We start from the raw sequence: 59,840 nt of genomic DNA, 5'->3' as shown, positions 1-59,840 counted from the left end.
TTGCAGATAATTCTCTTTCAAGATATTGTGGCCTACCTCCAAAACTAATACTGGCTAATTTCCATGGATTTCTGCTCCAGGTAGCCCAAGGGAAGAGTTAGAGGGAGAAAGAGAGAACGGGAGCAAGCAATTACAATAGTATTTGTATCAGAAGATGAATGTGTTTGAAGAGTTTTCTCTGTATTTTTCTCCACACAGTGCAAATACTGCATTTCTGTGCTTACATGTAAACTGGAGGGGGGGTTGCTGTTCAACAGGAAACACTTTCCAAATAAAGATTTTGCATGGATATGCTCTTCTCTGATGCTGATATTGTTATCATGGGGCCAAGATGGAGCATGTGCTCTGATGTTTGCACTGTCTTGATAAAGGTAAGAGTATTGGTGAAGTGTTAAAAGGCTGCAATATTCTCTAGGGGACTGCTTCTTCACTGTAAGTGAAACCCGACCTTGTGGCTGGTTTGTTACACCACAGAGCACAGACATTGGCTTTCTCTCTCATATGTTTACTTGCAAAAAAATTACCTTCCACATCCACACTTTCCGAGATCTTCTTAGTCACCAGGTCACATGTTTCCAAGCTGAGTTGTTTGCTACCTTTAAGGTATGTTCTACTTCCATGCATGAGCAGGATCCTCCTTTACAGCCTGGCAAACAGCCATTTGCTCTGTGTAAGCCCACCATGTCAGAACATTTTCCACTCCCTTTGCACAACTTGATATGAAACTGGGATAGTTTACTTTGGCTGTGTTGCAGTAAAGAATGGCATGCTCTGTGCTGATAAGACTTCAAGAGAGCAAAGCTATTATTTTAATATTAAAAAAAACACCAACAACTCACTGACAATAGTGTAAGCTACTCATGGTTAAAATGTGCAAGTCTGTTTTTTGTCACTGGCTCACAAACAGGTTAGACTTCACTGCTGGGCCCACACATGCTGTGAAGAAACAATGAATTCATCTTCGTACTCCTCTCCTGTCCCAGATCTACCTGCAGAACACGAGACAGCCAGATCCAGGGAGGCTGCATGTGGAAACTATTGTTGAAGTTTTGCTCTTTTCCATCAACTAATCGCTCTGATCTCACCCCATCTTCTCTTTTTCCCCAGCTTCTTTAAGTATTAAGACCTCTGGTCTGGCATAATCCCAACAACCATCCAATCTGAATCTACAGACGTTCTTGTTTTTTTTCTTCTGGAGGTAGGCAGACGTTCAGTTCTACCCAGTAGAAATTATTTCTTTGTTCTGGTACCCTGAGATCTTATGCACAAAGCATGGGGCTGGACGTGTCATACGGGCAAGCACATAGAGCCCAGTACTCCTTCCAAGCAAATCTGTAGGCATTCATGACAACCCCACATAACAAGTGAACAGGAAAGGCAGAGGTGGCTGAGTGGATGCTGCTCAGCCCTCATTCAGGTTTCTGCTAGGGCAACCAGAAACAAGCTGTAATGCTCTGCACCCCTTCCAGCACCAGCTTTGAAGCCAGCAGGTCACTAACCCCTGGTCACATCATCCCACACTGCCCTGACTCTTTGCTAATCATGTAAGTCCCCTTGCTCTTATCTTATTCAACACACATCTCATCTTCTTTATCTCTCTCACTGGCCTCTTACAGCTCCAGAGCATGTTTGACCTTTGCTGGACAGTGGCAGTATGCATGCCCAAATTCAGTTTAAACTGAGTTACCTCTCTCTCTTTTCTGCTCTCAATCAGGGGGAAGACAAACAGCTGCTGGGAATCCCCTTGTGTGATTCATGCAGAGGTACTAACACCAGCCCCGAAGCAGCATCACACCTCAGGGGTGATACAGAAAGGAAGAAGGCTGATCAGAAAGCCAACTCATTTGTTTTAACCTCTGAAGTAAAAACATTTATTGTACAGGTAATCAAGAACAAGGCAAATGTTTGCCCCAAAACAATAGGAATTAAAACATTAGATCCCTGTGAAGGGCTTTATTTCACCTGAGCCCTCCAGCACTGAACTTAAAGAGCTGTCTGCATCTTGCTTTGCCATTGATTTAACAGCCAGATCTTGGGACAGACCAACTGGTCACACGTTGCCCTAACTGAGCAGCTTTAGCTTCTCCTCTTACCCCTTTGCTTCTCCATTCAAACTACAGAGCATTTACACTCTGTACCACCCCAGGTACAGCCCTTCAGCTCAGTTTCACTGCAGCTGCAAGACCAGTCATGTGAAACACACTGAACAAACAGCGCAGTGACCTAGCCAGCTGGTGTCATATGAAGTGGAGGGGTTATGACAACTTGTGGGCAGGAAGGCCTGTCATTTGTCCCACTTTCTCATTATTATCGTAGCACTGTGTTTAGAGTATAAAGGAAGTCCTCTGCTCTCCCAGTGGTGGGTCACACTATAAATATCCAGATGGCACAGGACAACAAGGGCTGTAAAACTCAGGATGTGGGTCACAGGACTGTGTCTGCTTTCTGTCTGGGAGAACACTGTAACAAACCCTTGCAAAGAACTCCGATAACACCACATGAAAGGACTGCAAACACTGTGAAAGAGATCTTCGGCTGCTGTAAAATGTTACTGCTCTCTTCACTTTGTGATACGCTGCTTTTCTTATTTCCTTCCCTTCCCAGCCCCTTCTTGAGTGCCCAAGGCTGAAAAGTATCCACAACACTTTCTTCTTTTCATTTTACCTTTCAGGTCCTTTTCCTTCTCAGTGCAGATGCACATCTATGTTCCAGCAGCACCCTCCATACCCTAAGCAGCTCTCATACAAATCAGTTACTCCGGTCATAGGCATCCTGAGGGATATTGGTATCACACCAAAAAACAGGGAGGGTCCTTTCCCAAAGAAGCACAGTGACTTCAGGGAGGTGAGTCAGGACAGAGACCAACTAAGGCATGCATCATATTCATATTTTTAACATAAAGATCCCTCATGTAAAAATCATCATTTGTTCCCCCGAAGAAGTGTAAAAATTCATGAGTGTTGTCAGCTCTTGTAAGAAGAGGATGTTCATGGTGAATACGTGCCTTTTATTCCTGTGTACTTTGCATTTTTCTTACCAAATTCTTATTGGCTATGGTTCTGGTGTTTTAATAACCTCTGGACAATGTTCACTGCAAAAGATTTAAAAAGAAAATTCAGGGGAAGAGGGGATAATGACACAGTTACAGGTATATTTCAAATTCTCACAAATGCCCTTTGACTTCTTCTTTTCCTTTCCACAGAAATCGTATTTCATTTTTTGATCAGTTTACATCCCTAGGTTCCACCCACCCCATCCTTCACACCACAGGCCACCCGAACTGTATACAAACAGCTCTGCAGAGCAATGGATCTCTTCAAATCAAAGTTACAAGTCAGTGTTTGGTGACTGCATTTATATCCACACAATTTTGTTGACTGCTGAAAAAAATCGTATTACTTTAACTGCATCAGCGAGGCCACAGAATTTCATACTATAGGTTCACATTTCACACAGGCAGCAGTGCAAGGTGTTACTCACATCTCCTGAGGGAAGGAAGATTGATTTCCCTTTTTTATTCTCCTTCTTGAGACAGGAACTGCTCTCTCACGCTGAATCAGCAGGAAATGCCCTGTGACACAGCCTTTAGCTGGCTGAAGAGCTGTTAATGAGTCTAAAAATCGCATCCCACCCGAACCCCTCCTGCATTAGCGAGCACAGGGCAGGGAGGGAGCAGAGCCCCTGCTGCACACAGCTGTGATCTAAGATAAGTGCCCCGGGCCCACCTCCACCTCCCTGCAGCAGGGAAGACATTTGAACTCTTGGACTCTTCCTCAATTCAATGTCTAGCTGACAAACACGCAGCAGGCAACTGGAAGAAAAAAAGAAACAACAAAAAAAAAACAAAGTTCAACCCATCCCAATTACTCAGTTTCTAGGACTTCTGACCAATTTCCTAAACTTTGCCTTAGGAATTTTTTTAGGCACTGTCTGCACTTTTCAACCATATAAACAGTTGAAAGAGTTCAACATAGCAGTGGAGCAGCAAAGCAAAGAGATTGAGCTGAGAAGGGCAAGAAAAAACTCAATCACATGCAGACAGTGCAGCAAAAAAAACCACAAGTCCTATTCAGAGAAGTCGCTCGTTCAAAGGGCTGCAGCTGACCTCTGTCAGCCCACAAACCGACCTGGAGCAGCGCTTTGCCTGCCTGTCCTTTTGCAGGTGGGCAGCGATAACCCCTCTCTGACAGGTCTGGCCACGCTGTGCAGCGCAAACCCTCTCGGTGTCCTACTGGAAGACTCCTCCTTGCTGCCTGAGGGTGAAGACAACAGGAGAGAGCAAATCACAGCTGATTTCACAAAGCTGTGAATTCAGCTTAATTTCTGACTTCTGAGCACCTGTTCCCCCTTTCTGTTGTTACACACCACACCATGACCTCTTCAGTGGCCCAGTGCCCTGTTAGGGGGCTGGCTCTTCTCTCCCTAGTCAAGCCAGAGCACCTCATCAGCAGTACTTGGATCTTATTTCTCCATTTCTTCTCCATTTTCTGCCACAGAGCATGAGGAGCTGCTCCTTCCTTACACAGAGGCCATGTCCCCACACCACTGCATAGCCCAAGGGCCGTCTGTGTGAGGAGATGGGCCGTTTTGTGCCGCAGAGCCCTGACCATGGACTGCAGGTCTCCCTGCTGGGGAAAGGCTGGCAGTGGATTTGCCACCACGGTGGCTTGTTTGTTTTCTGCAGAATAAGGACCCCCTGTGAAAAAAACGGTCTTGTGTTATTGTCCTTTTTTTTTCTTTGTGTTCTTTACATGTGGGAAAACTTGAGAATAAAGAGGCTGCCCCACTCCTCGCGGCTTCTCCAGGGGTACGCAATCTCCCTTTTCCTTCCAGATAAAGGAGCTCTGGAGAGAGGGCAATATCATGGCAGATCCGTGCCTTCCTCGCAGCGTTGCAAAGATCTGCCCGCTCCCCCCCTGAGAGCCCACGCTCCGGCGGAGCCTTCGAAACAGCGCCACCTGCTGGCGGGAGCGGGCGTTGCGCGGGTCTTGGCGGCGGGAACAGCGTGGGGCTGTGAGGGAGCCGCGGGATGCGGCAGGAGCGTTGTGCGCCGAGTTGGGGTTGGGTGGGAGCTGGTGGGCTGCGAGTCCTCATAAACTGGAGCCTGGATAGGAGACAGAGTCAGATCAGGGGAGGAGGGGGAAAATGCTTCGGGGGCAGGCAGTTGGTGCTGTGGCACGCTGTTAGAAGCGCTGTTTGGCAGAACCACAGAGAGACGACAATTTCAGGAACTCTTCTCCTGACTGGATTATTTTAGCCATCTCTTCCAACCCTAAAGATTCTATGATTCCAGTTTCACTTTTGGGACTAGAGAGACTCTTGGGCAAGAGAGAATCTCTAACTCTTAACACCTGTTTCAGAATGCCGGAGTTTTATTCCAGCGATGGTTCTCATGGAGGAACAGCAGTAGGAGGCTGTTTCCAAAATCAGATAACCACATCTTCTTGCCACCTTCCAAATCCCAGCAGCCAGAGCTCCATGTCGCTTTTCATATCAGGTGTCCTACACCCCACGCCCAAATATGTGACCCATGATCCCATTTGCCTTTGGGCCAATTCACAACTGAACTGTCTGATTTCTATCCTGGGGCTTTAGACCCAGCGCAGGCAAATTTGACATTTCACACCTGTGTGGAAAATTGCTTTGGGGCAGTGAGTAAAAGGAGAGTCTGTGAAGGATGGCTTTATTTTTCATTACTGATTGTGTTGAGATGGCTGAAGAATAGCTGGAAAGGGATTAGGGAAGGTATCTCGATGCTGGAGGAGGAAAGCTACGTTTTGGCATTTCTGTCCTGGGGAGCTGTGTCCTAAGATAGCTGGGAACACCCACTGAACAGAACCATCAGTCATCCAGCTGCTCTGTAACCTCACCCATCACTTACACATTTTTTCTCAAATTTTGAAAGAGTTGTTGCTGAAATAACCCAGTTTTGCCTTGAAATTCATCTAAATCCCAGTCTTAATAAAGATTTTCTCCAGTCTTTGATCTGAGCAAACCCTCTGCTGAGTGGAGATGGACATCTGTACTTGAACATATCAGTAGGCGAGCCGGGAAGAGGAACTAAGAATATTTCAGGAGTGCATGAAGATAATTCTCATGGAAAAAAAAATGTGGTGAACTCAGCAATAGGTTCTGTGTCTTTTCATGTTATAAAATGGATGTTTTATAACATGAAATGTTATGAAATGGAAAGTTTACCCACTTTCTTTTGAGAAGCATTTTGAGGTCTGAGAGTAAGGAAAGAATGCACTAGTACTGTATTTCTGTAAGGGTTTTCTATTTTTTCTCATGTGTATTTCTTAAAAAATAGTATATTTCCAGCTCTTCTCTTTCCTGTCCTCACAGGGAGATGTTTTGGTTCCTTTTCCAGTGTCACAAAAGCCAAGCAGGGCCTTCTCATTACTTGTGCTGTGCCCACCATGGCTCCTTAGACCATCCTTGGAATTGCTGGCCTCTTTCAAGTCTCACAACAAATTCTTTTTTAATCTATATGAATCCCTTTGGCATCACAGGCTATAGGAGGCTATAGAAGCCAAATAGCTATTGTGCTCCTTTTGTGTCTCCTTCTCCCCTCACCTTCTAATCCTGCCTATGAGAAAGCAGAGTATTCTCTTAAAGGACTCTGAAGATGGTGAAAATACAGTTGTAACTGCAGAACCAAAACTGGACAAATAAATAAAGACTTCAAGTCCCATAAATAGAAACTTCTCTTGTTTCAAATGAGTGTTGGAACAGACTCTCCTCTACAGTGCTCCAAAAGCATTTATCTGATTTTCTTCTGAGCTGACCAGAGCAAGAGCACAGGCTGCCCTCCCGGGAAATGCCTGCCAGCCACCTCTTTTGAACAAGCATTTCTCAAATTGAGTCTCATTTGACAAGAAAAAGAACAAAAGAAACAGAACACCCAGGTTATTTGCTAGATGCAAACAAATCTGCTGCACCCTTCAAACACTTGGAGGCAGGAGGGAGTGAACATCTCTCCTAAAGAAGTTGCCACAGGAGTTCCCCTTCTTCAGACACATCTTCTTGCTGCCCCATGGCAAAGGCCAGGTTTAAGCACAACAGCTGTGAATCTCACCCTTTGGCAAACTCCCAGCACCTGCAGGCTGATTCTTATACAATCCAAGCCAGCTGCTTTCCCTCTTTTCTAAAGGGCACAGATTGGTCTTACAAAGGTTTTTTGGGTGGCTGATTTATTTTCATGACACTAATGTTCTTTAAGCCCAGTTTTGCTTTTTGTTTGTTTGTTTGTTTGTTTTTAAGGTCAAAAGCCTAATGCCTTTCACTCCAGCAGCGTCTGCCTTTAATGTGTAATTCGGTATTATTTTAAAGATCTGCACAAACATCTTCAGTGAGCTCATCTCTCCTGCAATGCAAGAGACTATAGAGAAAATCTGCATCAGTGAAAAGCAAATTCAAAAGAACTAACAGCATTTAGGTTGATAAATATGAAAGTATATCTATGCACATTTAGGTATCTGAATCAGAAACCTTATCCGAGTTACTTTTAGAGTTCCACATTTTAAGCCTTAGAAAGGGAAAAGCAGGCAAAGAGAGGCAAGGCAATACTCGGACAGAAGGAGTTAGTGTCAAGATAATGCTTTTCCTTTCTCTTTCGATCAGGGCTTCCTGCGAGAACATACCAACATTTTTGAAGTGACCATCCACAGGAAGAACGAAGCTGATTTTTGGGAATATTTGTTATCACTTTGGTTTAATCTGTCAACAACTGTAGTCCATGAATTAACTCTACACATTTTTAGAGCAGAACAGAATTTTAGTGACTCAATCTGAGCATACTGGATATTCACATTAAGCAAGAGATGCTATCACTTTCTGGTTGTGGATTTAGTTCAGTGCAACTCTTGGTGTCAGTCTAATCTCAGTGAATGTCTGCAGGAAAATGTAGATCTTCATAAAACGTCAATCCTAGACTTAATAGCTTTGAACGCTGCATAGAGAAACTTTTGTATAGGTTGTATATCATGCTTTGAAGAGGTCTAGCAGTGCTTAGCTGCTTGCTATAAAGCCTAGTCTTCTTTGCTTACAATTTCACTAAACTTTTAAATATGTTTGGGTGGTAGATTTTCCATGTCAGGCATCTGTTTTGGGCTTTGATTTCAACAAATTGAGCTACCTCCAAGATTCAAGTTCAGGATGAAAAAGGCTTTTTTTTTTCCTTCCCGTGTCCTGAAATATTTGAGAGCCCCTTGGTGGGTCGTGGCAGCTGGGGAAAGTTCTTTCACACTTGGGAAAAGGCTCACAGTGTGGCAGAAGAAGTGGCAGAGTATGGGCCAGAAGAACAGCCTTTGAAACACCAAAGCAGCCATAAAGACACATTTACAGACTGTGATTTTAGCAACTCCCAGAGCACATCCTCTCAGAGCACGTGCAGAAGGGGTGTGCACACTGCTGCAAGGAAGCACGTGGATAGGAAACAGTACCATCCCCAAAAAAATGAATTATCCTCATCCCTCTGCCCCCACGGCTTGCAGGAAACATCGTTCAAATAGTGTTTGGAGACTATGGTAGGCACTACTAACAGCCAGCAGGAGCTGTGCTTTGGGCAAATGAAGTGCCATGCTTGAAAATCCTGAAAAATCAAGTGTGACGCACTTCAAACTAAACACTCAATTTCCTAGCAGGCTTTAACTGTCATGATTGATATGGGTGAGTGTAGAACGGGGTGTTCACTCACAGATATGCTAATCTCGCAGACTGCCTTGAAAATAATAATTGTTTTCTGTGGAGCGCAGAGACTACAGTGGTGAATACAACAGAAGGATAACATGACTCTGTCATTCAAAAAGCTAAAACAGTATAATGACCTTATTTCTGGTATTGCCTAACTTTTGAATACTTGACTTGGCACCCTTTGTATTGTTCTTTAAATAGGGCTTTTATGTGAGATAATATGACTCTGACAGGCTGAAAAGCCAATTATTAGGCAAGCTTCTTAATCTCTTTCTAACTTTACAGTTCCAGCACCCATCCCTGAAATTGAGTTGTCAAATATGACTGATCTAAAACTATGGTTCTCAGCCATCATCTGTGGATCCCTAGAACAGCTCCTGAGGGAACTGTCCGAGTTAACTAACTGCTTGTTGTCAGCCAGCTTACATTTGAGAAGCAAGGCCTTCCACAACACTGTATGCTCTTTAGAGGTTTGCAGATAAAAATCTTGGATTTTATTATAGAATCATAGAGGAACAGAATATCCCCAATTGGAAGGGCATCAGAAGGTTCACCAAGTCCAAGCCCTGGCTCCACACGACCACCCAAATCTCGTGCTTGAGAGCAGTGTCCAGATGCTCCTTGAACTCCAGCACTCGGGGCCGTGCCCACAGCCCTGTGCAGCCCGTTCCGTGCCCACCGCCCTCTGGTGCAGAACCATTCCCTGAGCCCAGCTGCCCTCCCCTCACACAGCTCCACGCCGTTCCCTCAGCCCTGTCGCTGTCACTCAGTGCTGCCCCTCCTTTCCCAGAGATGAAGGCCGCTGTGAGGCCTCCTCTCACCATTAACCTTTTTTTGTGAATAGGCCACAGACAAGTTATGATCATTTAAAACATTTTGCTTATTCAGAATTACTCAGTGGATAACTTCCATAACTTCTTGATCAAAAGAATACTGAATACTATCACTAGCAGTCAGTATTTGGACACTGACTGAATTCGTGAATCACAAGGAAGTCGTCGCTCTGTGTTTTCCCATTGGGCAAGTGAAACTTAGCTGCAAGTTTTTTGCCTGATCACTCCCACTTGTACAAGTCTACAATTGCCTTTTCTGTGAACATTTCCTATTGTTTCTTAAAAATGTACTGCTTGGCTCAAACAATAGATCCTGTCAAATACAATGTGCATTTGAACACCTGCATGGCCTCTGGAAACTGATTGCTGGGGACACGTGAGCAGCTTAAATTAAAGGCAGTGAATGCTTCACTTCATACTTTCTTTTTATTAAAGTATCTACAAACTCTTTGGCTTTTATGACATTCTTGTAGTAAGTGAATCAGTTGTAAAGATGTGAATTAATATTTTCAGAAAACATTTTTTATATTCAAGATCTGGAGAGGGAAATCACTTTGGTTGTGTATAGGGCAACTCCGGAAGAGATGTATGTCACTTGTAGGTCACTTCAGCATATCAAATATTGCAAGAGCAAAATAGCTACAATAAAGTATTGTAAATCAAAGCACACAGCAACTTCTCTTCTTGACTGCTCTAAGTCAGTTAACTCCTGAGTATAGTGGATTTTGAGCAGCTCCGAAGAGATAGATACTAAGCTGTGCATTGCTCACTAGGCTTGTCAGGTACAATTGCCTTTTGTAGATTTTGAGTGACAAAACTCATACAAATTAGAAACCTCCATAGTTGTTGTTGTTGCTTTTTAAATGAAATAATTACTAAAAATAATATTTTAAATAAATAAATATTTATATTTATAAATATAAATAAATATTTTAAATAAAATAATTAATAAAATTAAAAAAACATAACTGAAATGTAAAAGGTTTAATAAAGAAACTGGAGTTTTTGCTCATTTTTTGTCATCCTGTAAACTTACAGGCTAGTAGTAATAAATTGCTTTAAATACAGGAAAGGGATCTGGAAGGGTTTTGGTCGGTATTCCGGATTTCCCTGTCTAGATCTAGCCATTGTGTTGCTTCTGCCTGACAGATAGCACTCTAGGTATCAACACTGTTCCCTTTCTTTCACGTGAGCAAAAGGGATTAGAACACTGCAATTAGACTGAAAGCAGAAGGATTTAATCTCTATCAGGGCTAGCTGCCCTGACTTCCTTTGTAGTCAATGAAAAGAAGCAGGGAACACATTGAGGTCATGCTTTTTTAGGCATCTGTTTTGGGATGAGATATGACATAGTCAAGATTCAACGATATCAGCCAAATATTATTTATTATTCCATACTCACGTCTGCCATGTCTCTCCGTGGTCACTGTAGCTTTTACTGTACTTTTCAAGTGTAAATGGGGAGTCACTCTAAGTATAGAAAGGCACTGGGGTTTCAGCACTTAGCTTAACTGTTCTCCCACACAGAAGAGGTTCCATTCAGGAAGCAGTGAGCTGTGGAAGCCAGGGCCCTTCTGCTCTCTGCCACCTTCCCTTGAAGATGCTGAAGGACATAGGATGGTAGCAGGAGCAGAGTGGTGGACAGAGCATCTCAACAGCCCGAGCATGGTCACAGCTTGCTGTCACACCTCCTGGGACACCAGCATATGGAGGAACATGGCTTTTTTTTCTCCCCAAATCTGTATCTTGTTTCCATGCTAAACTAATCACACACCATGAACCTTGCTTGTATGTGCTTCCCATAACTGTTTTCTTTTTCTGTTGTAAATCACATGCACAGTGCACTGTAGAGCCCCATTTATGAAAACAAGATCTGTAACAAAACCCTTTTAACACCAGTAAATCTTCTTTTAATGAATTGGACCTGTAGCTTCAATTACGAAGCTGGGCTATGACGGCTGCAGAATGAGCCATGCCAACAACAACAGTGAGGTAGATCACTGTCGTGAGGGTGCTAGGAGAGTTTCTGGAAAGGCTTGGATGCTCCTTCCCTTCAAGCACTTTCACATCTGCAGTGCATTACATCCCCATCCAGATGACTTCACTGGGATCTCCAGTGTTCTCAGGAGTATTTACATTATCAGAAAGAAACCACTAATTTATTTGTTCAGTCTTCCGCATAAATATACGCATAGCCCAGTGTGAAACAGCTCACATTTATTTGTTTTTCTTTGTTTTCACATGGACCTACCCCGGATTTTCAGTTTTACAGTGTGTATAAAGAATTAAACTCTTTAATTAGGTTGTAAATCTTCTGAATAATATCTTTACCCTGTTTTTGTGCACTGCATGCCATCGGAGACTGCTCTCCTTCAGCATTATGAGAAATAGATAGAGCACCTTAAGAAGCTGGGCAGGCCACTTGTGGACAGATCTAGCTAGTGACTCTCAAATGGCCAACTAGCGGGGGAAGGCTGCAAATGCTATTTCTATCCTCTACTACGGGTCTTGGGCATAGAGAGAGGGGCAGAGCACAAAGCAATTACTTCTCCTCGTGCCTTCCTACTGTTCTCTGTGCTGGGCTGGAAGGACCCAGTGGGTGGTTCTGAGTCAAGCAACCAAGATGGTCTTCAAACATCCTGTCATATTGACACAAATTGCAAGATTTTCCTGCTACCTGTTTCATTTGTTGGCATCTTAGAGTAGCTGTCTCGAGTCATCTTGATGCCATCAAACTCAGAATAGCAGAGGACGTCTTTGGCTTCATTCAGTTTTTTGTCTGCTACTTCTGCAGGCTGAGTCATGTTGATTCAGTAAGGGAAGATCCCTTTAGTGATGGAGAAATGGAGGAAAGCAACATTAAAAGAATGCATTTCTCTTGCTGGAGCATTTGGCCTGGAGACACATGGTCCGGTGGACTTCCTCACTGAGCTGCTGGTGTATGTAGAGATGGTGACAAAAACAGAGACCTTAGCTTGCTAAAAAGAGATCAGTGAGGAAAAGTGCTGAGGTTTTTGTGCGTCACTGCATCTCCTTCCTCTAATTCTGTGACCTATTAGAGATGGTAAAAAAGATATTGAAAGGATCAGAAGTTCCACCACATTCAGCTGAAACTGGACTTCTACATAGAGTTCTAGCCTTGTTACTGCTTTTGTTTCTGTGGAAGTGCCTGGATTTAACTTTGGGGAAATTTTCAAGAAATTTGGGCATATTTTATTTAAGGATAACATTAAAAAATTGAAGATTTCAAATTGATTCCTGCAGAGATCCATTTCTAAGCAGTCCCTTAGTTTAATTCCTCTCCTGTAGAAAATGTCCATTCTGATTAACCTTGCCTCCAGTTCAAAATCAGAGCACGGTCCTGGAGCAAGTTGCTCAGCTGTATACGTGTCCCAAATGGGGAGATGTGGCTGGTGGATGCCAGCACACCGTGTCCTTGCTGCCTTCCCAGGTGCTCACACTGCTGGGCAGGGTTGGCTGGAGCAAAGCCCCAGCCATCCTCTACATAAATACCCAGGAGCAGTAGAAAGGCTGCAGATGTTCGAGCTCCTGAATGGCTGCAGTGCTCTGCAGTAAGGCAAAGGAGAGGTGTGTGGGTGTGCATGCTACATGGCCTTCTGGTGCTTGGGAATTTGAGGATGAATATTTCTCTCAATTGCTTAGTTTCTAAAAACCAGCTGGGAGCATATCAATAATGTTTGGCATTGCTCATGAGTCCAAAATGTGACAGTACGTATGCTCACTGACAATATATTCAACCCTAAATGATCTGGGCTCAAAAATGATTTTGCTGGTTTGGACTAGGAGTCAACTGCGAGCCCCAGGAGAAGGTTTAAGGGTAGGGTGTGGCTGAGAAAGCAAGAGAAAAGCCCCTAGGACTGCAGCCAGCTTTAGTCAGAAGAACCACATTGTTATTGTATTACAGCTGCACGGTGCTTTCAGCTATAAACCACACTTCAGACTCAGGCTAAAGTGGATTTGAGATTCACAGCAGAGATTCACAGAGCAAAACAATTGACAAAGCCCACATGAGGCAGTGTTTGGAAGTCCTTTGAAAGCATTGTTTGGCCAGCAGCAGGGGTCTTTTCAAGCTCTGCTCTGGTTGCTACTCTTATTTCTGATGGTACAGCTATACAAACAAGTGACTGGGGATGTGCATTTACATCACATTGTGTTTTCCACAGCAAGGTGCCACACACAGCCTGTGAAGGGTGAAAAGTTGCCTAACCCTAAAGGCAAGTTTGCTCTGAGAGGCTGCCCCTGAGAATCTGCTATTACCAGCTAAACCTGCACTGTAAATCCACACCTGCTCTCCATTCAGAGTAATGTCTTCATAGCCATATACCATGTTACTAATGCACTTGCTAGAGGTATGGTTTCATGGATGGAAGAAGCAGTCATTCAGGAGGTGCAGTCCAAGCATGCAGCACGAACTGGGTGTTAGAGATGAGGCAGAATATGAGCATCCAGATGGGGGGGGAAGGGAGGGGAGAAGAGAGGAGAGGAGTCCAGGGTCAGTACCACTTCACAAGGTCATAGATTATCTTTCTCCTCTGTCCATTACTTGGATAATTCTGGCCAGCAAGATGCTTTCCAAATGATTCATCATCTGATAATCCATTAATCAAAAGGAGATAGACCAAAGTTTCTGTCTACATCATCATGCACTGTGCAGTTACTCACATGTTGGTCATTTCATCGGCATGTGGAAAGAACACCTGCTGGAGAAACTTGCAGCCTGGCAGGGGAATGGCTCCTGCACATCTGCTGAGCTCCTAGGGACACTGCTCAGCCTTCTTGTGTGGAGAGGCCACAGGTTCCGTGTGGGCTGTTTTATAGACTTGAGTCACAGGCTTTATCTATTACCCTCTTTTACAGGAAGAAAGGAGAAAAAGTGCATTAATGGGACAAGGATAACACTATCAATATATCCATATTCCCCCACAACTAGATTTCTAGTGCCTATAATTCCCTAAGTTAGTAACGAGGTAAAACAGTGCCAAAGAAATATGGACTAACGCAGGAACTCCAGCCAGCCAATATCTGGGTAATAATTTAAAGTGTATTATTCATGAACACTATAATAGTACTCGTGTTAAGTCATTATAATTCTTTCAGTACCAACGTCTCTGCCTCAAATGAGAGGTGTTTAATATTAGCTGCTGTTCATCCCTTTCCAGTCAAATAAACTCAGTCTTAGTTCATTCTGTCTTGCTTAGATCAACAAATATGGAACATAATGAACTCGCCATGCTCTCTGACTTATGTTTCCAGGATGGGAAAGGCAACACATGGCAGCAAAGCATTCCCCAGCATTTCCTTTTGACAGCACACCCTCCTACTGGGGTGAGGACTGTCACAGCGCTGCGGGATGCTGCATCCTCCAGACTCCTCCACCCACTGTGCCTTCTCTTTCTGCCGCCAGCTGCTTTGGAAACACAATGTGATGCTGCTGTGGATAGACAGCTTTCCAGAATGGTTCCAGGACAGCAGCAGCTGCCTCTTTCCTGCCCTTTTGTCCCATTGCAAGGGTGTCCACTGGCTTTGAGACCGGGATGCTGCTGGGCTTCATCTGTGCAAGCAACCCTCCCTGGTCCTGGTCCTACACCCAGACATGGGAAACTCACTGATAATGATGGAAACAGAAAATTTGTGTATGCCCTCCCCCCTCTCTATTAAGAGGTTTAAAACAGAGCTCTGGGAATATTTTTGAATCACAGAGGCAATACTAAGAGCAAAGCCATACAATAATGTCAAGTTCTACTGATTAAATCTATTTTTTTCCCACTATTACTAGGAAATTAGAAGCAGGCAAAATTATCCATCATGTTATAGATAACTTGGCTGCAGAAATATGGCATCAGCATATGCTGAAAACTAAAAGCTAACGTGATTAGTAGAGTAGTAATTCTAGCAACAAGCTTGCCTGTATAGAATCCATCTGTTTAGAAAGCAATGTCTTTGCAGCAAAGACCAGCGTTACTGTGAATCTGTAAAGCAGGTGGCATAGATCTGAGCATTAGACTCAAAATCTGGTATTGCAAAACCAGCAGTGATCTCTGAAAATGTTGGCCTCTCTGAAGAGTGGCCAGGAACTGACGTTTCTATTGATACATAAGGTGATGATATCTGTGTTTCATTGCACTGAACTGGATAGGCTGATTTGGATCCAGCATCCAGATATGCCCATCCAAAAAAAATACATGTTCGAAGTATATCACAGCTCCTGGAGTTGATAAAAGCTTTGATTATAGAACTGGTAGTCAGTGCTGTGTGTATTGTAATTTGAATAATGCACTGGGCACTGGCTTCCTGTCTGTTGAGAGACTGGGGCTGTTTTTTGCCTTTGGTTCTGCCCAACTTTAGCCTGGTAGCACTGTGGAAGAAGAAAAAAGGACATGACTTTGACAAGTTACAATGCAGCTTCTTTGGCTGGGCAAAAGAATTGATTAAAGACTGTTAAATACTTGATACCTATGGTATGATTATCCCTACTACATTACAGTGCCTTCTTTTTTTTCTTTTTCTTTTTTTTTCTCCCAGGGAAAATAGAGAAGAAATTGCATCCCACTGAGTTTGGGTGGTTGTTTGGCAGAGGAAGGTCCATAAAGAAGACATTGTCAGCAAAGGTCCTGTGAAAAACAAACCTCAACATTACTTTATCCAAATTGGCTCATTTAATCATGTTAAATGTTTTCGATGCATCCATAAGGGTATGACAGCTGGTGTCCCCATGTCACAGCAGCCTGGGTTAGGTTACAAGTTATATACATGCTGTCCCCCACTAACCTCCTTCCCATGAATCCAGCTCAGCCCTTCCAAATCAATTTGGCTACAGCATTTCCCAGCCCAATCTTAGTATTTCAACATAAATAACATTCGCTGCAGCTCATCTGTCACAACATTCTCCTTTCCTGGTAGAATCCATTCCGTCTCCTGGGAAAGGCAGTGGTTTCCTGGTGGCTGCTGGCTGGAGCAACGTCCCATGCCCAGGGCCGTGTGTGTGCGCCCTGGCCTGACCTCCTGCAGTCACCCAAATGCAGCTCTGCTGTGTAATGGTGACAGCCCCCAGCGAACCGCAGGAGGCCACTAGTCCTTCCCATCCGAGGCCTCTCTGTCATTTTAATGTCAACACATTTCATTAGTGCTGGCTTTCTTTCTTTTTTTTTTTTTTCTTTTTTCTCAAGTCCTCCTTTGGGATGAATGTGATGTTCATGTTGGTCATTTCTCTAGAAGTCATAAATATCTCTCTCTGCACAGAATAACTGCTTGTTTCTGCTATCTATATAAAGCTAAGGTTGTACAGTGCAAAGATCATGAAAGTAAAACAAAAGAGCTTTGTGAAAGTGGTCATTTTGAGAAAATGCTGCCACAGCTAAATGAAGCAAAACAAAGTGAAACAAAGCTCCAGGCAGGTCAACGAAAGTTCATGGTGAGCACTCTGAGAACCTCAGCCATGAGTCCTTGCAAATTCAGTGCACAGCTTCTGTGTCTCTGGGAAGGACCATGTGGCGTGGCAAAGCTGCACCCGGTGCTCAGCCCTCTTCAGCTGGATGTGCTCCAGCTTTCCAGAGTCTCATCCAAAAATCAGGCTGCTGGGTGGGGTTGGAGCAGGTGAGGATGGGTGACAGTGACACACAGAGGCACCAGCACTTTCCAGCTTTGTACAAGTCCGTACTTGCTTTGTGATCAGCTTCTTCAAAGCTGATAGTGTAGCATACTGCTGTGAGTGATGGAACATGTATCTCCTGCTTTTCACCTGTTGAGCTTTGAAGGAGCTCCAGGCCAGTTTTAACAGGGACACAGGCTTGCTTTGGTGCTTTAGCTGCATCCCTGTAGGCTCGGAAAGCCACATCTGCTCAGGCCTATTGCTGCAGCTCAGAGGAGAGCAGAGCACCTCACATTTGACATGGCAGCGGGTCAAGATTCTTTTCTTTTCCCTTTCAGACACATCCCTTCCCCAGTAAATAACATTAGAGGACTTCTGGCACCCCTGCGTCAGGTCAGACTTCACTGGGTTGGGTTCAGGGTATGGAGCACGTCTAAGCCAAGCTGTCAGTATGCCTCTTGCCCTAGTCATCCTGAGCAAGAGAGGAAAATGCCACATCTGTTTGCAAAATGAACTCATTTCAACGGGCAATAAATGAAGCAAGCCACACTCTATAGAAGCTGGAAGTTATCTTCTGCTCCTCCTTGATTTTCTGCATCCACAAGCAGCTTGACACATGGATATTATGAACTACATACCAAATGGATACAACTTTCAAGCTGAGGTTTCATCTCTCTTCTGTTCAAACCACAGCATGCGGCTGACAAGGTGGCGTGTGCTGTATCCCTGTGTGCAAAGTCACAGTCATAGAAGTCCACACAGAGCTTTTTCTTTTCTCTCTCTGTCAACAGTTTAATTTTACTTCCAAGACTGCTTGTGTCTTTAAGATCAGTTTTATACCATTTGCTGGGTGAATGGAAGCTTCTTAAAATCCTGCCTGGTTTGCTTCCTTGCTAGATCTGTTTTTTCCTATGGCCTGCATAGCCTGTGTACTACTGTGTCTCTTAGAAGCATCAGGGCCAGGCAGAGTTTTGCCAACGAAGAGGCCCTTTAGAATGGAAAATGATATTGTATGTGTCCCACATGGTTAGCTCTAAATAATGTGAAAAATGCTCAGCCTCAACACTGAAGATATCAGATACATCTCTCAGATGGTGTCTTGGGAGCCATGGCAAGCCACAGCAGAGGGAGCTTATTTTGGTAATGCTCCTCTGACAATTAGATCCATGTGTGCATACATGACACACCATGAGCTGTCTTGTTTTCAGCTTCAGGCTTGTGACAGCGGTTTGTTCTAAAAGTCAGGATGTGTTTCAAAATATAAACACATCTTATTAAAATTATTATAAATCTTATTATTATACAAAAATAAATCTTATTAAAGATTTACACTGCCAAATGAAGGTGCTGAGCTGGGAAAAGTCAGTGTCCGTGATTGTGCTACTCTCTTGTGTCTCCTTGTACATCCTGTACAGTGACAGAGCCGCTGGTTTCACAGACACTACACTTCCTGTAGGATCTCCATCTCACCCAGGGGACATCAGACTATCATTAATTAACCAACAGCTAATCAGGGATGAGTTTCATTCTGTTCCTTGGAGGTGGCCCAGCAGTCTGTGCTGTGGCAAGGTCTGAGCACAGCCCTGCAGCCGGAGCTCAGAGCCAGCTTCCATCACCTCAGGGAGCTGGAGAGGATGGCCCTTCCTCCCGCCTCCTGCAGGCCTCGTGCCCCAACAAACACAGGTCTTCCTCCATGTCTTCCTACCATCCTTCCTCCCCCTTTCTTCTCTGTATCACCTTTGGTTGCAGGCAGGATGCTGCTTTCCAGCCTTTGCCTCTCTGCTGGCACAGGTGAATCTGCAGTAGCAGAGCCAAATGGCAGCTGTAGCACGTGGTAGCTGGAGGAAACTTCCCAGAAAGGCTACAAGAGAGGTTGCTAAAGTTCACAGGGAGCTGAGCTGTGTATGTTTTATTTTAGCCTTTGTCTTGGAAATGGATGAAATATTTCATACTGCGGTCTCTGGATGACAAAGCCCATTGCAGTGCCAGTGCTCAACTACAGCATGTTTCTGAATGGTGATGGAGGTGAGGCCCGCATCGCTGCCCCTTCCTCCTCCTACCTGCTGCCCTGTTCCCCTGAGGCCACGTCCCCCCCTGCCCGTGGCTCTGGTGTGGGACTGGCAGTGATGGGGCACATGGGATGTTTCCGTTGCAGGGATAGTTTCCATCACAGACATACCAGAGTTCACCTTCCTTTCCTTAGGCTCCTTGGGCTGCCAGGGAGGCGCAGAACTTATGCCTTAGTGCAAGAGGAGGGGATTCCAGCCTAAAAAACTGCATAAAATGAGAATGATGTTAAGAAAACACACCCAAAGATTTAACCACTAAAGTGGAAAAAAAACATTTCAGCATCACAGTCTTCCTAATACCCTATAACACAGTTCTTCATGTCACAGAGCAAAATAATTTCCTGTTCGGCTTCACTTTGTGAGCACACCCAGGGACAGGAAAGCTGCAGCAGGAGGTCTGGGCTCTCCCCTCACCCCAGCCCCCAGTGCAGCTCCGGTGTCTGCTCTGCTCCCAGCAGCAGCACACTCAGCCACCGGGTGATCTCTTGAATCACTTTTTAACCAGCTCAAGACGACTCCTATGGCAACAGCCTTGTTTGTGTTTGAGTAATGCAGGGGATTTCTACAAAGCAGTGAAGGGAGAGGGAGTAGAAGACATTTGGCTAAGGCTGCTTGCACAAGTAAAAACCAGATTTCCTCCACATCTTGCTTCAGAGTGAATTTTTTTTCTCTATAAACATGTAATTACCATTTGCTTTCTGTGCAGATAACTCTTTTTTGCCACTGGGGTATTCTGTTTTACTCTGATGGAAGCCAGTCTGCCCTGCAGTCCGTACATGCTGCAATGCCTGCAGTCCCCTTTCTGCCTCAGCATCCTGCTGCCTGTCCCACCCCATGCCTTGGCACCTGATGTGTGAAGAGCTCTGCTTGTAGTACACAGCAAAATCCACATCACTGCTCTGCTGTGATAGAGCTATCTTTAGGCTCTCCAGGAACTGCAACTGGGTTTACTGAATTAAATCATCTGCAGACCTGGTGTGCCCCAGGCTGCAGGGCTGAGTATGGCACATCCCTTCCCCTGCCCTTCTCTGTCCTCTCCACTCGCTGCTGACCCATGCTAAGGTTCTCAGTGCTGAGATGAGTTTGGCTGAAGCAGAGATTTGCACCTATGTAGAAGGAATGCAGCTCCTGTGGTGCTCTACTATTTTAACCATCACTTGATACCCATTTGGATTTGTGAAAAAATAACTGCCCTTCATTGACCTCTGTAGGAAACTTATCAAAGAAAACAATCTCTTCTACTACAAGAAGCAGAGCTTGGTCTTAAATCCATATTTTTATCCCAGAGATTCAGTTGTAAGCTGAGCCCAGGGAAATGACTGTAATTTTCATAAGCTGTTGTGAAAAAATTGTTGTGAATCTGGCCACATGGAATGTTCTCTATGCTCTCAGGAAACTCCTCTCTTGTTGTTGTGGACTGGACACTGTGGAGCTCCTTAGAAATTTTGGTCTGCAGGACTTAGGCCTGAAGGATTCTATATGATTTCCCCATATTTCAGAATTATAAAGATCTGGTTTTAGCCTGTGCTTTTATCTACTGATAGCTGTGGGTTTTGCCATGCAGTACTGATCCCATAGAGATTTCATAGTCAGCAGCTTGTTTCAGATCTCTTTTCTCTGAGCCTTTTCTGCCTTCTCTGTAAGGCCCACTAACATTCATTTTATGGAGCAGTGAGGGATGCTGTTGGCTTTCAGATGCCAGCCCTGGGCTGGTGCTCAACATCATCCAGGGCTGTTCAGAACTGGGTTCCCACAGGTTGGCAGCATATTCAGAGAGCTCATTGCCAGACAGTGTGAAGGGCCTCCAGCACGAGACCACATTTCATAGCTGAAGTGTCAGCCCTGAAGATAGCTGCATAGTCCTTTATTTTCAAGTCACTGGCGTCAGTGCTAATAATTAATTAGCTGCTCTGATGTTGTGGTTCAGATAGGATTTTTCAGTCTTGAAACTGAAAAATGCAAAACATCCTCATCCCCCTCGGTTAGTTCATCTCTGTGTCTCTTATGCTAGAGTATAATTGCATTCTCCATCTACCAGACCTTGTACAGCTAGACTACGTGTGGGTGACATTCATAAGCCACAGGTATTATTGTTGTGGTTGTGTGAATTTTGAGCAGCACACTTCTATTCAAACTCACCAAAAACAGCAATAGTCTCACCAGAGTTCAAAGTTCAAAGGAATTGTCAAGCTCTACAATCTGCAACATTTCCCATAAATAAAAATGCTGCAGTGCATCAGCTGGCAGGAACCCAGTGCCTAATCTGTCCCATCACTGGCTGGAGTGATAGGGACACTGCAGCTGGAGAGATGCCTTTCTGGGAAACAATCATATGTGGTCTGTACATTAATTCTTGAAGATTTTCTTTGGAGTTTTGTCTAATCAGTTTTTTTTTTATTGTTGTTTTTAAAAAATCTTGTGACTCCTGCTCCAGTGATCTGGCCAACACCAAGGGTGAGGGGCTGAGAGACTCCAAATAAATCAGACATGAGAGCCAATTGAAAGGGGGTGTTCTTGGCAGGGCTCCTCCAAAACACAGAAACAGATGTAAAGAGGCACAGAGGAGCAGCAATGCCTCACTGCTGCTTACAGAGCCCAGCAGGGAGCTGGTTAATCCCGCACTGGGGCTTCCAGGCTCCAGCCTGGCTGGACTGGAACCCCGAAAGGCAACATCCGCATATGCGGGAGTTAACTGGGCCTGTTCTGAGCACATGGCTATCACTGTCACATATGACATGAAATTCAGGGTATATCAAGGATTCAGTAACAGCCATTTTCCAGTAACACTGAATCTGGGGTCTCTCTTGACAGCAAACTCTGTCCTAGGAAGAAATAAATAGGAAACATGTCACAAGACCCTCTGCAGCAGAAAGGTTGCTGCTGCCCTCTGACTACTGCCTGGAAGAATTCCCATGCACTCGAAGAGCCTGTGGTTATGTTAGTCATGTGGCAATGAGAAAAGAGCCTGCCGGGGGGGCAGCTCTGTGTGACTGTGCCCCCTTTTCCTTCCACCAACGTGGAATGGGGCAGAAACCACCTGCACAAAGGCATGGCAGTGCGAGGCCAGAGGGGCACGCAGATGTTGGCACCCTGCAGCAGTGGGCACAGGAGCAGCTTGGGCACCGCACACTTTGGAGCAGAGAAGTGGCATTTTAGCTGCTGTATGAGAATGCAAACAAAGGGAGATTTGCTGTGCAATGTTTCCTGCTTTAGAGGCAATCCAAGTTAGAAGGATTGCTAGAACAAGTTGTCGCCTGTAGGTTTTGCTTCACTGCTGTTTCACCAAACTGCAGATCCTGCATGTCTGAAATACTCCAGTTTTGTGAATTTGTCGTTATCAGAAAAATAAAAACTCTTGACTGACATAAAAGATGTGTTCTTGCCTGTTTGGGAAGAGCATCCTGCTGCAGTAATTCTGCCCAGAGAAAAACAAAGAGCACTTTCTAATTGCTTAAGCAGGAAAGCAGAACAAAAAAGCATAAAATATTCAGTGGGGTAAGCCATGCATTAAGGATAGCATTTCTGAGCACAGTGTCATGTTCTTGTACTAATGCTCTGCAGCCGCTGTAGTGTGCATTTTGAAATGCTGATATCCACTTAGAAAACTGAATTAGAATTCAAAATATATTTTACAAATGGGAAAAAAAAAAAAAAAAGACTGACCAAAGTTTATCCCTATTTTTGCGTTTGGGTAAGGATTCCCCACTCCAGTGAGTTACAAGACTGTGGCTTGCCTATGCCATGTACCTGTGGCCCTGAAGCATTGAGCCCCAGGCTGGGAGCCATGGGAACAGCAGCACCAAGCTCCATCCAAGAGGGACAAAATCTGAAAGATTTTGGTTCCCCGTAGTTCCTGGGAGGCCATCATTCCATATTGACTCAACACTTGAAAACTGGCCTTGAAATTCCATTATTCCCTGGATGAATCAGAATACTTGGGAAAGTGCAGGCTACCTGTAACCAAAGCAGCATGATGCTGTTCTCCTCGTGGGGAAGAGTCTATGCATCCAGGCAAGAGAACATCCCTGCCACTGCATTCCTGAGAAGAAGGAAGGGCTGAGCATGGATGCGACGGACATGGCAGAGTGCAAGGCAAGGCATGGGCTGCAGCACCGAGCAGCACTGGTTAGAGGTAGGTGTTTGGCATTTCTGTCTCGTGGTCATACAGAGCGAGTTTAAAGTAGCTATATAAGGAGCAGCTGGCGTGCTTAGAATCCATTAAGTCTGACAGGGAACATTAGTGGAAATAATGCTCTCTCATAGTGGTCTTCCCAAGGTTAGAACCAGTGCTGGAAATGTCTAAATGGAATAAATGGAATAACAGTTACCCCTCCATCTCTTGGTACACTTGCTGATCTCACTGCTTCCCTCGCCCTGTACCTCCTCTAACCAGTAACTGCAGATTCCCGTGGTACTGAGGAAATCTGGACATGAAGTTTTGCAGAAAAGACAGGTCACTGTGGCAGCGAAAAGTGGCAAGAAAGGACACACAACACACAGCTTATGTCTTTCTGCCTGGCTGCACTGGTGCCAATGGTCTCTCATGCTGGGTGACAAAAGCCAGAGGGAAGCATGCTGGATACCAATGGATTTAGCTAATAGGAATCAAAGTATGTTTGTATTAATTGCTCAGTGCTCAAATGTGTTAAAATTATCCACATAACAATAACAATCTATTTCATAGCTTATGTATGACTTGATATTTCCAAAGATGCTGTGAAACAGCAGTTGTTGCTGGAGTCCATGACAACAGAGGAGAGCTTGTACATGCATAAAACAGATAGCTTGAATGCAAAAAGACATTAGATTTTCTGGCAGAAGTCTCAAATTTAAGTATAGATGAAGAAAAGATGTTCTTCAAGAAAAGCTATGTTTGCTTAGATGTGATAATATAACATACGGTACTGCAGCCAGGGGGAGCATTTACAAGTACAAAGAGAAAAACAGCAGCACAAAAAATTTGCAGGATATATGCAGATCTTTCATTATCAGCATGAGTGTCATGAGCATGTTTCATGAGTGTCTAGAATTGCTCCAGATCTTCTCTTTTCAACATGTCCTCAGTCCTGCTGAAAACATTTCCTGTTGAAAAGTACTGGTCAACCAGTTTGGCCTTAAAAGTAAGAATCAGAGGGAAGTATGACAGTCCATTAACATTCCCAGGCTTCTCAGCATAGACATCAGTCCAGCTGAGCCTAAATCCAAATCAAACCAGTGTTCTAAGTAGTGAAACACAGCACAGGGCTACTGACTCTCAAGCTCATGCTGCAGAGCAACCAACTCAAGCTAAGTCAAAGCCTTTCACAGCCTGTTTAATGACACAGCACTCATTAGTTCTGCTGTTTAACTAAAGCAAAATCTCCTGCCATAAAAGAGTTGCTCATCTGGGGCCATCAGTAGGGTGGGAAAGATTACCGCTCTCAACAGCTTTTCACCTTCCTGTGCTGCACATTACCTATTTAGCAGCCGATGTATCTGAGCGCTCCCTGACTGACCCACAAGCACCAGGTGACTTGTTCAAGCCATCCCCACCTGATGGTGCTCCTGCCTCTCCCAGGCTGTCCCAGGCCCAGAAAACTCTGAGGATTTAAGCAACTGACAAGAGGAACTTTTCCTTTGAAACATATACATATGAGGCCTTGAGAAATGTGTTTGAAAAACTACAAAATAAACGTAGACCTTCTTAGAATCTAATTGCCTTCTTTCTTGTGACCCTTTGAAACAATTAACACTTTAGCAAACCACTTCTGTAAAGTTTGTGGAACTTTATGGCCCCCAGTATTAAAGTCATTGGAGCCATTTTTATTGGGTAGAAGTGTCTCTGCATCACCTCACACTGAACACACATCAACTCTATTTGATTTTCCGTTATTTCTTGCAAACATGACCCAAGCCCACTCCAACTTCAAATGGAAGTGAAAAGGTCAGAATCATAAATTTCTGACTCTGCTGGGTAAAGGTAGATGTTGCACTCCAATCCTGTTACTAATGGCAGCTGTACTTCACTGCAGCACGGGCAGCGCAAAAGGGCACCAGCAATGACATCTTTCATCACTCACACTGAAATGCTCATCACTTACTGTCTCTTGTGCAGAGTGCCAGCAAAATGAGATGCAAATGGATCTGTTGACAAACAGATCAAATGTCAGCACCCAGGGCGATGCGTTGTTAGAGTAAGGGCACCAGATACTGCAGAATTGTTTAGAAGGGACAAGTGCTGAGAGGTGAGCAAAGTTGCCAGCACATTTGCTTACTGTGTAAGCAATGTGGTTTGCCTGTCTGGCTCTGGTTCCATGAGGCCTTCACCCTCATCTCCCATTTCTTTCAGGTAGCCGCATCTCTATGGCTCTTAGTTGGTGTTGCAATGCAACAGGAGGAGTTAGAGGACATACATGGAGGCACCAAACCCATGGGGAGCTGTGATTTGGGGGTGAAATGCCCTCTGCTTGTTGGAGACTGCTCTGAGTGGGGTGGAGAGCTTCTGACAGCAGATGTTGGGTGTTGTGCAACTTGGGGCAATTATTAGATACAACACTCCTTCTGTGTGCTCTGACTTGTTTGCTTTAGGGTTAGGCTTTTTAATCCCACTGGTATTTATATTGTTTTGCAATGTTTTTATTATTACTCTGAATCACTATCCAGGGTTTGTGCTAAGCACAACTTAATCAATGCTTTTATTCCTCTTTGTTTTTCTCCCATAATAAGCATCTTGAGGCTCCAAGAGCCGCTGCTGAGAGAAGCATACTGCAAACTTCCCTTTCTTTGATGCTGAAATGTGCAGCATTGTCCATGGGGAAGGAGATGGACTAAGAGACTGCTGCTTGTTTCCTTATGCCTGGAGCAAAGGAGGAAAGATATGACAGAAATATGAGCATATACATAAAGGTTGTACTTGTGATTGACTTAGAACCTTCTGGGCGAAATAATACATAAGCAAGGTGGCAATTAGACAAATGAGCCATTCTTTTTGTAAAGTTGTTATTAGTAGGTTATGTTTAACATATGCTCAAGTCTCCACGTCCCATTAAGGACTGCTGGTTTTTGTGCTTTGCAAACAAGGTAGTGTATACACAGTGGGCAAGAGTAGGCTTATTCCAGTCAGTTTTTGATGAGTAAACATTCTGATGGTATATTTTAATGGTGTGAGGGGAGAAACTATCCCATGAAAGGATGTGAGCCAACGGGAAAAGCAGCTCCTAATGAGATATGAGCAGCTCTGAAAGCACAGGGTTTCCCATCTTAAGCTGATGGATTTGTCACTTCCTCCCTTGGCTCTTTCCCAAATGTAGATGCCAAGTGAAACAAAACAATAACTTCAGCTGAAAATCTTCATAGATAAGGACATTAATCAAAAATTGCAATGCAGAGCATCAGGGAAGTATTTCTATGAAAAAAAAGCCAATGTAAGATGTGAACATCTCGCTTTCTACAAAAGGAAAATGTGTTAAATAGTAAAAACAAAGTGTGGCAAGTAAGGAACTTCTGTAGAAATAAACTGGGGTATTTTAATCAGATATCATCTCAGACGGTCCTTACAGATAATCCTGAAATAACATCTTCATCTAAAACAATCCAGTTTTGAGATAGGAAAATAGTGGGAAAGTGAGAATCCCTGATGCTGTAGAAATAACAAAACATATCCCTGATAGTTTCCATACTTTGGAATGTTTTTCATGCAATAATTAGTGGAAATGTGGTATTTTTCTGAAGAAATCTTCAAAAATGAGGACTAAATCTGGTTTGAAAACTAGCAATAACAATTACCACTCTAGCACCAAAGCAAGTAAAGCTGCAAGAGAAATGGGAAAGATTTAAACCTCCAAGCAGTGGGGCAGATGTCATTCCCTGATGCCTGGGGAAACTCCTCCTTGCATCATCTTGTCTCCAAAGTCAGCTCCAGGCTCTGCTCCTCTGCTGCTCTGCGATCTGAGGTCGGGATTGTCAGCATGACCCGGAACAGCAGTTTCTCAGTCCACCACAGGAGAAACAAGCTCCATGGAAGCACTGCCCGTACCCCAGTGACCAACCGCACGCTCCATGGCAGCTTCCCTGCCCTGCCAACCTGCACTCCAGGCTCCCTGCATCCAGGAGCGGATGCATTCTCTGACCCTTCCTGGCTATCTGCTTCCTTTTGCATGTTTCCCATGGTGTTCTTAGGGCCCCTTTATTTTACTTTCTATCCTGGCAGCTCCATCTGACTCCTTCTATTGCTTACTCTGTCTCATGATTTCCTGCATGTCCATCAAAGACCATCACATAGGAGGACTGAACAACTCTGATCTGCAGTAATAGGAAAGGCAGTATACAGCTCTTACATATGAGATTTTCGAGCAGAATACAAGTCTGCCTCTCTGCCATGGTACTGAAACACTCTGTCTAGCCCAGGTTGTATATACCCATGTACCTATCCTTGCAAATGGCTTTGTCTTGTACTAAGGCAGTACCTGGAACCTGGCCATCTACAGGAAGATGCTTGAGTGCTCTCTATGCACTCCTGCTTCTATTTCTCTTTTCTCCATGAGTTTGTTCATACTTTAAGCCTGACCTCTTTTTCTCTGCCCATTGTGGTTTCTCTGTGCCTCCCGGTCCGGCCCTGCCTCTCCCATCATTGTACCAAGCTCCCAGCCAGGCTCTCTCCCCAGACCCCTGCTGAAGACCAGCACCTTTCCCATCATTATGACCTTTTCCTCATCCACATCTGAGATCTTTCTACAGTTGTGGGGCATCTTTTTCCAGCTATCCATTGCTGCAGAATTAGCAGTTGTCTGTCAAACCTGCTAGCAGTGAACGTTTGTACTTTGTTAGCATCTCAGCTGATACTTAGGCTGCACCAAAATGAGTGTGTACAAAGTCGAAGGAAGATGGTCCTTGGCCCGATAGGAAAGCTGCAGAAAGTGGGTGAGTACAAGCAGAGTGCCTCAGGGCAATGAAAGTCAAAGGATTGCTGTGCCATACTGCACAACAGTGGCTTCTCAAGCGGGAACTTCAGAAGTTTTTGTATACCACAGATTTTCAGCCTGCCTTCCTTCCCTCTGTCGCTGAGTTGCCATAAGAATCTCAGCCAAATAATTCGAACTGCGTGCTAAACATTGGTTAGAGAACCCCACACATGGCATCAACTTACACAAACTCCTAAGGTTACCGAAGATACAACTGCTCTAATGATAGTATTTCACAGTGCTAAGACTGTAGCATGAACTCCTACTGGAAATACCTCATCATCTTCTGTCCTCACTGTGCTTCTTTGATGTCAGCTTCTCTGAAATGAATAATAATAAGTGTGTGTTGTTATGAAACTCAAATCGTTGTATACTCTGGAAGAGAGGAAAAGAAAGCTAGCACAGGAGACTCATCCTAGCAGGGAACGCAGGGCTGAGATGTGCTGAGACACAGTAATGATGTGCATAAGCTTCAGCATGGGAAGAACAGAGCAGCTGAGCGACTTGCCAGGATGGATTGCTGCCTCTGTGCTGATATGGGAGAGGACACCATTCCTGCAGCGCTTCTGCAGGGTCAGCTGTGGCTGAGCACAAGGCTCTGCTGGCAATGGTAACTCCAGGAGTCAATGAGCTTATTGTTATCAGCAGAGCCAGAGCATGTTGTTAGTAAATGTACATGGACTCTGTGCTTGCCTATAGCACATGCTTGTACAGCCATTTCTGACAGTTAAAGATGTGCTAAGTTTCCTTGACAGAAAACAGAGGTTTTAATAAAATAGCTGCCATTGGACTAGAGGCTCCTGGACAGAGCTCGAGGGGAAGAACTTCCCATGACCTTCTTGGGGAAGAAATGTTAGTTTTCTAATAGCGGTCCATGCAGTAAATAAAATCCTTACTCTCCAGCATACAGAGTTTTTTAACGTAACCCCTGTGACTCAAGTCCTGAGCAACTGCATATGTTGTTTGCTGAAATGTATAGCAAGTTACACTCATCTTTCCTTTCAGAAAAAGGAACTTTTAAAAGCTATTTCAAAACAATGAATTTGGAACTGTACAAGAATGAAGCAAGAACTTCTGTAATGCATCAAATCGCTTTATATCACAAATTTTAATCCTCACATGACAATCATTTACTGATTTATGCACCCTGTTTAAGCAGCCGACTGCTGGTCCCGCGTATCTGGGAATTTTCTACTGTACATGGATTTTGTTTTGGATTATAGCTAAGTTCACATTTAATGTATTTACCTTTGTTTAAAGCATGCTTTACGAAAGTAGCAAAACCCATCACCCGGCTGTCTTTACTCATGGCACTCAGTTCATGCTTAAGGGTGAATTAGCTCCTTATTCAACATTGCTGGGTTGTTTATAGGGTGCACATGTCACTGAGCAAAGACTGAGTAAGGAAAGATTTATTCACGAGCTGCCCTACCTGCGAGTGCTTCCCAGCGTCAAGACAAGAAGTGTGCAATGGGAAGTTTCGCCATCTATTCTAAAAGCGAGACAAGAGTGAGGCAGAAGGAAGGTATGGAAAGAGATATCCACAACAAGCTGATTCATCATGAACACATTTGCACCCAGAGACAACAGCTTGGTTTATGCTAAGGTGCTGCCCTTCCGAAGCTGTGTTCCACACTGGGAGGGAGAACATACTACACACTGTGAAATCAGGGTGATTGACTTAATTGCACCAAAGGTCTTGTGTTGAAATTCCATTTCTTGTTTGTGCTTGGCAAATAAATGAGATATACGTTCTGGGAAAGCAAAAAAAGGGGGGTGATCTCAGCAGAGTCCACCTAGAATGACCACTTCTGGAGTATCTGGGATGTTGGCTGACTTCTGGGTGGATGAGATGCCCACACGAGCCCTCCAAGCTGCCTGAGTATGAAATGCAAACTGCTTGCATGACCCCGGCATTTGTGGCAACTGCCTTTGTGATCCTGAACAAGCAGCAGCCTTTTGCGCAGTCTCTGTGCTCAGGGTGATTTCTCTCTAGGTATTGATGGGCTTCTGCACCCGGGGAGAGGCACTTTGCCTTTGCTCAAGCAGAGGCAAACACCTTCAGAGCTGCTCTTGTGGTGAAGTGTCTGATCACACTTGAGTCCTAAGGTTCTAGTTCAATCCATCACTTATGCCCTTTTATAGCAAGACTTAAAATATGCTCTTAAATGCCTAAAATGTGAAGTAAGAGGAGTCCAAGAGAGATGTTTCTCTGAAGGCTTCTACTATCTGCAAGAAGAAATCCCTCTAGAAAATCAAATAAAATACATTAAAATACACAAAAGGGTCTATATACTTGCTGAGACTGCTTTGAGAAGGAAATGAAGCTCACATGGTTTCACTCTGCTAGACTCCCTTTCGTGCAGACCACATCTTTGCAGTTTGCCTGCCAATTCAGCCAGGATGGAGCAGAATAAGGGTCCAAGAGAGGCTCCTCCTTCCTACTCTGTAAAACCTAGGGGCTGCACAAAGAGGAGAAACCCTGATCAGCCTCTCTCCTCCAGGGAAAATACCCTATTATGCACCCAGCAATTATCCTCTCTGTTTAGAAGGCCTGTTGGCAGATTAGCTCATGCTGTCCCAAGATGATTCTTACCCCAGGTGTTTCTCACAGCTGTGACTCAGAGCTGTGCTACCCTTCACAAAGGCAGTGCAGAGGAAACAGAGCTGGCATTACCTATGGCTGGATCTAAATCCTTTGACTCATTCCTTACTTCTTGTGTTAATTATTGCCATGATAGTGGCTGCTTTGGTAACATTCTTGACCTGTCACGATGAGCACTCTTGGAGGTAGGCAAAAGGACTTGACAGTGTTGAAAATGAGTGGAGAAATGTATTTTCATGGGTAAGTAAGAGTGGTGGTAATTGTCATTGGGCTTATTGCAGGTATTAAGAGGTTCTTGAGGAGATGGGTGCGGTCTGTGGTGTTTCACACAACGTACAGAAGGAACATACATTAAAAATGGTCAGCACGTTATTTGGTCATGTCTTTGTTTCTCATTTTAAAAGTATAATAGCAAAACAAAAAGATGAAAAGCAATATCTTTCCAGGTATAAAATAGCTTTTGAATAGCTGACTTTGCATTTTGATTTCAGCAAACAAAATTCCACTAATCAATTTAACCACTTTCATTGAAAAAGAAATAATGTTGACAGAAGGTTTTAAATGAATTACCAAACCAGTCATGAGTGATTAAGAATAATCGCACTAGGAAGGAGTCTAAGCTCTGTTTTCAGTCATACTCTTGAATTTGTTAAAATGCATCAAGTTTATCAGGTAGTTTCCTTCTTCACAGGCAGGAAGAGAAGGAACATTGTCCTTGTCTAAATAGACAAAGCTCCACACAGTGAGTTTTATTAATTGATTAGGGGGAAGAAAAAAAAAAAGTACTCAAACCTGTCTGTAACTGCTATCTTAAACAAGAAGACTTAAATTATTTGTTGAAGGGCAGAAGAAATACATGCCTAAGAAAACGCTTTGTCTCTAAGGGAAACGCCATGCCTCTGACAACCTCTGCAAGAATTGTTCCCCATTTGTGCCTTGCATCCAACCAAACATACAGACTGTGCTACCAACCGCTTCAGTGCCACATATCAGCAGCAATCACTGATGTACAATTAAACCATCTAGTCAGAGATAATGCTTTCTAATGGCTGTCTTAACCACAAACACCAGGAAAGAGTGCAGGTTGCCTCCAGAAATCGCAGTTGTTTATTCTGTGTTGTCAGCCATCACTGTGCAGACGTTGCAGTAGATTCTAAACTCATGTGAGATAACAACACCTGAAAGACAACGATGGTGCCTAAGCGAAAGGGAGGGATGTATAAGGCCCAGTCCTCTTAGTAGGTGCTGCTGCCTTCTTTCTGAAATTACCCAGTAGCCTCCCATGAACAGATACAGTTTTACTCTCCTTAGTTAGTGTGGCTCACCGATATTAGCAGCAGTGTACAGTACTGCTCTGCAAGAGAAGTTTCAGAAACAGTACATCAGTGTCTCAGCGACATTCAGACGAGCTGTGACCTCTTTAAGCCTCTATGGTATGAGGGCTTATTATGCACACTCTATAGCTGCAGAACAGAATATTCCCCTCTTCCATTCATTTGTTGTGACTCCATTATGTTCTTCTGAATAGCTTCATACAGTAAAGAGCTCAGTGAAAATGCTTTTCTTTTAGCCACCTCCTGAAGATCTGACCACAGCTGCAGATGCAGGACAGAAGAAACCTAATAAACTTTTATTTCATTATTATGTAATCTGAATGCTGCCTCCAGGTAATAATTATCTCTCTAATATTTTTTTAACTCACATTTTAAGTCTAACTCTATGCCTACTTGTAAGCTTAAAAGAAGACTTTTGAAAAGGGTAACAAATCTTTGATTACACTCATTATAGCTATTACTAGCAATAGGCTGCACAGGAAGATGAGACACCTGAAGACAAGAGGCCTAGCGCTTTTATTACATACCTTTATACTGCTTTAGGAATCTGCACTTGCTTAAATTCATTCAGATGGTACAAACAAGGACTTTGAAATAGATCTTGGCTCCTAGGGTGATGAGGGTTAGCCTCATATTCCTGAGTCTTCACAGTAGCATGTGTGTCCCAGCACCCAAACTAGAAGCACAAAACACAGAAGGCAGAATTCTAACCCAATTAGAGTCATTTGGTCAAGTCTTGTTTGACATGGCACTTTTTTTTTTTGTTTGTTTCAACATGGTTGTCCAGAGTCTTATCATGCTGTAAAACATTTCCCTCCTAGAATCCAGCACAAGAATGTCTCATGTTGGAGATGTCACTGAAAGTGCTGTTTGTAGCCTATTGCATTCATATTGATAACAGCCAAGGATTAAAGGCAAGCTTCACCCTTGCCAAGACCCTATGCATCACCTTAGGACACAGCAAACTGAGTCTCAACCACCAGTATAGCCAGAGAAGACTTTATATTATTTTTTTTCCTAGAAAGCAGAACACCGGAGCTGGTGCTGAAGAGCTGTCCCAGGAGCCGGCCAACCCACTTGGAGCGTATGTGTCCTCGTGTCTCCTCTCAGCTGCTGTCAGCATCTCCAGAGCCCTAAGAGAAAGGTGATGTGGCAAAGAACAGGAAAAATGAGGGCTTCTTTTTCAAAATCCAGTTTGATCTTCAGAGATATCAGCAACAAAATAATAACAGCATCTTCCAATTTGTTTACTAAATTAACATAATATAGATACTGTTGTGCAGTGCCAGCTTTTTGTCCCGAGTTGGTCTTCAATGAATAAGGAGAATTCTCAGAAGTCCAACCAGAGAACTTGTGCTTTGATAATCTAGTCTGCTGTGTTCCCCATCTCTCCTTCCCTCTGTAATCACACCATCGGTCACTACAAAGGATCAAAATTGCCATGTTTAAATACTACTCTCCTTGTGAGAAAGTAACATATGATCAAAGCTTAACAGCATGAAATGCATTTCTTGTTTTTGCAGTAAACCTTCACGTCCCTTGTTGTTGATCCAAGTTCATGGAGGTTTATTTTCAAAGCAAATCTCTTGTTTTCGTTCCACCAGAGAGCTGTTACAAAGCCAACTATTGTTACTGTAGAATATAACTGTATTTTTTTTAGTCTAACTGTTCAAGGCAAATGCCTTTCATCAGGTAAAAAGTCATTGTATATATGCATTATACAGACAAGTCTTGGACACAACAAACAGTTAATGGTTTTTAATTAAATGGAGTGAGACAAAGCACTCAAGGAGTGACCCAAGGATTACTTTTGGAAGAAGTTTCTCTCATGACTAATAGTGCCTACAAATAAGATGGGGTATTACAATAAAATTCTACTGCTGACAAAAATATTAACAGTAAACGATGACAGAGCTTTCATCTGGGACTAGGAGAACATCTGGAATGTATTAAGACTGTAAAATTTCCCTTTAAGTATGGATTGCTAAAGTTAAAACCAGCCACCCAGAAACTATGGCACTCAGAGTAACTCAATATTTTTTTTCATTAAAAATTACTTAAAGAGATTTACATCTTCCCTTGGTTGACACTGTGATGTTCTGCTTGTCCAGACTGTGAGCCATGAAAATATGTATGTGATGAGAAAGAATGAAGAAAAAAGTTCTCAGATCTGTCCTGTGTTCATCTGGGAAAGCAACTCCGGTTCCAGGCATCCTTCTGTAAGGCAATCAGTCAGATGCTCTTTGCAACCATTCTGTGCAGATACCCACTGCTTATTAATACCATGTGTGAAGCTGATGCATCACGTATCTAGAGATGCAATGTAAGCACCAGATACTGACAGAGATAAACAGAAGAGATGTGGGCTGTGCTGGGAGATCATTCTAGAAGACAAGGAAGTTTGCCTTAAACAAAAAGGCAGTGTGCTAAAAGAAGGACGAGATTGTAGCAAGGTTCCTATTTCCCATCCTCCTTCTTCCCTGTTGCCAGTTCTCGTGACATCTCTCACTGCAATCCTGTCTTAATTTAGACTGAGTTCCCGGAGACAGAAATTATCCTGTAACTTGTATATATTGCATGCGGTACAAGAAGTGCTCATCTCAACTGGATACTCAGATGGTGCCTAGGAGGCAGCTACAGCATAAAAATGGGAGCTGAATGTCTTTGTGGCTCAACTCCAGAGGTGCTATTGTTTTTGGCCACAGTGGAAGCTCCCAGAAGGCAAGCCAAGGTCTGTAGAACAAACTAAGGGAGGAGGGCTGGGTGCTGCCCTTCCTGTCCTTGGCAAACTGGACTGAAGCCCTCAAAGCCCCACTAAGCCAGATTCCTTCCACCTCCCAGGAGGCTCCAGGTCATGAAGATTCAGCACTGATGGTCCAGGCTGCCTCTGCTGGGAAAGAGATAGAGAGAGGACTCAAGGAATCACCCACCTCTCCTAAGAGAAGAGTGCAAATCATCTTCAGAAGTGTCCATTCTTTCTGCATTTGCACTAATAGTAATAGGAATACTTGAGAAGGACTAGTTACTAATCACTTCCAACAACTAGCGTTAAGCAAGATACAGCCCTTCACTGTGTTGAGAAATCAGCCCTGCCAAAGAGCTTTCCACCCCTACCCATCCCACCCTGAGAAGCTTCCTGGCAGTTCCTGGAGGACACTCAGAGCTATGCATGCAGCAGACAGCCCCCTGCTGCTGTTGGCACAGCAGTGGTGGGTCCTGGTCCCCCTCAGCGCTGTGCATCCTGTGGTGTAAGACATGCACAAATGCAGAACAGAAAGACGGGCCAGAATAGTGAGCCAGCTCGCTAGGTGGCCTTGGTAAGTGTCTGATGCCTCAGCTGAGTATTTATGTATTTATTTCTACTTACGCATGTTTTGCTTAGAATAGGGCAGGGGACTTGGACATCTCTGCCATCGGTCACAAAGCTGCAACGTTTAGGAAGAAGAGATAAATCTTCTCTCTCTCTCTCTTCCTACCATCCTTCAGCTCTTTCCTCTAACCAGGCATTTGTGTGGCTGAAAAACTAAAAGTAGCTGCAGACATAGGATCAACTTTTTCAGAAGTTCTGCAAGGAGCAGGCATATATCCAGTGAGATCCTCACAGACCTGCAGCATGCAGCATCCGAACTCTGATGAGATAGTGGATACTTCTGTGGCGTTTAAGAGGGAATTTCAAAATGCCAGCCTGTAGTGTTGAGAAGACAACGTAATGTGGACACTTGAAGATCTGAACTTCTTGACCTGCCCCACAACTCATCTTCCCAAGGAGCTGTTGAACATTAACAAAAAAATAATATAGAACGAAGAGAAAATCTGATTCTGGAAAAATCCTGCAAGGCCAATGCAGACATATTCTGTGCTGAGCACCGATACTCATCCATTTTTGGGCATGGTAGTAATAGGGTGGCATGCGTTATGCAGGAGGCAAAGTAGGGGCTGGAATAAGCTGCTTATGTCCTCAAATTTTTCCTCCTATCAGTAAGACATTGCTCCTAAAGGCAATGAAGGAAACCTGCCAATTACAACAGCTAAAACCAACACCCTGAAAAGCATAATATTTAGAGAACGATCTGTGTGGTGGAGCCAGCTAGTGCCAGCTGCCAAGTCTGCAGCCGCAAGAGGCTGGAGCAGCGGGAGGTCTCCAGGAGAGCAGGCCTTGGTGGCTCAGCCCAGGGCAGCCCTCTGCTATGAGCTGGGCACCGAGCAGAACAGCTGCGCACCCAGGGGCCCAGACTGGCAGCCCCGCATTTCATGGAGCTTAGCAAGACCCTGTCACTGGACAGGCCTTCTCGCAGGGTGGCAGCTCCTTCTGGTGTTACAGCAGTGACACAGTTTGCTGTACCTCAGCAAAACAGGACTTGCTTGTTTCTTTCCCAATCCAGAGAGCCATAAAACAGCTTTAACTAACCCCACAGCAAGTAATTCCTAAGAGGTCTCCTGAATTTCTCTGTATGGCCCATTCTCCCCATTTGCTCCTGGCAGCCATTGCAATTGCCACAGGCCCCTCTTCTTGCAGCTGTTCTGCACGCTGCCTGCTGTCCGTTGCCGGCATTTTCCTCTCCATGCCAGGACAGCGCTGCGGCTCACTGTAACAATATTTCCTCATAAGGCTTTGCTTAAAAAGTACGGAGCTTCTATTTGTTGGTGCTGGGTGGTGGCATGTGAGGCTGTACAAAAGAAAACAAATGTTTGAGATGCTTCTGAAGGTGCTGTCATGAGACAAAGCAGGGCACTTGGGCCTGACATTAATACATTTCCTTGTGCTTGGATAGAGCAGAGCCTGTTCAGTCTCTGCAACAATCCTCCCCTGGGAAGTTTCCATAGCCTCTCCTCCTGCTCTGCTGGCCTCCAGGGCTGTGCTCCTTGAGGAGAGAGCTGGCAGCTCGCCCACACCTTGCCAAGAGGCTGACTGGCCACTGGCACCTTGCAAAAGCAATTCCTTCAGCCCTGTTTGTCATGCAGGTGAGACAGCTGGGAATGCCCAAACTGCCAAGAGGACCAGGAAGCAGAGGAAGGGGTGAGGAATCAGCCCCTGCATCTAATTCAGCTTGCTTTCTCCTTATCCAGCCTGGTTTGGAAGCAGAACTTAAAATCTGTTTGTTTAGGAGGTTTGTTATAGTTTTGGAAGCTTACACTAGAGTTACACAGAGCAGCAGGGCAGAGGGTAAAACAATATTTTATTCTGAAGTTAAAGCACTTTCACAAGGGTAAAATAAGTAGGTTGTGCTGGCTGGGGCTCATTCAAGTGCAGTGTCCTGTGCTGCAGGAGCTGAGACCTTCCTTATTCTGCTCTGAATGTGGGCACACTGCACCCATGGGTGATAAAATCCCTGGGGCTCTTCTCACTCTGCTTATCATTTGGGATCCCTTGTGATTGCTTCTGGAAAGAAAGGGATTAATTTAATGGCCAGCCAAATTTGGGCATAGTGTCTGTATTAAGCTCCTCAGAATACAAAACTTTCTTTCTTGACCTAAGAAATTTACTACTATCCATCAGCGATCCCTGGAAAGATTATGCCTTCTGGTACCTTCACGTGCCTGATCAGCTGATTAAATGTGGTGAAATACTGGCATCTGTGGGTATGACACTGGTAACAGAGCAGTACCCAGGTATTTAGACAGAGACATCTTTCAAAGTTGGAAATGTTTGCTAGTTTTGTGACCAACTGTGCTCTTCTTCTTGGAAATAAGAAAAAAACCCCGGAGTTTTAGTTGTGGTGTTGAAATTTCTTGTTCAACTTTCTTGTTTTTCCCTTTTGAGACTTCCATACTAATTCCCCATGGAAATAAGATGTGCAAAGGAAACTTATTTGGAGGAAATTCATAGGCAAGTGAGGTCCCAGGAGGTGCAAAGACTTGCCCTAAGCCCTGCAGGAAGTTAGCTGCACACTGAAGAACCACAGGGCCTTTAAAATCCCACTCCTTTGTCTTAGCTGCAGTATTCTTGCAAATATTTGGGAGTCACATTTCAAAGTTCAAGCTGGGTTAATCACAAAGAATGCAGCTCTTCCTGCTCCGCTTGAGGAGTGTAAGGTAACAGCGCCTATGGTGCCCTCCATATATCCCATGCATCTGCACGGGTTTCGAGTAACATCTGATCTCTAAACTCCACATCACACACAGAGATTAATGTTTACCTGTCCGCTATCCTGGCTCCCAGTGAATTCCACTTTATCGTCTTAGCCCTGGCTCACTGGATGTGTATTAATCTTGCCTTTGTGTACACACAGCAGCCTTATTCTGATTATATACTTCCCTAATTCTATTAAACAGTGTTATTATCACAGCACACTGAGGACTTGGCTCCATGCTGATGTGGGCTGCTGTTAGCAGTCTACAGGCTCTGTATGATAATTAGGAGAGATGGATCTAGCCCCCTGTGTAGGAAATGATTTGGTAACGAGACCCTGTCATGTTCTGAAAGGAAGGAGAGAATGCCCCATCCCTGGAGGTGCTCAAAGTATTTCACCACATTTAATCAGCTGATCAGCCACCTGAAGGTACCAGAAGGCATCATCTTTCCAGGGATTGCTGATGGATTGTTACAAATTTCTTAGGTCAAGAAAGAAAGTTTTGTATTCAGAGGACTTTAATACAGACACCATGCCTTGTGCAGCCTGATCTGGTGGATGACAGCCCTGCCCACCACAGGGGGTTGGAGCTCAGTGATCATTAGGGCCCTTCTGAGAGTTTCAGGGCCCTTCATAGAGTCCCTTTCTATTATTCTGTGATTCTGTGATCCTGTGAATGGGCTCAGGAGGCTGCAGACAGTGAGGGCAGGGCATGTCAGAGGGGTTTTGTCTGTGCTGCAGGGCTACCACTTGGCTCCAAGTAGAATGACACTTTTGGGAAAGCCACTCCAAGGTTGATTCCCCACCGCATGGGATGCTGCTGGTGGAGCAGGGATGCTTCAGGCAGCAGGAGCTATCTCCAGATTTACATCCTCCAAAGGTTTGTTTTTCTGGGAGGTGACCAGCCCGCAAGGAGAAATAAGAACCTTTTATAAAAAGTGGGGGGATTCGCATAGCAGCTGTAAAAACGAGAACCTCCAGCAACACAACAAACAGAAAATTAGATTTCCCCTCATTGTGTTGAGGAAGCCAAGCTTCCAGCCAGCTGTGGAGGAAATAAGGAGTTTGTATTATTTGCAATGTCAGTGAGGACTCATGCACAAATTTCCTGTCTGGCTCCCTCTGCAGATTAGCAAAACTCCGGCAAAGCATATACTTTCATTACTTTTCATTTTCCTGTTTCTGTGGGAAGAAGAGACTCCCTGAGCAGAGTGGTTGCAGAAGCAGTGGCTGAGAGGATGTGTCATAGGACACTGAGCATGCAGGAGACAAAGATGCAAAGCCCCTGTGGTGCTGGGACAGCTCTGACATCTGCAGTTCCAGACCCAACTGAGGCCACATTTTGCAGGTCTGTGTTAATTGCTTTGGTCAGATAAGAATGTAATTGACTCACAGACCCACAGTTTTTCCCTGTATGTGTGTTGCCATGCAGAAAACGATCTCCTTTCAATGTTTGTTTTAAACTTCAAAGCACTGACATGCAAACTTAAATGGTTAGAAGAAAAATGGTTTATTCTGTCTTGGTGTTTACTTATCCAGTTTGTTAAGCAATAAGCACGTCCTGCGTGTGTCAGAGTATTTTTGGCATCTTCTTGTACCCCAGTTCAGGGCTTCCCACTGAGCTGTGGGGCACCACCAGGCCATGGTGTCTGCTGGCATCTACAGTGCTTTCACAGCTGCTTCCACCCTGTTGCTGACAGCACTGAGCAGGGAGAAAATAGGCAGGTACTGTCAGCAGGTTGCAGTCAGGTACAGTTACAGTGAAGCAGTCTCCTGATAGCCCTCTGCAAACTGCTTAGCACAATGTGGGCTCCCCAGAACACCTTGATGAATGGCTGCAGAAGAGACACCATGAACTCCGTCTCTTGAAAGAAAGGAATGAGGAACTCCTGAACCTACTGTAAAAGTTATTTAATTATGGCCTTCCAAGGGAGGCCATAATTAGGCCTTAAAGGGAGATTATAAACAGGAGGGAAATCAACTTTTTACACATATGGATAGTGATAGGATAAAGGGGAATGGTTTTAAATTAAAAAAGGATTTAGATTAGATGCCAGGGGAAGTTTTTCACAGCAGTGGTGGTGAGAGCTGGCACAGGCTGCTCAGAGATGTTGTGAGTGCCCCAGCCTTGGAGGCATTCAAGGCTGGGTTGGATGGGACACTGAGCAACCTGAGCTGCTGGGTGGCACTGCCCAAAGTAGAGTTGGATCTTTGAGGTCCCGTCCAACCCAAACTCTTCTATGAATCTAAGAACATCACCTGACTGCTACCCTCATTTCTGTAGCCAGACAGACCTTCTCCCTGGAGGGGACACTGGAGGTGCCATGTTTTAAAGAGTCTCTCTGCTAATCACCATGTGTTGTGCAGAGGTGGTGGGTGATGGCCGGAGGAAACAGGGGCAGAGGGACCAGGCTGAGGAAGATGCTCCAGGAGAGGGGGCAATCATTAAAATCCAGTTATTAGGAAAAGGACAGGGATTTGCTTCAGGAAAGGCTAAGAGGTTTGTTGATGCCAGGCTCTCCCAAGCCCATTAATTTCTGCTGCAGAAATTGTTTTCCTTCCCGGGAGATGAAAAACAGAGTGAGACTTTGCAGCACTCAAATTCCCTGCATTTTTTTAAGATTTTGATTAATCATGAGGCATTTTGGCAGCCTCCTCAGATACTCCGTAACCCCTATTTAATCAGTCACCACCTAAGTGCTAACTCTGTCTAGTTGAAGCAGCATGTCTTGAGTACACAGCGGGACCTGGTGGGCCTCAAGATGCGGCAAAGCCAGCAACTGGCTCTGTTCAGGGCCTGTGCCCATATCCCTTGGTTTCTATGAGGGGAGGCCTCATGACAAAAGTCCTTACATGGTTGTAGGATGCGGAATACCTTTAATCTGTATGCTGCGGTGTCACTGCTTGCTTTTAGGGCTCAAGGAATAAGAAGATACAGACTTCATGGATCTGGAGGCCATCATCCCTCCTGTTAAAACTGGAGAATTAGGCCATCAGTATTGCAACTGCCAGAAGCTGTGGAAGTGTTGCCAGATAGGTTATAAAAGTGGGGAGTCACAGTCTTCCTCAGCTTGAATGCTTCTGTGATACCAGATGAAGGATGGAAGGAGTCCCCTGAGCTTCAGCATATGCTGGCTGTGCCTCTATTAGCACCTCAGTGCTAATGAGGCTTTTGAAGAAAACATCCCCACATGTAGTGCTTTGACTGGGATCACAGAGGAGCTTTGGAGGTTGTGAACTGGGTTCTTTCCATCAGAACATGGATATACTCCAGTCATGTACGCAGCAGAGCAGGGACATATGTACCATGGGACCACATCCAGATAGTACAAAGCAAAAACTCCTCAAACACTGTGTGGGTCAATATGGTCCTCAGCACAATGCATCCACATTTCAGTTTTCCTCATATTTAAACAAATGGAGTTGTTCCTTTTCTATCTTGTAATTGGGAATAGGAGGTTCCTCTTGAAATGCATGTGTTTTACAGTAAGGCAGGGATTTTTATTTTTTTTAATAGGCTCTGCTTTCCTCAGTTTTCAGCATCCTATCATGTTCAGACCCCAGCTTCCCTAAAAAGAAGTGTTAGCCTTCTTAATAGCCAGGTAGCTACTCAAAGCTTTACCCGAGATATCATGAAATAACATCAGTTTATTTCGCCAGCCTGTACGTGCCCTCAGTTTTTTGGTTTATTTCCGTAATTCCTAGCATTAACACTATCTTAGAAATGAGTTTGTGAGAGCAAGGTCATGCAAGAACAATTCCATGTCACTCCTGACTTTGGCTAGTGTCACTGAGATGGGTGTATGGGAACTCTCCAGCAAGTTGTGTGTGCAGGGGAAGTCTTCTTTTGTATTTCTCAGTTTCGTGCAATAGCCAGTTTGTATTTACATGCTAACAGTCAGCAGATTTTAAGTGTGCTACTATCATCACTTTTTTCTGCCAGTGATGAAGTAATTTTCCTTTCATTCATTGCTATAACTGAATGACATGAGAGCAGGAATGACACAGTCAATGAATGAGCAGATGACAGTTGCAAAATTCAGGTTTAACAGCATTTATCTGGTCATAAAAAAGGTTTGTTCAGATAACCACACGCTTGGTTAACTGTCATGCAGACAACTTGCAGTGGGTGTGCTGGGAGCCCTTTTGCCTACAGCTGCTGTATAAACAAACAAGTACAGGATCATTTTTTTAAGATTTCCTTCATGAATATACTTATGATTTATAAAAAATATGGGAACATTCACTCTGAATGGCATCAAACTGTTATCCAAGGGAATATTCACACCCTGACCTCCATGAAAGACTCTGTCAGAAGTAAGATAAGCACATGAATTGAAGATACTGTAGGAATGATCACTCAGCTGTCCAGATCAAGCGTGGAGCTGGTCCAGGCAGATATGTAGTGTGACTTTTGTTGCCAAGAGTTGTACAGCTGGCACTGATATTTCCTGAAAAATCTCAGGCTGCTTGGAAAGATTGTTCACACTTGAATTCAACAACTGCAAGGAAACAACAATGAAAGATTCCCCTTTTGTTTTTACTGCTGTCTTTGTAACCTTCTGTAATTTCTAACAAACACTGCAAATCACATATCAGTTTTCCTGTGTCTGTCTGCAAACTAGAGACACATCAGAGTCAGCCTGTGCCATTTATAACTCCAAGGACACAGTGGAATCAGCCTAAAGAGTTCTTTATATATGTATGTGAAATTTGGTATTTTGATGCTGCCATCTTAATCCCACTACTGGTACATGGTACAATAATTACACTGCTGCAAGAGGAGATAAATTCAAATCAGAAAGAACAAGAAATGAGAAATACACTGTTCTGCATCTCCTGAATATGCAGAATGCAGTATGCAGAATAGTGTCCTCTGTTGACAATATTTTTAATCTTGCATACTTTCTATCTAAAGTGGTGGCATGATATGAGGAAAGAGTAGTGACCTTCAAGTCATCAAAGATTGGAAACTTCAACAGTAATAACCCACTGAAAAGTTGGTACTTCCCTGAAACTTACCTTGAAACAGCTGTACCTTGTCAGTCTTCAGTTCCCATTTATATCTTCATGGGAGCACTTCTGATCCTGGTTAACATAACCAACAATAATCTGGAAGAAAGAGGGTTTTTTAATCCTTTTTAGAACCTCAGAAAGACTTGGGAAGTTCACAGTAGAGCAGACCCATAATTCCTATATACAGTTGTTTTAGTGAGAAACTGAGTGTGGCATCAGTTCACTCATTCCTATAGATGAGCAAGGTGCCTAGGCCTCCATATTGTCTCTAGCTTTATTTTGACAAGGGTTCTACTTGTAGTCACCAAAGGCTCTCCAAAATCCTTTGCTGCAGTGAGCAGATCGCCCTTGACAGCAGCAGGAGCTCTGACTCCTCATTCTCCTGCAGAGCACTGCTTTCTGCTGTGTGGCTCTGGAGGCTGAATTCCATCCCAGAATTTATATCCAGATTGTTGTGTTTTGTAGGCAGTCACCAGGAGGTCCTGGAGGATGCATTGGATACCGCACAGACCCTTGTGCTGCTATGCCTGGTGTTCTCATCCAGATTAGCTGTTTGTGTGCATGCTGTCACTCCAATAGATGTGTGGCTGCAAGCATAGGTAGGTTATGCCACAGTGAAAGAGCAAGAATTCCAACATCAAAGTCTGGACTTCAGCTTGTGGATAGTAACTGCAGAATTCCACCTAGAAAACTGGAAAGAAGAAATTACCATTTACAGCGGATAAAATAATATGTCACCCACACCAAACAGGCAGCATAAAGATTTAAATGCATCTAATAGAGTAGAACTATATGGAAAAATCAATTATATGTTCTGCAGAACTGAAATAGAGACCTGGTTGGAAGTCCTCCAATGGAAAGATTCTTCTTGCAAAATGCTGACTGCAGCTAACTGTCTTGAGGATATTTTGGCCCTTCAGTTAAAAACAAAAATCAACAGAAGGAAAGAAATTGGAAATATAACTTTAATAACATTGAACATTTTTCTTTTGGGATATAATCTTCTTTTTCTTTGTATTATAAACAATAGCCTCTTTCCAAAGCTTACTTCAATCAATGTCTTCATTCTTGTTAGCACAGGATGTTTTAAACATCTTGTGTTTTTTTCACAATTAGGATTAATTTCCAATATTCAGTCTGAAATGAAAGAAACTTCAAAGCTGTAAAATGCAGTCTGCGAAGAAAAATCTAACTCCAGGATTAGCTGTTACTTTTCTCCACTGAAATAACCTTCACTTATTGGCTTGTCCTTTTATTTATATGAGAAAATAGTTCAGCCTTTGAAAGCAAAGGACATTTGTTGACTGGGAAAATCGTCTCACACCTTGCAATATGTCTCTACAGGAATGCAAGTACATTTTACTTTTTTGATATGTACCATGTTCCTACAAATAGCAATATGATAAACATGTGTCTAAGTATCTCAGATTTATTAAACTTTTCCAGAAGGTTTGAAGAGCTCGTTATATCATTTATTGAATTTGTATTTGATTTTTTTATTTGTTCATCCCTAAGGCTCAGGCTGAAGATTTTCCCAGGCTATATGAAATTTCCGATGAAGACAAGCAAAAGATTTACATTTTTTAACTTGTGCCTGGATTCTTTTTTGTTGTTGTTTTTTATGAAAATAATAATGAAAAAGTATGCCCCTAGGACATACACCAAGCTTCTCAGCAAGGACTGCGTATCTGAGGATAAGTGAATGGAGAAAGCTACTCTTGACTGATTCCATGAGAGAGAAGAAGGAAAAGACGCAAGGAAGAGCTGGCATTTCCTCAAAGAAGTGATAGTTTGAGCACGTGGAGAAATGTGTGAGTTAGGAGAAGATGGGAGGGTGAAGAATAACTTGGTCAAAAGAGTGGCTTTGAGCACTGAAGGGAAACAGAAAGAAAGTAAAAGCCTTATTGTGTGAAGGGAGCGTGAAGACTGAAAGAGAGAGGCAAGCCTGGAGCTGGACAGGAACATGTCAGAAGGATGTGTGACATTTGTGCCTTTGTGAGTGCTGGTGGCTTACAGCAGAGTGGCAGGATCTTTCTTAGGCAAGCTGATATGGCTGACAGAATGCGTGACCTGTTGGATGTGGAGGTCCTTCCCAAGGAGACAGTGCAGAAGATAATGGCATACATCAGGTAGAAGCTGCCAGTCTTGAAGAAGTTATTCGACAGATACTGTCACACAAAAAAGGCCAAGGGAAGCTTGGGTTCATAGCTCAATGGGGATGCAGCTCTTGGGAAAATGCTTAAATTTCTGATACATTTTTGTGTTAGTCTTTGCAGCAACCAGATGTCAAGCATGATCCATGGGAGGAGGACAGGACTTCTCTCAGAACAGGCTAGACAAATATCCACAGTGAATGGAAAAGTGGAGAAGTGGAAAAGGATGGGGGATTGTTGGGGTCCCTTTCCATCTATTTTTCTGTGGTCCTGTGACTTTTTATGTCCGTAAATGATTATTATTACCTGGTGCTCCATTCTGTTCATGTCCTGCCATGAATTCCCTTGTCTGATTGATATGCAATTTTCCACAGTGCCTGTTGAATTTTATCATGTTTCTTAGTCCTCAGTGGCACGGAGATCTGACAGCCTCTTTTGCAAGAGAAGTTTCTCTATTCTTTAAAGTTATTACATTCAGTAAAACAAGGCATGGAGATGGAATTGTTATTATCCCCACTTTGCAGACTAGAGACTGAGAGACAGAGAAGCCAGACTCCATAGAAACCATAGCAAAGTTGATAAATGAACTCAGATGTCCCAGATCCCCGAAGAGCATCTTATGTGCGCAACCTCCCTATTAATCCTGAGGGCAGAATGGGGTGTCAGCTACTCCTGAGGGACCTCAATTCAGTAACTGCCATTTGCTCTTTTTCTCAAGTGAGTGGGTACAGGAGCAATCAGGTTGAGTCTAAATTTGTGTAAGCCCAGAAAATAACACTGGGGGCTTGAGCAGCCTAACAAAGCCAGTTTGGATTTCGGTATCACAAGCTAATGAGCCCTCCAAAGCTCCCCTCAGGTTGTCTGGAGTCATTCCCCAGCCACAGATTTACTTCTCTCTATATACTCTTCTATTTAATATTCTACCCACAACTTGACTTGAGGCTACTTGAAGATATTGTTTGGATTTTTTTTTTTTTCCTGTCTGTTAATTATACCTACGCTGGCAAACTGCCATTTGTGACGTAAAGCTGCATGTGATGTGTCCCTAAGCCAAATCACATACGATCTTAGACTGGAAAGCTAGCAGCCAGCAGCCAAACACAGCAAAAACTGGGCTCTGAAAGTATCCCTGGAGAGTCTGTCAGCTACAGCCAAGACACAATGCAAGATACCAGAACAGCAGACCTTGAAGTGCTGGTTCAGTTTGTATGGCAATCCTTTAGGCAGGTAAAATTCTCATTGGTTTTAGGAAGGTGAAGAATTTGGGGCTTGGATTTTCAGTGCTTAGAGGCAGATGACTGCGAATCCACAAGACCCTCCGAGGAAAGCCCTTCAGTTGTACCTCCAGAGATGCTTGTAACAGGCACACATCGTGCCCTGGGCTCCAGGAGGAGGACGCCCCTGCCCAGTGGGCAGCACCAACAATGCAGCACTGCCAAAAGCCACCTAATGCGGTGCACTTGAACTCTTAGATAGTCATGAGGGAAGAGGCAGGCCACCTCTAAGGATTCCCTCTGATCTCATCCTTTTTTTCTGGGAAACCACCAGAGTTGGTTGCCAAGGCCCATCTCATGGCAGAGAGAGACACACAGCCATGTCTCTCACAGGGATTCTTCTGAACCTGTCTCTTGCAGCCCACACCAGGAGGGACAGTTGAAAACCAAACAGTTATGACTCTTAATTAACGCAATAAGAAACCAGAGTGAAATTTAAAAAAAAGTAAAAAGTAACCAAAAACAATACAAAAAAATTCATTTTGTGGAATTGGAGGTGAACATTTTTACATTTTTCACAATTTTTGGAAGATTTTTGAAGTGTTCCAACTTTGTGATGGTTTAGCTTTGAGCTTCTTTGCTGCCAAATGTAACAAGCTAAGCTGTGGCCACAGGGCAGCACTTTTCCCTTTGTTACCCAAAGTTTTCAAGACATCATAAAAACAAGGAATTTCTGAAAATTTAGAGAGCAGCAGAAGGAAAATGAAAAGAAATATGAAGATTAGGGAGAAGAACAGGTATTGCCCATTTTCATTAAAAAAATAAAGATGAAATGGTTCTGATTTGGCAAATGGGCCTTTTCTCAGAAATTTGAACAGACTGAATGAGAAGTAGAGCCCCCCCCAGCTGAGTCTGTGTAGCCACATGCAACCAGAGGCTTGTCGCTCTGACTCCAGGGGCAGATCTGCTGCTCTGAGGCAGAAAATGGTTTTGTGCCACAAAGCTGTTGCCTTAATTACAAACGTTCTTCATGCCAAACTTGGAGGAAGTCTGAGAGGCGACTTAATTTGGCCAATTAGTGTGAGAATTAGTGTGAGATCGGGCCCGTGAAACCCCTTGAATAAACATTTCAGAGTCAGTGCGATCCATTTCCTACTCAGCACAAAACAAACCTCTCTTTTCCATGAAATTCAAAGCACAGAAAGAAAAACTTGTCTCGAATGAGTCCCCTGGTAGAAAGGCTGCTTTCTGCAGCGATGCAAAATAAGGTGTTTTACAAGCAAAACTGTAAACTCATATAAAACAACACTCCAGCCACAGCAGCAGGATGGGAGATGCACTGGCTTTTTGCTTGTGCAGTGACAGAGTAACACAGAGAGTAGTACAGCAGTGGCTGGATCTGCAGCCATTATAGAAACGGCACCTCCCTACAGGGAAAACTGCTGCCCCTGTGTCACCATTGCTTGATGCAGGACAGAGTCCACCATGATCTGGCAAACAGCGGGGGTGGAGAAGAGAAGACACTTGACAGAGGGGTCAGCGTATTTGAGCATTTGCCTCATAGCAAATGAATTTGGAGCAGCGGTTTTGCTGGAAAATAATGTATGAGAATTTACAGGGCAGCATTTTTTTCAGTGTCAGAGTTCATTAGTGAGGGAAAGGGGAGCACAGGTACACCAGAGGGATTCGGAAAATCTGAGATTACAAACAAATGTGTCATTCAACATCTATTATATTCTGTTTTTTGCAACTTTGTTCAACAGATCAAAAGAATTTGAGTCCAGCTAAAGAGTATATGTGAGGCTTAGAAGTGTTATGGTACTCATTATCCTTCACGCAATCCTCTTTAATGATTTGTTCTGTGGCCATATACGGGGTCACAAAGGCAATAAAAGTGGGAAATGTTGAGTTAAAGCAACTGTCTGGTGTGGTGATATCATCTATACAATAAACAAATGTCAATGCAGAGCTATAAATAATCGTTTTATTGTAATCTTGAATTGATTTGATACCAGATGCATACACACTTCATGAAAATTCCTTAGCTTTGAAAGAGGACAATAACCTATGATATAAAGTTGGATATATTTGTATGTGTTTTTCTTACGGGTAATATACATTACAGGCAAGAGGAGCCAGGGCCCTGTCTATCCTGCAAATGACACCTGTGCACCTGTGCCAAGCATGGCATGTTGCTATGAGCAGTGAGGCTGAATCACTCTAGCCTGGTAAAGATCTCCCCAATAGCACGCAGATCCTTAGAGATACAGAAAAGCCCTGTTAAAAAAACCATTTCATTTACTGTATGGGAGAGGTCTTTTCTAGCTGACATGGGAAGTGCCCAGTTCACAGTGTTAACCCTCTGCTGGTGCACCTCAGCTTTTCCTCCATACAAAGCACAGTGCAAAGCACATGATTGTGGAACATCATAGCACATAAATATTAATCCATGATGAAATGTCAGTCTTGGGTGGCTAAATCTGTTCTTTTGTTCGAGGCCTCTTTAATTCTGATTCTAGGAGATATTTCTGTCCAACAGAAGCTTTTACATTATAACAATTGCATTTGAAAAAAAGAAAATCTCATTCCATCGGTCTAACTGTGTCTTGGGGCTGGCTGAAACCTATGAGAATCTTTCCATTGACGTCACTAAGCTTTTACTCAGGCTTTTAATCTGCAATCAATCAACCCTTAATATTATTCTGCACAGAGCTCTATGCCTTCTTTTGGTGATAGAAAAAAATGAGACCAAACGCTTGTCCCAGCCACCCATGCAGGCAGAATTGCCTGGGTCATGATCGTATTTGCCGTGTGCCTCAGTCAGGAGCTGTCCTGAAATGCACTACTGTTTTGCCATTTCTCTCTTGTGTACATTCCTCCAGCTCCATGGTTTTGATCTCAAGGATGTCCCTGCAGACCTGGGCTGGGGAGCACAGAGGGACCAGCAGCCTCAGCCCTAGACTGGCTCCAGGGCATCTCCCAGGGCCTGGGGTGCTGAATCCTCCCGCAAGAGGATGGAGCATTTACTAGTGATACTACCCCATACTGTTAGGAAAACATACATCTAACCCCCAACCTTCATTGGCATCTGCCAATATTGTATCAAGTTCATTGCCTCAGGACTGCGGTGTGGCTGTGTCTGGAATGAAATGGATTTCCCCATTTGGCAGAAGAGAAGAACAAGCATAGAAAGAAAGAGCCAAAAAACAAGTGACGGACACCAAGAGATTCTCTGTGCTGCCCAGGTCCAAAGGCAAAACAGGAGTCTTCAACCCCAGTACTGCGGGGAGCAGTGCTGCAGGATCAGTAGCAAACACTGTTTCTCTACGTCTTGTAAGGAGCCTCATTGTATCAGTAGCTTCTCTACAATGCTAAAGATTACATAGTTGTAATTTATGGTGAAACTATAAATTAAATCATTCTCATCTCTCATCATCATTTCTAGGAAGATGTGAGCAGGTACAGGTCACAGCTGGAAAGAGCGGTAATTGATGGAGCAGCCAGAGGGTTCTGCTGCAGCCACATTCATTTGGGGCTTGTGAATTATGCCAACAATAGCAAATATATTTACACACATTAGTAGCACATTCAGGGTGATTTCACTGTGTGAAAAGCATGTGCAGGCATTCTGTATATTCTCCAGCGATACCCTGTATCAACAACAGGCTGCTCTGTTCTTGAGTTATTGCTGAGGATTGCAGGTGCTGTACAAGACTGAACACTTTTGCACTATAAATCACACGAGAGCAATAGTTTCAGCCTTTCACAATGAGAAAGCTTGTTCTGGAAAACCTCTGCCTTTCAAAGGCTCCCTCTTGATTTCGGGTGGTTTGGGCTTACAGCTTTCATGATTTTCTAGGTCAGAGATTGCAGATAGAAACTAAAAACCAGAACTGTGTCATTAATATTTATCCCAGGTGTGAATATAATCTAACTCAAAGGTAATGGCGGCCAGCCTGGGGCAGTGAGGCCTTCCTTTATGGTGCTTACAGCCACAGGAAATTAAAGAGTTTAAGCAGAGGAGGGACCCATATGCACTGTGCAGAGCTGTTCCCATTGAGTACTGAGGCTCCCGGGATGCAGGGACCTGCTGTCAGCCTCTGCTGCCACAAGGGTCTGCCATTTCAGCTGTCCTGAGAGATCTGCCGTATGGACATGCAAGAAATACAAATGTCAGTTCACAAGACAATTTTCTTGCTCTCAGCACTGCAGAAACACAAATACCCTGGAAAATATGAAATGAATCACAGAATCACGGAATTGTAGGGGTTGGAAGGAACCTCTAGAGATCATAAAAAATAGTACTAATGACTCACAGAAATTGAGAGGAAAAAGTATGTGAAGTAAATTATTGTACCAAATATCACAACATCAAATCAGAGTCATTAGTTCTGATTGACCAGGGGTGTGTCCTACAGCCAGAAGGGCCAGTGTTCCTCAGCACTGCGAAACTGTTAACTACAGTAACGCAACCAGTCTGGTTGCTGTTGTATGAATCTTCTCAGAAAAGATCTGCAGAGCTGTGCTGATGGCAGTGCTGCAGCTCCTCTGCTCAGGCCCTGGAAACTGCGAAGCAGAGGATGAGGATTACTGCCTGCCATTGCCCCAAAAGTCACCCAACTTGAGTCAAACAAAGGAGGAGGATGAGAGGGTGAGGTACCTGGATAAACAGTAAGGATTCGCAGTAGGGATGGTATGGCACAGCGGGCTCATGAGCAGAACATCCAGCTGCTCTGCCTTCCTCAGCCCCAGTCCCCAGGCCAAGACACCTTCAGAGGGCTCCCAGGGCACCGCACAGGAAAGACCTGCTATGGGCTCATCCCATTCACCGGGTGCGGATCCCTTCCCACAGACTCCCAGCAGCCCCCTCATCCTGAGGTCTTTCTGCTGTCACACAGGATGCAGAACTGTGTCTCTCCCTGCCCTGAAGCCTGTGTACCCAGCACTACTGACGTTTGGGCAGCCTTTGCTGGCAGAACTGGATTTCTATTCTTATTTTTGCATATTTTAAGCCCAGGGAATGCAGCTGAGGCCACGGGCTGGATAACTTCAGAAAATCCCAGGAAAACAAAAACAACACTGCCTAAAAATGTTCCCGTAGGAGGTACCCATCCCATTGTGAAAAGGTACGCAGTGTCATCACCTCCAGCCATTGGCATGACTACTGTGGCAAAAGGAAAGCAGTGTCAGGTGCTCTTAGGGCATTCATAAGCTTACCTGTGCACAGTATTCATAAAATCATAGAACGACTTGGGATGAAGGGGAACTTGAAGGTCATCCATTTCCAACCCCTGCCATGGCAGGGCTGCTGCTCAGCAGCTCGTGCTGCCCAGGGACCCATCCAACCTGGCCTTGAGCACTTTCAGGGGGGGCGCACACACAGCTTCTCTGGGCATTCTCTGGTGTTTCTCAGACCTCATTTCCCTGTGCACTGTTCTGCACAAAGGCCTGTTATGGACTCAGCGAGCACATTCAGCCTGAGCACAGCCAGCAGGGAAACGACGCTGGGCCTGCTTTTTTCACTGTTTCTAAATATATGGGTAGTGACAGGTGTAAAATTACACCAACCAGGCAATAACTCAGAACTGTCCGAGTGCCAATTATGTGTCTTTTTACAACACTGGGCCTCTGCCTGAACACATCATTTAGGAGAAAAATATGTTGTAAAAAGGTATTCATTCAAAAGAATGCCGTAAAAAGTGATTGTTAATAATGGTCTCACTCGTTTAATCTTCATTTTTTCTCTCTGCTCCTTCCCGCCCTGGGATAAATGAGCTCTGGGTGCCCTGTGTTGCGTGCACAGTCCTGCAGAGCTAGTGAATAGGCCATCAGCAATAAATATACATAAATCTTAGCCATGTATGGTCTCTAGCTGGGTAAATGGCTTATAAACCCCAGAGGGATGACCAGCCATAACAAAAATGCTAGGCACCATTACTGGGATGGCAGGGACTTCAGCCATGCCGTGTGCAACACCGTTTACAGAAGCGGAGCTGGTGAGCTGAGCAGTGCTTCATCCAGCCTCTCAAACACACAGCTCTGGGTACTGCCTCTTTTCCAACAGGAATGATTTCCATATGGATTTAATTGCCAACCTAACACATGGAACCTCTGTCTGCTTTGTAGCATGGGGACTTCTGTGTGTGGAAAGGGGATCTCTCTAGTGGAAGAAGGCTTAAAAAAGATGGGCAGGGAGGATGTGACCATGGAGCTCACAAATGTATGTTGGAAATAGCCATAGCTGTCATAACAGAAGCTGAACCTAACTCACAATGAAGGGTACTGAAGAGTGGTCTTTGTTTTAGACAAATAGCTACAACAGCCGAGTGGGTCGCTTACTTCTGTAAATGGTTTTCCCAAAAATAATCAATGGAGTACTATCTTCCCAAGCCCAACATCTTCCCATCTGGGGGGAAAGGTATTTGTGGTCCATGCCAACACAATCTGAAAATTAAGCAGCTAACAAAACGAACATTGAGGAGAGCAATGATCTGGGATCAATACTGCAATCCAGCTGTATGTTTCAGTCATTATATTGTGTTTGCATTTTCATTTTTGTATATTCTGGTGAATCAAAGTCCCATGCAATGTCAAATACCCATAACTGAATAAATCTCATATTAAATACAAAGCCTTCCTAATCTGGAATAACTAAAAGAAGCCAGTCAGAAGCTGTTGCTCTCTGCCAATCTCATGTCTTACCTTCACAAGCAGAACAGACCTCTTACACCCTATGGAACACACTACTCCTGTCATTGAGGTTGGCTGCACATTCTCTGTAGAGGTTATTACACTTAGTGACATGGTAGTTTCCACTATCCTCCTGTAATTTCTCAGATTGTGAATAACCAACAGAACTGATACAAAGCAATTGCTTCCTTGCAAACTTCCCAAAGCACTGCCCAAGCCTCTAGAAAGCATCTTACCTGTAGAAGTCCTCTCAACTGCATGCTCTTCAGTTCAACTCAGGCTCTTCTCCCTATTTCTTTATCCCTCAGGTTCTTCATGCTCAGGTATAGGGACTCAGGTGAGCAGAAAAGTTGTGTTTACTTTTAGTCTGTTCATTGTTTACAGCAGAAGAGGAAAGGCTGAGCCCGTGTTCTCAGGCTGAAGTAGGCAGTTATTCAGAGCATGCCCTGCTTCAATCAATTTTATAATTATATTATATATTGTAACAATCTTATAATACATGATTATAATAATATAACAATATTTTAAATTAATTTTATTAATATTCATAATAGTATGCATTTATATTTAAATAAGTATGTTTATCTTTTTAAGCCAGCCAGTAGAAACACTGGGCAGGAAACCAGAAGCCCTAAAAAAGCTGAAATATATCAAATGTATCAAATGGAAGTGCTCTGTCTTGTGGCAGACATATTTACAAGTAATCACTTCAGACATACAGTTCTGCTGCTGATAGACATAACTTTCTTTTGCTGATGCTGTATTCCTAAGCTTGAGGAAGCTGTTTCTTTCCTTACAAACCCTGTTTTAATAACACTTCGAGTCATTTAAAAATCCACACTGCAAGCACAGTCCAGAGGTATAGAACAGAGCAGAAAAAAGGACGAGAAGAATGCAGCCAAATCTGGAGCTCACACAGATGTTTCTGTGCATAGGTGTTGTTATGGCTTAGAGGTATCCATTTTGGTAAAGGAGCTGTGAAGTGAGGCTCAAAGGTTGTGCATTCCCAAGTATGGGGGAAAACACACATTTGTTAACATAAAGAAACAACCTCCAGCCAGATCCAGACACATATTCCCTGGGCTGCTGGTTTCAGCCATCACCTTTTAAAATAAGGTGTCTTGATGTAGGGTTTGTGCATGCAAATTTATGACAAAGCCTGAGGTCTCTGCTCCGCTCTGACCTTCTCAGTATCCCACCAGCCTGGGGCTGCCTTTACCCTTTCTTAATTTACTCCCCAAGCCCCAGTTCATAGCAACCTCATTTCTGCCAGGGATAATGGGATGCTTCCTGAACTCTCAGGGTCATTTCTGAGCATCATCACATTCTTTCCTTTCCTCCCCCCACTGTTTCCAAGGACTGAGCTGGAAGTTCATTCTTTTTATACGCATTTCAATTTCAGACAGAGATCAACAAAAAAATACTAAGAGATACCTGGCAGAGAGAGAGGGAGAAGTGGGGGGGCTCCTGGATTTGGGGCATTTGTGGTTCTTAGGACTTCAGCAGGCTCAGATATCACAAATTGTTGGAGAGTGGGACTGAACATCTTTTAGAAACCTAAATACAGTCGTGGTCCAGCGGTTCTGAGGTAGTCAGCAATTAATGGTCCCCAGGGGGGAAGCCCATGACTAATTGGTTTATAAAACTGATCAAACTGGAAGCAATATCAAAGAGCAGACTAGTGTCAGGATGCAAAGTGCACCTGTGAGAGGAGATTTTAATTACTTCGAGCAGGAAGCGAGGAGGCAGCAATAGGAAGGCATCAAGAAGGTAGAAAGACTGCTTGTCTTACCTGCGTGCCTTGGAAAGGCTAAACCTCCAAGACTGCATTTCTGCAGGATGTCCCAGCATCTGCTTGGATCTATTTGCAGGATACCCCATGAAATAATTATGTGCTCAGGGTCCATAGAGAATACTGGCACTGGAGGCAGTATAAAATCTGAGGAAAAATGTCTTTTATTCAGAAGTGCTCAGCTTGTTACAGTGATTGAGCCAGATGGTAAATACCAGCTCATAATGCAGTATAATGGAGTTTGCTGTGGAAAAAAATGTACCATAATTTAATATAAGGGCAAGGAACCAATCATCCAGAGCAATGAGCAGGAAAGGGATTGAGAGTATTATGGAAAAATCATTGAAACCATGAGGCTAACGCACAGCTGCAGTAATAAAGTCTGCCATAAAGTGGAAGGGACTACAAGAGAAGAGGACTTAGTGCAGATGACATTAGAGCCCAATCCGCTCTAAGCCCCATTCCATAGAAGGGGCTGCTAATGGCTCAGGGTGCAGAGGGCAGCTCAGGAGAGGGCATCTGTTCTACTGCCAGGACTGTGGGAGGAGCTGAACTTGCGGGAGGCCACATCCTTGGATGCTGTTCTACAACATGAGGCTGAACTCAGGTTTGTAATGGTCAGGTCTTCAGGTCTCTAAACAGGCAGAATTTATTGTGTTTTTCAAGTGATTTCTGTTGGTTATTTAGCTTAAATAAGGTTTGAGAACACTTTGCGATGTGTATGACCAGCTTGAACCTCTGGTCAACGCCTAACGGTGAGTAAGCACTGGGCAGAGGCACACTAGGCACCCAGCAGCACAAGAGCTCCCCAGCTTCCCCTCCTGAACCCCACTTGCCCTCAGCAAACCTTTCCACAGGCAGCAGCCTTTCTCTAATTTCACAAAATTAGAGCGCACACCGTGCCAGGTTGGATTTCTCTAGGGAATTGTGACAAAACTTCTGAGTTATTCAATATCATTACTCCAAAATCTTTGGAAAAGCCCTTTCTCAAGCAGCACTGGTTTTCTGATTTGTTAAGAAAAAAGATTCACTTCAGTTTTGAAAGACAAACTGGGGCTCCCCTGCGTCCCACTCCTGGCCCCAAACAACGTGCAGACCCGGCAGGGGATGTATGCCACTGTGCTCCATCCCGACGCCTTGGGGACCTCCTTTGTCTTCCCTGGGATTGCAGAGTGATGAATGAGTACAGAAACCCAACTGAGCAGGTATTAATGAAGTTTAATACTGCCTTTGGCCAGCCACAGCAACCACCGCTTGATAGCTGAAGAAACTATTACATTCCACAAGAAACCATATAATTAAACTTACAGAAACCTCCACATCAAACACAAGTATGTGTCACTGCCAAAGATGAAAGTACACACAGGGCATGGAAGGGGGAGAGCTTTTACTGCCTATCCTTTTACAAAGGCTCATGTGTTTGGGAAAGAGGAAGCCAAGGAAAGCTAACAGAGAAAATGTAAAAGAAGCACTTAAAATAAGAACACCCCAATAAAGGCTGTGCAAGAAAGAAAGGGCACACGACTGGGTGAGGGCTGTAAGAAGAGGGATTATCTCCCTTTTTCTGATTTTTCTTCTGATTTGTGACTGGTACACATCCTTAGTGAATTAAGAGGTGTATCAAAAGAAATACCTTCCTCATCACCCTTTCTCTTTTTGAAGGAAATAATTCACAATTCCTTTGTTTGGCTAAAAGACTCAGATTAAAATGGGAGAGTGGTACTGCTGCTGCTTGGATGGGACAGCACAACCCAACCACTGCACTGCCAACATAGAGAGGGATTACTGTATAAATCTTTGCCATCTAAGTAACTGGAGCTGATTCTGATTTCACACATGGAATATATCTGCAAAGGAAGCAGATGCCAATTTTATACAGTCACTCTTTACAGTAAAACCACACTTTAAATAATGAAGGAGTGGGGAAGTGTATCAAAGAATGAAACTGCTTGTCACCACGAATAAAGGCTAGCAGTGCTCTGAATGCCTTCAGGTCTGAATCTGGGAGATTTTCTTCTAAATGAGCTAAGTGAGAGCACTGAAGTCTTGTGCACACTCAGAAGCAGGAGGCATCCCTCATCGTCTCACTCCCCCAGACCAGTTACTGCAGTGCAAATCCTGCTCTTGCTGCAGCTTTGGATCCACTCTTGGCCCAATTCCTCATCTCCTCTGTGGTACACAGGAGAGCAAGCCAGGAGTGGCCAAGACAGTCTGTACCCAATGCAGAAGGGATAGTACAACTGCCCTCTGACAATTTCAGAGCTTTCCATGTGCTGAAGATTGTCCTGCATATCAGAGTTTGCCCAGCTCTGTGGTATCTCTCAGCCTACCTTCTCTGCAGGCTTGGTTGGTGCCAGTGTTGCCACGTGGAGTTGTATCACTGTGTTTTCACCAGCACGGTGCTCTATGTATACCAGAAGTTATGATGGAAATGTTGAGCCAAAATGGCTCCACTCTGAGCTAGAAAATGCAGCCCGAATTTATGCTCAGTTGCAGCTGTTCTGATTTTGTTATTCCCATTTATTGCCTTGAAATAATAGGATGTGGGACACTGTAACTGATCTCTTTCCCTATGATCTTATGATGACCACAAGATAAAATAAAAATGTAACAGTAAGAGTATTATGTGCTACTATTTACCTCCCCTAAAGTAATGAAGCAGTAACAATATTTAAGGAAGAGTAAAATATGATTTGTTTTTAAATTGTATTTCAGTAAATTTGTAAATGACATTTTCTAGATAGATTTCTTCTGTCCTCTCATTCTACAGCTAATTTTCAAAGTAGCTGTTATTATCCTTGCTCTTTAAACCCATACTTCCTACAAAATAGGAACACAGAGTCTGAGGGCCAATGCTCTGAAGGAGCTCCTCTCCCTGTAGCCTTCCTCAAGACATCCAGGATAGCAAAGAGATCACAGCCATGAGATCTCCATGGAGTTGAATCTTCCCAGTCTGCTTGTCCTCTCTGTGCTGTTATCCATAACAGAAGCAGAAGCCAAATCCTCTTACAGAGGACATACACAGGCAGTAGGCAGTCAAGCTCCACTCTGCCTCGAGCACATAATCATGTCCTGATCAGATGTCTGTCAGCACCAGGCAGTGCATGGGATCACAAGAGAATGGCAATCCCTAAGGGACTTTTATCAATGTACTTTTGGATAATTACCCCAAACAATTTTAAGTAAGGTGAAGAAAAATACTTCCATTCTTCATTTTAACTGCTAATTTGCAGCAGTTCTGGGACAAGGGATCCTTGTGTACTCTAAGAACCTTTGTTCGGGCCTGGGTGCTTTCCTTAGCAGGTTCCAAGAATCACAGAATCTTTAAGGTTGGAAAAGGCCACTGAGATCATCTAGTCCAACCAGCCTGCCACTGCCACACCACTAACCCATGTCTGTCAGATGAAGGAAGGAGCACAGCTTATTCCAGAACTAAACGTCATGTTCTAAAATGTTCAGTGTTACATTCAGGCTGATTTTGAAACATCCACATTATCCAAGTGCAGATCAAAGCCCGGATGCCTGAAATGTTCCTCTGATGATGAACGTAGGGCTGCGGTGATTCCATACGTTGCGTGATGGGTAGGAAGAAGGACTGTTTCTAGGGCCACTCGAGATACGTGCCAGGAGGAAATTCATATCCCAGACAGATCAAACAACAGTGGTCCTAAGGAAAGCTCTTGGTCCTCACCTGGCTGCTGTCATTGTTCCTCATAGGATGGGCCTTCAGCCTCAGTGTGGACTGTGTGCACAGGGAGCCTGGCTCCACATCACAGCTGCCTTGTGCTTATCTGGGCACCGCACCTGAGTCAGGAGGCTCAGGTACACTCAGCACAGAGCTTATCTCAGGGCTCTGTGCTGACTGATCTGCAAGTTACAACAGTGAAGGTAATTAAATTGTTCCTTGTCAGTGAATTATAGATCCCTGCAGGCTCCTGCTGTCAGTTAGGAGACAGACAGTGTTTGCTCTTCCTGGAGCCATGACTGGTAACAAGCTGACCTACAAGGAATGCTCACTTTAGGGTCAGATTTTTTAAGGAAAGTTCAAAAGAGAAAGATTTTCTTTATGCAGAACAGAAATTCCATTGCCATCACATTATTTACAACAACATACCTATATATGCACACATTCATGCACATGCATATAAAAACATAATATATACACAGAATGATTTTGCTTGGATATATTTACAGCTATTAATATAAGTTTTATCCCTCAAGATTCGTTCAGTGCGAACAGTCTCAGGTAATTATCTTTGCATTACATTTTATTTAGCTTTCACAGGAGAAAAATAGAAATGCAATTTCTTCAAACAAACAAAAAACAAAAAACGTATTCTGGAGTCTCATTTAATTTGTCTGTTATGCTGCACTCAAGGTGCTGGGAATAGGATTCTATCAGTCAAGCACACTGATCTGAGGAAGAATGTGTAAGTATTGCACTGTGTAATTATGAGCCCTCTCTAAGTAGAGTTCCTGGGATCTTGCCCTGGCATGACTCCTAAACGTGTGTTGTAAACATGAGCATGATCTATTTACCTAGCTCTTCTCAAGGAGTTTGCAATCTGCATTGTAGATAATGACCACTGAATATAGAAATCTTGGATAAAGAAATTCTCTTCTCCCAGAACACAAAGCTTGTCCCCTTTATTTTGGGATGGCTTTGCCAAGCAACTAACCACACACTATCAGAAAGCAGTAGGAAAATAACACTAGTGTGTGCCTGGACCCATTTGGGAGGCATTTCTGAATGCCAATCATTAGACCTCTCCATAGTTAGAAGACCAAGTGAAGTTAAGAAAAACGGTCAGGTTTAGGGTT

At 43.9% G+C, this 59,840-nt stretch overlaps 1 long non-coding RNA gene across 2 annotated transcripts; it reads left to right on the top strand.

The window, feature by feature from the left end:
- The first annotated feature begins 30,811 nt into the window (after positions 1–30,811).
- On the top strand, positions 30,812–37,992 carry LOC128085857 (uncharacterized). Of its 2 annotated transcripts, none has more exons than XR_008209132.1 (3): positions 30,812–30,934; positions 32,320–32,416; positions 33,105–37,992. It is a non-coding gene; the product is annotated as an uncharacterized LOC128085857 (long non-coding RNA). The 2 variants fall into 2 exon arrangements; XR_008209131.1 differs by having other exon boundaries at positions 30,818–30,989.
- The last annotated feature ends 21,848 nt before the right edge of the window (positions 37,993–59,840 follow it).

The sequence above is a fragment of the Tympanuchus pallidicinctus genome, unplaced genomic scaffold, assembly GCF_026119805.1.
Source record: "Tympanuchus pallidicinctus isolate F22 unplaced genomic scaffold, pur_lepc_1.0 scaffold3, whole genome shotgun sequence".
NCBI lineage: Eukaryota > Metazoa > Chordata > Aves > Galliformes > Phasianidae > Tympanuchus > Tympanuchus pallidicinctus.
Note: the sequence above shows the minus strand (reverse complement) of the source record. Positions and strands in the feature narration are given on the sequence as shown.